This window comes from Triticum urartu, chromosome 6A (genome assembly GCF_056163025.1).
Source record: "Triticum urartu cultivar PI428250 chromosome 6A, HENAU_Tu73, whole genome shotgun sequence".
In the NCBI taxonomy this organism is placed as follows: domain Eukaryota; kingdom Viridiplantae; phylum Streptophyta; class Magnoliopsida; order Poales; family Poaceae; genus Triticum; species Triticum urartu.
This window is the reverse complement of record NC_141878.1, coordinates 591,828,026-591,900,114: the sequence shown is the minus strand read 5'-3', so window position 1 is coordinate 591,900,114 and position 72,089 is coordinate 591,828,026. Positions and strand designations below refer to the sequence as shown.

The 72,089-nt window shown below is 45.3% G+C and overlaps 1 protein-coding gene across 2 annotated transcripts in view; it reads left to right on the top strand.

Annotated features, from left to right (window-relative positions):
• Nucleotides 1-71,311: 71,311 nt before the first annotated feature.
• LOC147966832 (uncharacterized) overlaps nt 71,312-72,089 on the top strand; it is a 2,657-nt gene continuing 1,879 nt past the window's right edge. Inside the window, exons 1-2 of one of the 2 annotated variants that reach the window (XM_087529130.1) lie at nt 71,312-71,521; nt 71,808-72,089. The exon at nt 71,808-72,089 is cut by the window's right edge and continues 1,879 nt beyond it. In XM_087529130.1, coding sequence (XP_087385256.1) covers nt 71,449-71,521; nt 71,808-72,089 — 355 coding nt within the window. In that variant the 5' untranslated portion in view covers nt 71,312-71,448. The remainder of the gene's footprint in view (nt 71,522-71,807) is intronic. The other variant, XM_087529131.1, reaches the window with a different exon arrangement.

Sequence of the window (72,089 nt, the reverse complement as noted above, 5' to 3'; positions counted from 1 at the left end):
CCACTCGGTAGGATTTTTCAAACTTAGGCGAGTGCTGACTGCAGCTTAAGTCTCTCCGTAGGAGAACTTAGGCGAGTGCTGGACTGTAGCTAAGCCCCCGAGTGGGAGGTTTGCTCTCCACTCGGTAGGATTTTTTTTTGAACTTAGGCAAAACGGATTCGCGGCTAAGTCACCCGCTGGGGGTTTTCGTATGTAAACAAAAGTGACAGCAATCATTGGAACACTCTTGTCTTTGATAAAAATGAACTGCGGAAGTTTCTCTTATTACATCTTTATAGGAAGGAACTTAAGTGTAAAAGTGGCGGAGCAGCTCCGCGTTCCAAGCTCGCGGCTCGTCGATCTGGCGATCAACATTGTAGAGGTGATACGCTCCGTTGTGGAGGACTCTAGTGATGATGAAGGGGCCTTCTGAAGTAGGAGCAAGCTTGTGTGGTTTCTGTTGATCCACTCGGAGGACCAAATCTCCTTCTTGGAAGGCTCGACTCTTCACATGCCGGGCATGGAATCGACGCAAGTCTTGCTGATAAATGGTCGATCTGATCATGGCCATCTCTCTCTCTTCTTCCAGGAGGTCTACTGCATCTTGCCGAGCCTGTTCTGCTTCATCTTCGGTGTAAAGCTCGACTCGGGGAGCGTTGTGAAGGAGATCACTTGGCAGAAAGGCTTCGGCTCCATAAACAAGAAAGAATGGGGTTCTTCCAGTCGACCGGTTAGGGGTGGTCCTTAATCCCCACAGAACCGACGGAAGCTCGTCGACCCAGGCACCTGCCGCGTGCTTGAGATCACGCATTAGTCGAGGTTTTAGTCCTTTGAGGATCAGACCATTTGCTCTTTCATCTTGTCCATTCGACTGGGGATGGGCGACTGATGCATAGTCGACTCGAGTGCCTTGGGAGGCGCAAAAGGCTCTGAACTGGTCTGAATCGAAGTTTGACCCATTGTCAGTGATGATGCTGTGAGGGACTCCATATCTGAATGTTAGTCCTCTGACGAAACTAATAGCAGTGCGAGCATCGAGGTTCTTGATGGGTTTAGCTTCAATCCATTTGGTAAACTTGTCGACTGCCACAAGCACATGGGTGAAACCGCTCCTGCCTGTTCTCAGAGGACCGACCATGTCCAGTCCCCAGACAGCGAAGGGCCAGACGAGTGGAATGGTCTTCAGGGCTGATGTGGGCTTGCATGACATGTTGGACTAGAACTGACACCCTTCACACTTGTCGACTATCTCCTTTGCCATCTCATTTGCTCTTGGCCAGTAAAATCCCGCTCGGTATGCTTTGGCCACAATGGTCCGAGAGGACGCATGGTGACCACAGGTCCCCGAGTGGATCTCATCAAGGATCATCTGACCTTCTTCCGGTGTTATGCACTTTGTCTTATCTTGGAGGAATCAAAGTGAATCTGGAGAACATATCTGAGCTTATCTCCTCGGGGGGAGACTAAGACTACTCCCGCGCCGGAACCATTAAGCATCTTAGATCCATCGAAGAACATGGTCCAGTGCTCCGAGTGAACTTGAGTCGGAAGTTGCTGTTCAATCCACTCGGCGATGAAATCTGCGATTGCTTGGGACTTGATAGCCTTCTTTGCCTCGAACTTGATATCTAAGGGAAGGAGTTCAATCGCCCACTTGGCCACTCGACCAGTTGCATCTCTGTTGTGCAGAATCTCTGACAGTGGGGCGTCGCTGACGACTGTAATGGAGTGGTCAGAGAAGTAATGTGCAACCTTCTTTGTGGTCATGTAAATCCCATATACAAGCTTCTGGTAATGGGGGTATCTTTGTTTTGAAGGGGTCAAAACTTCAGACACGTAATAGACTGGGCGCTGAACTCTGAAGGCCTTTCCTTCCTCTTCCCGCTCGACCATAAGTACTGTGCTGACAACTTGTCCTGTGGCTGCAATATAAAGCAGCGAAGGTTCTTTGCTGATTGGGGCAGCAAGCACCGGCTGGGTGGAGAGCAGAGCTTTGAGATCTGCAAACGCTGCATCAGCTTCTGGAGTCCACTCGAATTTGTCAGACTTCTTCATCAGTCGGTAAAGAGGAAACGCCTTTTCACCGAGACGAGAAATGAATCGACTTAAAGCGGCCAAGCAGCCTGTAAGCTTTTGGACATCGTGCACGCGTACAGGACGCTTCATCCGGAGTATGGTGCCAATTTTCTCAGGATTGGCGTCGATCCCTCGTTCGGAAACGAGAAAACCGAGTAACTTTCCACCTGGAACTCCGAATGTGCACTTTGATGGATTGAGCTTGATATCATACCTCCTGAGATTGGCAAAGGTTTCAGCAAGGTCAGCCCGCAGGTCAGAACCTTTTCGGGACTTGACCACAATATCGTCCATGTAAGCTTCCACATTTCGACTGATTTGAGTGAGTAAACACTTCTGAATCATTCTCATGAACGTGGCTCCGGCGTTCTTGAGGCCGAACGGCATGGTGACGTAACAGAAGCACCCGAATGGAGTGATGAAAGCTGTTTTGATCTCGTCAGGCCCATACAGACGGATCTGATGGTACCCGGAATAGGCGTCTAGGAAAGACAGTCTCTCGCACCCCGCAGTCGAGTCGACTATTTGGTCGATGCGAGGGAGGGGAAAATGATCTTTCGGGCAGGCCCGATTGATATGCTTGAAGTCAATGCACATGCGGAGCGACTTGTCCTTTTTGGGGACCATGACGACATTGGCGAGCCACTCGGAGTGGTAAACCTCTCAGACGAAATCTGCTGCTAAGAGTCGAGCCACTTCCTCGCCAATGGCTTGCTTCTTCTGGATGGCGGACCGTCGAAGATGTTCCTTCACAGGCTTGAATTTTGGGTCGACTCGTAGACGGTGCTCAGCCAGCTCTCTGGGAACTCCAGGCATGTCAGAGGGTTTCCATGCGAAGATATCCCAGTTCTCACGGAGGAGCTGGATGAGCGCTTCTTCCTATTTGGAGTCGAGCGTCGTCGAGATGTGAGTCGGAGCAGCGTCGGGGTCGGTCGGGTGAATGTGGACTGTCTTTGTTTCGCCAGCCGACTGAAAAGCTGATTCTGAGGGGGGCTTCTTGGCTCGCAGCAATTCACTCGGATCGGCAGTCTTTTGGTACTCTTTCAGCTCGACTACTGCCATCTGAGCGTCAGCGATCTTTGAGCCTTTCTGAAAGCATTCTTCTGCTTTCTTTCGACTGCCAGTAACAGTGATCACACCTTTGGGGCCAGGCATCTTCAGTTTGAGATACACGTAACATGGTCGAGCCATGAAGCGTGCGTAAGCTGGCCTACCCAAAATGGCATGATAGGCACTCTGGAAGTCCACAACTTCGAATGTCAACCTTTCCTTGCGGTAATTCTTTGAATCACCGAAAACTACATCAAGAGCAATCTGGCCGAGCGACTCGGCTTTCTTCCCAGGAATGACTCCATGGAAGCTCATGTTGCTGGTACTAAGTCTGGACATCGGAATGCCCATCCCTTTCAAAGTCTCAGAGTACAGTATGTTCAGGCCACTGCTGCTGTCCATCAATACTTGGGTCAGTCGAGTGCCTTCGACAACTGGGTCGACCACCAAAGCTTGCCTCCCAGGGGTGGCAATGTGCGTCGGGTGATCCGACTGGTCGAATGTGATGGCAGTCTGCAACCACTTCAGGTAATTGGGTGTTGCCGGGGCAACCATGTTCACCTCACGGTTAATGACTTTCAGTCGACTCTTCCTCTCAACATCAGCAAAAATCATCAGGGTGGAATTGATCTGGGGGTATCCATCGTCACTGTCTTCTTTGTCTTCAATCCTGTCTGGATCTTTTTCCTTATCTTTGGGCTGCTTGCCCTGGAACTGCTGGATCAGGAGCCGGCACTGTCGAGTGGTATGCTTTGGGTAAATAAAATTACCCTCTTCGTCTTTCTTGGTGTGGATGTGACACGGTAAGTCCAAAACATCATTCCCATCTTGATCTTTGACCTTCTTGGGCTTCCAGGTGCCCTTGGGTTTCCCCTTGAAGTTTCCCTGGGCAACGGCCAGGGCCTCCCCGGGAGCAGCTGGCTCGGCTTTCCGCTTCTGTTTCCGAGTGGAGTTTCCTCCAATTTCTTGGGCGACTTCTTTGAGCTTGCCGCTTCGGAGTCGGTCTTCGTCTTCACCATTAGCGTACTTGGTGGCGATCTCCATCATCCGATTCAGAGACATCTCTCCAGTTCGACCGAACATTAGATTCAACTCTCTGTATTTAACGCCCTCTTTGAAAGCGCAAACTGCTTGATGGTCTGGCACGTTCTCAACTGTGTGGTGCAGCGTGATCCACCTCTGGATGTAATCCCTCAGTGTTTCATTCGGCTTCTGCAGGCAAGACCGTAACTCTATGAGGCCTGCAGCGTGCCAACTGATTCAACCACGCTCTGGCTGAGCCCTCCAACATAAGAGGCAAATGCTTCATGGCCACTTCATCATTGCCACCACCAATCTGTACAGCCACTCGGTAATCTTCGAGCCAAGTGTCAGGCTTGGACTCGCCGGTGAACTTGCTGACTCCGGTTGCCAGCCTGAAATTGGGAGGAATCACTGCGGCCCTGATGGCTCGACTGAAGCACTCTGGCCCTGAAACACGTACTCTGCTGCTGCTGGCAGGTGCATCTCTGTTGTGGCCCTCTCGATGAGCCCTATTCCTGTTTTCCAAACCTTGAACGAGAATAGACCTCGCATCAAAGCCTGGGTCTCTGGGGTCGACTGGAATCCTCTGCCCAACACTGTGAGGGCGTCTGTCATCTTGCCGTCGAGGCGCATATTACCCGCTCCTCGGGGGAGGGGTTGGCACTCGACGTCGATCATCCCGACCGAATCGATGATCATACTGCTCATTCCTCCTGTACTGATCATGCCGGTCATCACGTCCCTCACGCCTCGGGGGCGATCTCGGGCTGTGGGCCGACTGGACTGTGTCTGCTGCAACGGATCGACCGTGGATCCTATCCGCGACTGAGAAACGGCGGAATTCTGGTTTCCTGCCACCCGGAGCAATGCTCTGATCTGCAACAAGCCCCTGCCTGCCTCTGACTGGGATGGCTGAATTGATTCTGCTATACGGGCTGCGGTAGCCAAATTCTGAACTGGGGTTCGATATACCTGACGCGGTGAGAAGAGCCGGCGCCGACTGGACTCGGGAGCTAGCGGACCTCGACTGGACTCGGGAGCCCACTGACGCGCTTGCTCGTCGAGTATTCGCTGGAGATTCTCCAGTCGAGTGCGCTCGGCCAGGTTAGCAGGGCGCACGTCCTCCAAGGCCCGGGCCTCGGGGGTTTCTCCGACAATAGGAGTGAGGAGTGCGTCCATGTTCCAGCGGCGAAGCTCCTCTCGCTGTAACGACGTGAGAGGTTCGGGCAGATACTCATCGTGGGGACGCGACGGGTCGCCTCCGCCCGTAGCTCCGTCAGCGCGAGGGAAACCGGGGGGACTGTGTGCTCCATCGACCGCCAGAACCTCAGCCGCCAGGTCGCTGCTGTCGCACTCGGATGCGGTCCCCACGGAGCTAGTCGACAGGTCGAACAGGCCATAGAGGGACTCGACGGGCTCGATTGCCGCAACTTGTGGGGCTGCCGACTGGCGGGCCACGGCGTGCCTCACCTACCGCTGAAGTCTCGACCGACCGGAGCGCTTGCGCTGGTGGGGGACAGGGCGGGGAGACGACGCAGGGGTCGACCGATACTGGGTCGACGGTTGCCGCAGGAGGACGCCACGAATGCATGCACGGAAGTGCGTCGCGCCGCGGATGGGGAGCGCGTCGATGTCGAGTGGTGCCTCCTGAAGCCAGGCGGAGTCATCGGCGATGAAGGTGAGCGCGCCGAGACGGATCTTGTGGCCCTCCACCAAAACTCCGCAAGAAACCATGATCAAAGGGATCAGAAAAGATCGCAACTTCTCCAACTAAGTGCTAAGATTCCGGCCCCACGGTGGGCGCCAACTGTCGTGGTTCCGACTCTGACAGTGATGTAGGGGGTGAGCATGGAGAGGCTAGATCCTAGCTATTGGGAAGTTGTTACACGCGAGGTTTACGAGTTCAGGCCCTTCTCGGAGGAAGTAATAGCCCTACGTCTCAGAGCCCGGAGGCGGTCGACTGGATTATGTGTGTATAGATTACAGGGGTGCGAACCCTTCATACTGAGGAGGGGGGTGGCTTATATAGAGTTCGCCGGCCCCCTCCTGCCCTCAGTAATGCAGGGTTTAAGGTACATTTAAGAATGGGCGTTACTGGTAACGCCTCTAATAAAGTGCTATGATGACCATAAAGACTACTTAACAGCTGACCGTTCGCCTACGGAGTGACTGTAGGTCTCCTGGCAGTCGAGTGATTAGCTTCATGGTCGAGTGGTAGCTTCTTGGTCGAGTGTCTTGAACCTGTCGAGTGGGGTACCTTCAAGTCGATTGATAGGTGATTTCTTCTAGGGATGTCCTTGGGTAGGGCTCTTTGGACGGGTCCGTGCCCCTACCCTAGGTACATAGCTTCATCAGGGGGTCAATACATATATATATGAATGAATGAAACTCAACATAGATGATGGCAATAAAATAAAATTGTGAATGTTGTTATTTACGTACTTCATATTGTTCGTCAGAGTACCCGCCCCGCTCACAGGTCGTGTGGCGGATGGACTCGCAGACGTAGTATCCACAGAAATCATTCCCTTGTTCCTGCCACAACCACTTTACAAGAAATAGAGGTCAATCAAACTGATAAGCAAGAATGCTAAATGGTATTGATGAAACTAGCGCTTGAATCACTAGGAGATGCGCGGAACATGCTACTATAGTACTTACTTTCGGGTGTCTAAATTCCAGCTCCTTCGGCAGTCCCGGAACTTTTCTGGTGAATTTTCTCCAAACCCTGCCGGACAAAGAAAACAATTACTTGATATCAGGAAATGAACAAAGTTGCGTATATGGTGGATAATGATCGATTTAACTTACTTCTTGAGGATTTCAGTCGTGTCCGCATACTCCTGGGGATCTTTTCGTTTAGAGTCCAAGACAGTTACTACTCCCCGCTCAAGCCTAATCTCTAGGAGAATATAGTGGTACCTGCGCACGCATGCATAACTCATCAATTAGATTACTATAACCTGGACTAATATATAAGGGAAACCGAATATGCACAAGAAACTAACACTCACTTGAAGTTGTAAGGAAAGAGTATTATATCTTTGTTTTCATTTTTTTTGAATGATCGTAGCAAGTTGGCCTCGGTATCTTTGGGACGATGTTCAACCTCAATTGCATCTATGAGATATGTGTTAACGAACCCAATATCACCGATTTGTCTTTTCTTCAATTCGGCGATCTTCAATCTGCATAATATAGTGAGGATAATTATAAATACATGCAATGAAAGAGATGAGCTATATAGAGAGACTTAATGACAGAAGTAGTAGTACTTACAGACAGTAGCAGGTGACCGTTGTTTTATCGAGGGCCAATTGATTGAAAAACTGATAGAACTCCTCAAATGGAATAGGCAACAGTTCAATTCCAACGAGGTCATGCTCCGGTTTAACTCTCGCATACAAAGTACTACTCCCCCCAGACTCTCTGCAGATTTTCAAGTACCAATCATGTAATCTTCGCATCATCGTTGTTAACGATTTTTCATCTTTGACGAGAGGCTTCCCGTACTCGTATCTCTGTATCTGCACCTCCATGGGATCATAATGTACATCGTCGGGCAGGTAATCGTCAACATTGCAATAACCGGGCACCATCCTCGGATCGACGATGTCGCTAGGCACCTTGAGCGGGGGGCTCGATTGCTTCGCTTGTTCGCCGAGCTGGGCAATTTGTTTCCCAGCTGCTCATCGTTCTTTCAGCCTTTGATCACTGACTGTACTTCCCGACCGCTCCACATCGGCCCATGTCTTTGCAATAATGCGCTCATAGTTGCCTTTTGGCGGAGACTTGGGTGGTTTTGCCAGGGCAGCCAGAGTGCGCTTCACTTTCACCGGATCTACCTTCTCCTCTGGAGGTGGATGTCTCTTTGCTTTCAACCCTTTAAACCATTCATCCACTTCGGTTCGCGCGATCTTCGCATTCTCCTCCGGGGTCCTCTCGTATGATAACTTCTATGGACTCTTCAGAGAAGGACCGAATCTGTATGTCCTCCCGCCTCTGGTTGTACTGCTAGACGCCGGCCGAGCAGACGGGGCGATTGTCTTCTTTACTTGCTTACGAGGCGGAGGAGAAGGACTACGACGCGCCAGAGTAGCTGCCGGAGTGGCGGCGGGTCTCTTCTGCCCTTGCTGATGAGGCAGAGAAGGAGGAGGCTGGCTGCTCGGGTGCGCCGGCGCAGGCGGAGAAGGAGGCAGAGTGCTGCCACGCGCCGGAGAAGGAGCCGGCCGAGGGCCCTGATCGTCACTCGCCGGAGGAGGAGGCAGTGGAGGAGGCGGAGTGCCCTGACTTGCCGGAGGAGGAGGAGGAGGCGGAGGCGTCCAGTTCGGAAGGTTGATGAGCTCCTTCCGCCATAGGCATGGAGTCTTCAGAGCAGACCCCAGCCGAGTCTCCCCTTCACCGGTAGGGTGGTCAAGCTGGAGGTCCTCAAATCCCTCCGTTATTTCATCCACCATCACCCTAGCATATCCCTCTGGAATCAGCCGGCAGTGAAAAGTTGCACCGGGTTCAGTAGGATAAACAGAGCCAACAGCCGCCTTGACCTTCAAATTCATCCATTGCGTCATAAGGTGGCAATTTTGAGACTCCGTTATAGCATCCACGGGATAGCTGGCAGGAGCCGTCAAGGCATGCTCCGGCTGAAGCAGCTCGGTGGAAGCCACGCTGCTTCTGCGCTGAGATGGCGGGGTAGCTTCGGGGGAAGCTTCGGCAGTACGTTTGCTGCGATTTGCTTCTCGTTCCTCTATCGCGTCTACCCTTGCTTGCAGCGCCTGCATTTGGGTCTACTGCACTTTTTTCCTCCTCTCATGGGATTTGTAACCGCCTGCGTCCGGAAACCCAACCTTCCACAGAATGGAGCCTGGCGTGCCTCGTGTCCGTCCAGGGTGCTCAGGATTCCCGAGGGCCATTGTGAGCTCGTTGTTCTCTCTGTCTGGAAAGAACGTCCCTTCCTGCGCTGCTTCGATATACTACTTAAGCTTCCTGACTGGTATGTCCATTTGATCGTTCGTCCAAATGCACTTCCCTGTTACAGGGTCCAAGGTTCCGCCAGCCCCGAAGAACCAAGTCCGGCAACGGTCTGGCCAGTTAATTGTCTCTGGTTCGATCCCTTTATCAACCAGATCATTCTCAGTCTTGGCCCACTTAGGCCGGGCTACGAGGTAGCCACCTGACCCCGTGCGATGGTCACTAGTAGAAAACGGGCCATTAGCACCGGTTTGTAAGGGCCTTTAGTGCCGGTTATGGAACCGGCACTAACGTTTCGGCACTAAAGCCCCCCCCCCCTTTAGTACCGGTTCAGCACGAACCGGTGCTAAAGGGGAACCACGTGGCACGAGCCAACTCCGGGGGCCGGGAGCCCTTTAGTACCGGTTGGTAACACCAACCGGTACTAAATGGTTGTGGGTTTTTGTTTATTTTGTATTTTTCAATTAAATTTGTGTTATCAATTTAATTTAGGATTGTTTTACGTTATAATGAGTTGTAGTCGTCATCATCATCATCGCATATTAATAAATAAATAAACTCTAGCTAGCTAAAAATCATCGTAGTCGTCTAATTACCACTATTTAATCATCATAGTCATTACCGCGCTAGCTATCTAATCATCATCAACGCTGGCTAGCTTAAAGAGGAAACATTCACTTTGTAACAGAAGCAAAGATATCATCAAGTTCAACATAATCGTCACCAAGATCGAAGTTCAGGACACGGACATGAGACAAGTACTAATTAAGAGCATGAACTAGTAGCTACTGATCCTGCTGCTCCCTCTCAGGTAGAATAGCATAGAACATGTATAGCTCTCCTGATTCATCATACTGGAGCATGCAGATGAATCTGTCTCCTAATCTTGGGTTGTGCTTCACCTTACTGCCCCCTAGTACTTCTCTGCGATCGTTAACAATTTTGCTCCAATCTTTCACTATTAAGCATTCTTCGCTTTCAGAAATCCTGAATGCACTCATGTGCAATGTAGGAAATCTTGGTCGTAAGCTAACCATTGACACGCGACCTTTTGTTTCGATCCACTGAGGCACAACTGTCATCGGAAGTCCCTGTTGAACAACATCGTATAGTAATTAATATACTAAGCAATGAAAGTTTAGCTTCAAAAATAATGTATGCAAAAGATGCACTAATTAAGGACAAATATTTAAAATCTTACCATCTTTTGATTATAGATGTGACCGTAGTTCAATACGATCACCATTGGTCGCACGTTTTGAGTACAAACATTTCTAAGTTTAGGAAAAAAAATTGTCTTGACAGTATTAAGATCCTCAAGCCATGAAACATAATGACTTATCTCCTCGCAGTTTAGTTGAGCCCCGGGGCAGTAGTAGGTCCTGTCTACCAAGCGCCGGACATGTTTGCTTGAACCGAAATAAGCTGACAATACAAATTAGTTGTCAACTATTTTTGAATAAACTGTATGAAAGACATAAACATATGCATGCATGGTTGAGAAAAACTCACCAAATGGTAGAACTGGAGGCGTTTGCACATCGACCCAGATGTCTATATTACCTTCAATATCATCTTCCGGACGAATATCAAAGGTGATAACCATATCAGGCTCAAATGCATAAGCCTTGCATAGTGCTTGCCAAGTTTTGCATTCAAAATGGGTGTATGTGTCTCCATTATATAATTTGACGTTGAAATTATACCCATGCTCCGTCTTCAAGTAAACTCTCTTTACCTCCATATCATCTATAGCACTAAAACCTATCTTATCCAAGACAAAAATTCTTGCATGGCAGGGGATGCGCTATAGTAGAATAGTGAAAATTTAAAATTATAAGTTGAAGCAAATGAAGCATAAGTTTTTGCATTCAAATAATAATTGACAAAGTGACTTACTGTATCAACTTCGAATGTATCATCCAGCTTGATGTTGAAGCGCCTACCATCAACAAGGAAATTTTGGTCGCACAGGCCGCGCTGGTCTTCACAGTGTTCGCACAAAATAAAATCTTTTTCGTCGTCAGATGACATTTCCTATGTTCATATAGGTGAAACATTAAACACCTATATCTAGCCAAATATATATTCATCTAACATTTGACATTAATATATCTAACTATATATTCAATTGACATTACTATATATTTAACTTTTCTATCTAATTCATCTAACATTCGACATTAATCTAACATTTATATAAACTCAAAATATATAAAAAAATTTAATAAACAGAAAAACTCATTAACAAATAATATTTTAATTAGATCATCAAATCTCAGATACCTAAATTTTCTTACTAAAAATAAACTAGTTATATTAATTATTGAACTAGTTCAAATCTCATATACCTAAATTTTCTTACTAAAAATAAACTAGTTATATTAATTATTGAACTAGTTCAAATCTCATATACCTAAATTTTCTTACTAAAAATAAACTAGTTATATTAATTATTGAACTAGTTCAAATCTCATATACCTAAATTTTCTTACTAAAAATAAACTAGTTATATTAATTATTCAACTAGTTGTAATCTCTAGTTCGACAATTTTTCTATCTAGCTAATCCATCTAACATTCGACATTAATCTAACATTCGATCATCTAATTAACTTTTCTGAAAAACAGAAAATAAGAAAAAAAATGTGTGTATATGTGTGTGTATACGTATATGTGTGTACGTATGTGTGTATGTGTGTGTATGCGTGTGTGGTATATGCATGTGTGTGTGTGTGCATGCGCGCCGCCCCGTACGTACGAGCGGGGGCGCCGGCGTACGGGGCGGGGGCGGCGGCGTACGGGGCGGGGCGCCGGCGTTCGGGGCGGCGGCGGGGACGGACGGCGGCGCGCGGCGTTCGGGGCGGACGGCGCGCGGCGCGGCGGCCGGGTACGCGCGAGGAGAGAGCGAGATACGTACAGACGGCGGCGCGGGACGACGACGGGACCGCGTCGCGGGACGACGACGGACGGCGGCGCGCGGCATTCGGGGCGGCGGCGGGGACGACGACGACGACGACGGGCGAAGGGCGGCGACGACGGGAGCGGCGCGCGAGAGGTTGACGAAAGAAGTGGGAAGATGTAACTGAAATTTCGTAAGTGCTGTATATATAGGGTGAGCCTTTAGTACCGGTTGGAGCCACCAACCGGTACTAAAGGCCTACTTTGGCCAGGCAAAGAGGCGGGAAGAGCAGGCCTTTAGTACCGGTTGGTGGTTCCAACCGGTACTAAAGGGGGGGCCTTTAGTACCGGTTGGAGCCTCCAACCGGTACTAAAGGCCTTACGCTACCACCCCAAAGTTTAGTCCCACCTCGCCCGGCGAAGGGCAGCCGCACTGGTTTATAAACCCAACCGCGGCTACCTTTTCGAACTCCTCTATATAGCAGGCTTCTGGGCCTAATTAATTAGGGCACGCTGCCCTGTGGGTCTGCTGGCCCTCCTGGGCCTGCATTTGCACACCCTAGGTCTGGTAGACCCACAGGGCAGTGTGCCAACAAATTTGCTATATATTTTTTTCTTTTCTGCATTACTTATTTTCTTTTATTTATTTTTGAGTAGTTTTTATATAGTTTTTTCTTTTCTGCATTATTTATTTTCTTCTATTTATTTTTGAGTAATTTTTTTGTATGGTTTTTTTATTTTCTGCATTATTTATTTTTGTATATAGTTTTTTCTTTTCTGCATTACTTATTTTCTTTTATTTATTTTTGAGTAGTTTTTATATAGTTTTTTCTTTTCTGCATTATTTATTTTCTTCTATTTATTTTTGAGTAATTTTTTTGTATGGTTTTTTTATTTTCTGCATTATTAATTTTTGTATAGTCCGAAACCCTGATACTCGGAAAGAGTTTGTCCAATTTGTACACGAAGTGCGTCCAGTTTTTGCCGTGACCCTCTCTACTCTTTCGCGCATGCTATGTGGGTGATATGATGATACCATGCCAAGTTTCAACATTTTCAGGATTCATTTTGTAGTGATTTTCAATTTCACGGTCATTTAGCTCTCTAAACAATTAGGTAAATGACCGAAAAACAACAAATGATGTCAGAACATGTTCGAAATTGATGACGCCGCTTTAAATGCTGCATACTGAACACAAAAGAAGTCCGGAGTTTAAATAAGTTATTAAAAATAAAAAAGAGGTGCAATGCTGGTTAATTTGCTTCAAGCCATTCGGAATAGTGTAGACTGCACTGCACATAGCTCAGTGCAATCTATGCTATTTCGCAAGGCTTGAAGCTAATCAACATGTAGGTGAGCATTGCAACTCTTCGTCATTGTCTGTGCACTCACGGCTTATAAACCGCTCATACTGCCTCTCTCTTGGCGAAGATCACAAGATAGTTTGGTTAAATTGCATTACTTGTAAGTCCAGTTAACATGGATGCTTATGATGCAAGAGCAACAGCAAAAGTGAAAATTTGGCACAAATAGGTAGTTGTGTAACTAAAAAAGGTAGGAGGAGAGATAGCTCTTATGTCACAAAAAAGAAGTTGTATCAAACCTTTTATGTCGGATCTAGAACAAACCAATCGGTATCGCCATCATACAGCCCAACCGTGGCTCGTGATGCATATATATGCATATCAAATGCACGGTTGGACGTATGATGGCGAATCCGAATGATTTGTATTCAGTCGATGAACTGGTAGATGTATGTAGTCAATGAACTGAAAGACTTATGCAGGGAAGGCGAGAGGTGGGCTAGCTATATATAGGGTCGTCTGGCTCACAAAGTGATTGTGGTAGTTTCGATCCAACGACTCACATGAGCTAGGAAGAAACACACCCTTGATCCAACGACTCGCAAGAGCTAGAAAGAAACACACCATCCGTGTGATTCTTCCTGATTGGTGGGATGCACATTAGTACCCACTCCGGACTCTGAAACCCTGATACTTGGAAAGAGTTTGTCCAGTTTGTACACGAAGTGCGTCCAGTTTTTGCCGTGACCCTCTCTACTCTTTCGCGCATGCTGTGCGAGTGATATGATGATACCATGCCAAGTTTCAACATTTTCAGGATTCATTTTGTAGTGATTTTCAATTTCACGGTCATTTAGCTCTCTAAACAATTAGGTAAATGACCGAAAAACAACAAATGATGTTAGAACATGTTGGAAATTGATGACGTCGCTTTAAATGCTGCATACTGAACACAAAAGAAGTCCGGAGTTTAAATAAGTTATTAAAAATAAAAAAGAGGTGCAATGTTGGTTAATTTGCTTCAAGCCATTCGGAATAGTGTAGACTGCACTGCACATAGCTCAGTGCAATCTATGCTATTCCGCAAGGCTTGAAGCTAATCAACATGTAAGTGAGCATTGCAACTCTTCATCATTGTCTGTGCACTCACGGCTTAGAAACCGCTCATACTGCCTCTCTCTTGGCGAGGTGGGACTAAAAACAGCTTGCCATAACCTCATTAGTACCGGTTCGTGGTAAGAACCGGCACTAAATGGTGATGGTGGGGCCATAGCCTGACCGCAGGCTGATGCAGCCTCTTTAGTACCGGTTCGTGGCATGAACCGGTACTAAAGGTTCGCCACGAACCGATACTATTGATCGCCGCCACGAACCGGCACTAATGTACACATTAGTGCCGGCTCTAATTCAAACCGGCACTAATGTGCTTCACGTTTGACCCTTTTTCTACTAGTGGGTGAAGCTTCTTCTTCGCAGCATTTTGCTTGTTTGTCGCCGACATCTTCTTACTCTTTTCCGATGTCTTGTTGCCAACAAATGTGGGCTAGTGATCTCTGATCTTCTCATATCTGCCCTTGAATTCTGGTGTCTCATTATTTTCGACAAACTTATTCAGCTCTTTCTTCCACCTCCTGAATAGTTCTGCCATCCTCTTAAGAGCAAAAGACTTGATTAATTGCTCTTTAACTGGGTTCTCTGGATTATCCTCTGGCTGTAGGGTGAAATTTGACTTCAGCTCAGTCCAAAGATCATTTTTCTGCATATCATTGACATAAGACACCTCAGGGTCTTCTGTAGCCGACTTAAACCATTGCTGGATGCTTATCGGGATTTTGTCCCTAACCAGAACCCCGCACTGAGCAAAAAATGCGTTCTTTGTTCGGATGGGTTCAATCGGTTGGCCGTCGGGCGCGATTGCTATGATCTCAAACCTTTCATCCGAGCTCAACTTTTTCTTCGGGCCTCGTCTCTTTACCGAAGTTGTGCTCGATCTGGAGGGCTAGAAAAAAGAACAAAGACTTAATTAATATGTGTACATACCAAAACAATGAATGCATCAATCAGCTAGTCAGCACATGCTTAACTAATATATATACCTGGCCGGACTCGGTTCGGTCACCGGAGCCGTCATCACGGTCTCCTTCTTGCACCGGCATTGGGTCACCGGAGCCGTCCTCATGTTCTTCTTCTTGCACCGGCATTAGGTCACCGTAGCCAGCTTCTTCACCCTCTCCTTCCAGACCATCAGTGTCGTTGAGAAACAACGAGACGACATCACTTCCTTCTGCGATTATGTCCCTCAACAACGCTTCTTTTGCTTCGTCTCGGGCGGTGTCCATAGTTTCTACAAATACAACATGGCAATTATTATTCAAACATGACAGATGGATATATTCGTGGCAAACGTAGAACTAGCTACCTAATCATAGTAAGGAATCATATATATTAATTAGTGGCCTCGACGCTGCTTCTCTAGGGTTTGGGGTGGCCTCGACAACGCTTCAAGGGTTTGGGGTGGCCTCGACAACGCTTCAAGGAGGGGGTAATATCGACGCCCCCCCACGTGTTGAAGCTATCGGGAGGGGGTATATATCGACAAAGACGACACTACATCTATGTCCCTCGACGACCCTCGTTCCCGATAAAAAAAGAGGAAGAAGAAGAAAAAAAGAGGAGAAGAAAGAATAAAGGAGAAGAAAGAATAGAGAAAGAATAGAGGAGAAGAAAGAATAGAGGAAAAAAGAGGAAGCTATCGGGAGGTTGCCTAGTGTCAAAGGATTCAAAAAAACCATGTCTTCATCATTAGGTGAAAGTAACAGGTGCATGATGGTACGAAGCTCTCCAAAGTTATTTTGGAATGGAGTCCTAGATAGGATAATTCGCTTTTTGGTACAAAGTTCAGCAAGAACCTTCCAAATATCGTTATTTGGAAGGCCTTTGCTGAAATTCATACAAAAAGGCAAATTATCCTATCCGGGACACCATTCCAAAATAACTTTGGAGGACTTTGTCATGCCCTGGTTACTTCTGGCTAATGATGAAGCCATGGATTTCTTCAATACTTTGACACTAGGAAATCTCTCTCTCGACCCCTCGGCGATCCTCGACCCCTCGAACCCTCGACGACCCTGGAACCCTCGACCCCTAGGCGATCCTCTTCTTCCTCTCATGTTTGAGAGGATCGCCGAGGGGTCGGGAGGTTGCCTAGTGTCAAAGGATTCAACAAAACCATGTCTTCATCATTAGGCGAAAGTAACAGGTGCATGATGGTACGAAGCTCTCCAAAGTTATTTTGGAACGGAGTCCTAGATAGGATAATTCGATTTTTGGTACAAAGTTCAGCAAGAACCTTCCAAATATCGTTATTTGGAAGGCCTTTGCTAAAATTCATACAAAAAGGCAAATTATCCTATCCGGGACACCATTCCAAAATAACTTTGGAGGACTTCGTCATGCCCTGCTTACTTCTGGCTAATGATGAAGCCATGGATTTCTTCAATACTTTGACACTAGGAAATCTCTCTCTCGACCCCTCGGCGATCCTCGACCCCTCGAACCCTCGACGACCCTGGAACCCTCGACCCCTAGGCGATCCTCTTCTTCCTCTCATGTTTGAGAGGATCGCCGAGGGGTCGGGAGGTTGCCTAGTGTCAAAGGATTCAACAAAACCATGTCTTCATCATTAGGCGAAAGTAACAGGTGCATGATGGTACGAAGCTCTCCAAAGTTATTTTGGAACGGAGTCCTAGATAGGATAATTCGCTTTTTGGTACAAAGTTCAGCAAGAACTTTCCAAATATCGTTATTTGGAAGGCCTTTGCTGAAATTCATACAAAAAGGCAAATTATCCTATCCGTGACACCATTCCAAAATAACTTTGGAGGACTTCGTCATGCCCTGGTTACTTCCGGCTAATGATGAAGCCATGGATTTCTTCAATACTTTGACACTAGGAAACCTCTCGACCCCTCGGCGATCCTCGACCCCTCGAACCCTCGACGACCCTGGAACCCTCGACCCCTAGACGACCCTGAAATAAAAAGAGGAGAAGAAGAATGGAATATCTAGAGGAGAAGATCGAAGAAAAAAAGAAGAAAAAAAAGAGGAGAAGAAGAAAGGAATAGAGGAGAAGAAGAGAAAATAGAATATATTCTATTTTCTCTTCTTCTCCTCTATTCCTTTCTTCTTCTCCTCTTCTTTTTTTTCTTTTTCTTATTTATTTTCCCCCTTCTTCCTCTCCTCTTCTTCTCCTTTCTTCCTCTTCTTATTTTCCTTTTTCCTCTCCTTCTTTTTCTTCTTCTTCCTTCTTTCTAGCTAGATATATAAAACTTTTCTAAAAATGTAACTTTTGCATATATACAAGGAAAAAATTGTTATCGGGGAGGGAGTACATCGAACCCCCCCCTCGACCCTCTTTTACTTCTTCTTCCTTCTTCCTTCTTCCTCTTTTCTTCTCCAACACAAAACACATCTCATCTCATCTCATTCCATCCAAAAATAATTCTTTGCATATGAACATACATACATTTACTTTTTTTCTTAAATGTTACATATGAACATTTTCTTAAATGAGCATATGAACATTTTTTTAAATATTAATGAGCATATGAACATACATATCAACAAAAAATAGACCTTTTTCTTGGTAACAAAAAAAATGCAAAAACGAGCATTATATATACAGCATATACAGAGCATTATACAGTGAACATACATACATACATACATACATACATACATACAGTGAGCATATACATGAGCATTATACGGCGACGACGACGATGGTTGGCGGTGGCGTGCGCTTATGGATGACGTGCGGGGACGGCAATGAGAAGGAAAAGGGGAGGAGGCAGGGGCTCACAGCGCGGGGAGGGGTCGAGGTCGCCGGCCGGAATCGGTGCGGGCGACGATGACGGCGTCGGCGGGGGCGGCGGGCGGCTTCGGGGCAGCCTGGCGGCGACGGGGCAGGGGCGACGACGGGGGCGCGCGGACGGCGTCGGGGCGGTGTGCGGACAGCGTCTGGGCGGCGGGCGGCGTCGGGGCAGCGGATCGGCATCGATCTCGGCAGCCTGGCGGCGTCGATGAGCTCGGCGTCGTCGGGCGGGCCGGGGGGAAACTGGCGATGAGTTCGTCAAATTTTCCCAAGTGCTACATATATACCCAGGCCTTTGGTCCCGGTTCGTGGCACAAACTGGGACTAAAGGGGGCATTGGTCTCGGTTCGTGCCACCAACTGGGACCATAGGTCTCTTTTCAGTAGCCGAAAGGGCGGGAAGCAGAGGCCTATGGTCCCGGTTGGTGGCACCAACCGGCACTAAAGGGGGGCATTGGTCACGGTTGGTTCCAACCGGGACCAATGGCCTTGTGCTGCCCCGCGCCCAAAAGTTTAGTCCCACCTTGCTAGTTGAGAGGGCTCGGGAGTGGTTTATAAGCGCTGCTGCGCCCACCCTCCCGAGCTCCTCTCAATTGCAGGCTTTCGGGTATAATCTGTCACTGCAATGCCTGTGGGCCTACTGGGCCTGCTGCGGGCCTGAATCCTGGCCCATGGTAGGGTTTCTAGTCGTATTCAGGCCGTGGTGGCCCAGTAGGCAACATTTTTTTGTTTTTTTGTTGCTTTATTTATTTTCTTTTGTTTTTTGCTTTATTTTTTAATTCTTTATGCTTTTAGTATTAGAAAAATTATAAACTTTTTGTTAATGCCATTAGTTTTCAAATTTGAAAATACTTTTTCAGTTTTTTTGTTTTCTTTGTTGCTTTATTTATTTTATTTTGTGATTAACTTTACTATAAAAATAGTTTTTTTCCTGTTTTTTGATTTGTTTTTTGCATTATTTATTTTCTTTTGTTTTTTGCTATAATTTTTAATTCTGTTTGCTTTTAGGTTAGCAAAATTATAAACTTTCTGTTAGTGCCATTAGTTTTAGAAAAATTATAAACTTTCTGTTAGTGCCATTAGTTTTCAAATTTGAAAACACTTTTTTAGTTTTTTAGTTTTCTTTGTTGCTTTATTTATTTTATTTTGTGATTAACTTTACTATAAAAATAGTTTTTTCCTGTTTTTTTGATATGTTTTTTCATTATTTATTTTCTTTTGTTTTTTGCCTTAATTTTTAATTCTGTTTGCTTTTAGGTTAGCAAAATTATAAACTTTCTGTTAGTGCCATTAGTTTTAGAAAAATTATAAACTTTCTGTTAGTGCCATTAGTTTTCAAATTTGAATAGTTAAAATTTGAATTCTTTGAAAATTGTTTGAATCACAAGTTTGTGATTAACTTACTAAAAAAATGAGAATAGATGCACTTATAGAGAAAATTCAACCTAAATTCCTAGTAAATTTCTATGAATTTCAGAGAAATTCACTATGAATTTAGGTTCAACTTTTCTCTATTAGGGCATCTAATTTCACTTTGAGAGGAGCTCAACAAGGCAGAGAGGGAAGGGCTTATAAACCGGTGTTAGCCCCCTTCGGTTGGCGAGGTGGGACTAAACTCTGCCCGCAACGAGGACGAACCCTTTAGTCCCGGTTTGTGGCACAAACCGGGACTAATGGTCATGGGTCATTGGGCACATCATCTGTTTCCTCTTGATCTTCACCAGCTCCCCCCGTTGCAGCATCACCATATTCAGGGGGCACATAGTTGTCATCGTACTCTTCTTCTTCGCCGTCTTCCATCATAACCCCTATTTCTCCGTGCCTCGTCCAAACATTATAGTGTGGCATGAAACCCTTGTAAAGCAGGTGGGAGTGAAGGATTTTCCGGTTAGAGTAAGACCTCGTATTCCCACATTCAGTGCATGGACAACACATAAAACCATTCTGCTTGTTTGCCTCAGCCGCTTCGAGAAACTCATGCACGCCCTTAATGTACTCGCGGGTGTGTCTGTCACCGTACATCCATTTGCCGGTTCATCTGTGTGCATTATATATAATTAAGTGTCCAAATTAATAGAAGTTCATCATCACATTAAAACCAAAGTGCATACATAGTTCTCATCTAACAACATATAGCTCTCCAGAGCATCTAATTAATTAAACCATACATTGAAAGTATGTAAAACATTTCAATGCGAAAACAAATGCGATCAGAATTGCAACCAAGGTAACAATTGATCCAACGGCATAATGATACCAAGCCTCGGTATGAATGGCATATTTTCTAATCTTTCTAATCTTCAAGCGCATTGCATCCATCTTGATCTTGTGATCATCGACGACATCCGCAACATGCAACTCCAATATCATCTTCTCCTCCTCAATTTTTTTTATTTTTTCCTTCAACAAATTGTTTTCTTCTTCAACTAAATGTAACCTCTCGACAATAGGGTCGGTTGGCATTTCCGATTCACATACATCCTACATAAATAAAATCTATGTCACGTTGGTCGGCATAATTTTCATAAACAATAAATGAACCAATAGTTATAAAGATAATATATATACCACATCCGAATCATAGACAGGACGAGGGCCGACGGGGGCGGATACCAAAACCATCGCACTATATAAGATGCAATAATAAAAGTAAGAAAATAATACAAGTATCTATGTAAACATGCAAGTAAGAATATTTTTCCTTTCCGAAAGAAGATAAAACAAGAGGCTCACCACGGTGGTGCCGGCGATGAGCTCGGCGCGGGTGATCGACGGCGGTGAAGACGGGGACGGGGCGTGACGGACCGCTAAACCTAGACAAATATTATGGAAAATGGAGCTTGGAGGTCGAGCTTGGAGAGGAGAAAGCTTAAGTAGTGTGGCTCGGGCATTCCATCGAACACCTTGTGTGCATAGGAGGTGAGCTAGAGCACCACCAAGCCCTCTCCCCCTCGGCCAGAGAAAAACAGAGCACTAGGGTGCTCTGCTCGTGAGCGAGGGGTATATATAGGCACCTCATTGGTCCCGGTTGGTGGCTTGAGCCGGGACTAAAGGGGAGCCTTTGGTCCCGGTTCAAGCCACCAACCGGGACCAATGGTGGTGGGCCAGGAGCGAGGCCCATTGGTCCCGGTTCATCCCACCAACCGGGACCAAAAGGTCCAGATGAACCGGGACCAATGGCCCACGTGGCCCGGCCGGCCCCCTGGGCTCACGAACCGGGACCAATGCCCACATTGGTCCCGGTTCTGGACTGAATCGGGACTAATGGGCTGACCCGGCCTGGACCAAAGCCCTGTTTTCTACTAGTGATGCTAAAGCTTTTCTAATGTCAAGTATCATTTCCTTAGACCATGAGATTGTGCAAATCCCGGATACCGTAGGAATGCTTTGGATGTGCCAAACGTCACAATGTAACTGGGTGGCTATAAAGGTACACTACAGGTATCTCCGAAAGTGTCTGTTGGTTTGGCACGAATCGAGACTGGGATTTGTCACTCCGTGTGACGGAGAGGTATCTCTGGGCCCACTCGGTAGGACATCATCATAATGTGCACAATGTGACCAAGGAGTTGATCACGGAATGATGTGTTATAGAATGAGTAAAGAGACTTGCCGGTAACGAGATTGAACAAGGTATCGGGATACCGACGATCGAATCTCGGGCAAGTATCGTACCGCTAGACAAAGGGAATCGCATACGGGATTGATTGAATCCACGACATCGTGGTTCATCCGATGAGATCATCGTGGAACATGTGGGAGCCAACATGGGTATCCAGATCCCGCTGTTGGTTATTGACCGGAGAGTTATCTCGGTCATGTCTGCATGGTTCCCGAACCCGTAGGGTCTACACACTTAAGGTTCGATGACGCTAGGGTTATAGGGAATAGATGTACGTGGTTACCGAATGTTGTTCGGAGTCCCGGATGAGATCCCGTACATCACGAGGAGATCCGGAATGGTCCGGAGGTAAAAGATTTATATATGGGAAGTCCTGTTTTGGTCACCGGAAAGGTTTCGGTTGCTATCGGTAATGTACCGGGACCACCGGGAGGGTCCCGGGGGTCCACCAAGTGGGGCCACCAGCCCCGGAGGGCTGCATGGGACAAGTGTGGGAGGGGACCAGCCCTAGGTGGGCTGGTGCGCCCCCCCACCAAGGCTCAAGGCGCAAGGGAGAGTGGAAGGGGGCAAACCCTAGGCTCAGATGGGCCTAAGGCCCACCTAGTGGTGCACCCCCCTCTCTCCCTCCTTGGCCGCCCCCCCCTAGCTGGGATCTAGGGCTGGCCGCCACCCCTAGGGGTGGAAACCTAGGTGGGGGCGCAGCCCCTCCCCTTCCCCTATATATACTTGAGGTTTTGGGCTGTCATAGACACGATTCAATCTCCTTCTTGGCGCAGCCCTACCCCTCTCCCTCCTCGTCTCTTGCGGTGCTTGGCGAAGCCCTGCTGGAGTACCACGCTCCTCCACCACCACGCCGTCGTGCTGCTGCTGGATGGAGTCTTCCCCAACCTCTCCTTCTCCCCTTGCTGGATCAAGGCGTAGGAGACGTCACCGGGCTGTATGTGTGTTGAACACGGAGTTGCCATCCGTTCGGCACTAGGATCATCGGTGATTTGGATCACGACGAGTACGACTCCATCAACCCTGTTCACTTGAACGCTTCCGCTTAGCGATCTACAAGGGTATGTAGATGCACTCTCCTTCCCCTCGTTGCTAGATTACTCCATAGATTGATCTTGGTGATGCGTAGAAAATTTTGAATTTCTGCTACGTTCCCCAACACTTACGAACCGGTACCAATGGGCCAATTCAGTCCCGGTTTGTCTTACCAACCGGGACCAATGGCCCCGTGCTGCCCGTGGATGGACAAAAAAAATTAGTCCCACCTCGCTAGTTGAGAGGGGCGCGTAGTGGTTTATAAGCACCCCTGCCGCACCACTCTCGAGCTCCTCTCCATTGCAGGCTTACGGGACTAATTTCACATTGCTATGCATGTGGGCCTACTGGGCCTTCCGCGGGCCTGAATCCTGACCCATTGTTGGGTTTCTAGTCGTATTCAGGCTGTGGTGGCCCAGTAGGTGGCGTTTTTTTCCCACTTCTTTTTCTTTGCTGCTTTAATTTTTAGTTTTGTGTCTACTTTCAACAAAATACTTATTGTTGCTATTTTTTTTATTTATTATAGTTTGTTTATTTTACTTTATTAAAGTTTATTTTGTTTCTACTTATTAAAGTTTATTTTGTTTCTACTTATTTATTTTTCATTTTAATGTTTTGAACAGAAAATACTTTGATAATTTTTTGAGCTATAAGACCCTGAAATTGAAAAGCATTTGAAATGAACTCTGAAAAGGTAGAAAGTTGGCATGGTATCATCATTTCACCCACAAAGCATGTGCACAAAAGTAGAGAGGGTTACGGCAAAAACTGGATGCACTTCGTGTACAAAACGGACAATCTCTTTCGAGGTATCAGGGTTTCATACGACAACTCGTCTGTTACAAAGGGATTTCATTTTTTGAACTTATTTGAACTACATACTTTTTCTGTGTTCAAAATGCACCATTCAAAGTCACATCATCAATTTTCAACCATTTCTGACTTCATTTGCTATTTTTCATGCATTTACTGAATGTTTTGAGCTATAAGAGGACCCTGAAATTGAAAAGCATTTGAAATGAACTCTGAAAAGGTAGAAAGTTGGTATGGTATCATCATTTCACCCACAAAGCATGTGCACAAAAGTAGAGAGGGTTACGGCAAAAACTGGATGCACTTCGTGTACAAAACGATCAATCTCTTTCGAGGTATCAGGGTTTCAGATGAAAACTCGTCTGTTACAAAGGGATTTCATTTTTTGAACTTATTGGAACTACAGACTTTTTCTGTGTTCAAAATGCACCATTCAAAGCCACATCATCAATTTTCAACCATTTCTGACTTCATTTGCTATTTTTCATGCATTTGCTGAATTTTTTGAGCTATAAGGACCCTGAAATTAAAAAGCTATAAGACCCTGAATGTCTGTCTTGCCCTCCACTCCCACGATATATAATTAAGCGTGTCAAAAACCATTACAGAACATCATGGATAGATAAGTGATCAAATTAATATAAGTTCATCATCACATGCCATTCAAAGTACATGCATATCTCTAGAGCATCTAATTAAACCATACAATGAAACTATGTAGAACATTTCAACGCAACAACAAATGCGATCATAATGGCAACCAAGGTAACAATTGATCCAACGGCATAATGATACCAAGCCTCGGTATGAATGGCATATTTTCTAATCTTTGTAATCTTCAAGCGCATGGCATCCATCTTGATCTTGTGATCATCAACGATATCCCCAACATCCAACTGCAATATCATCTTCTCCTCAGTTTTTTTAGTTTTTCCTTCAAGTAATTGTTTTCTTTTTCAACTAAATTTAACCTCTTTACAATAGGGTCCATCTTGATCTTGTGATCATCGACGACTTCCGCAACATGCAACTCCAATTCCATCTTCTCCTCCTCCGTTTTTTCCAATTTTTTCTTCAAGGAAATGTTTTCCTTTTCAACTAAATTTAACCTCTCCACAAGAGGGTCGGTTGGAATTTTCGGTTCAACTACCTCCTAGACATATAAAAACATCTATGTCAGGTTGGTCGGCATAATTGTCATAAACACTAAAACAAATAGTTATAAATTAAAGATAATATACCACATCCGAATCGTAGACAGGACGAGGGCCGACGTGGGCGGATATCAAAACCATCGCACTATATAATAACAAGCAATAATAAACGTAAGAAAATTAGACAAACGTCTATCTAAAGCAATAATAACAAGCAATAATAAAAGTAAGAAAAGCATAGACATAACAAGAGGATCACCACGGTGGTGCCGGTGACGAGATCGGCGGGGGCGATCGACGGCGGTGAAGACGGGGACGGGACGTGATGGACCGCTAAACCTAGACAAATCTCGGAGAAAATGGAGCTTGGAGTTCGAGCTTCGAGAGGAGAAAAGCTTAATTAGTGTGGCTCGGGCATTTCATCGAACACCTCTTGTGCATAGAAGGTGAGCTAGCTAGAGCACCACAAAGCTCCCCCCTGGCCGGCCAGAAAAAACAGAGCAGTGGAGTGGTGGGCGAGGGGTTATATATAGGAAACTCATTGGTCCCGGTTCGTGATAGGAACCGGGTCTAAAGGCCACCCTTCTGTCCCGGTTCCAGACAAGAACCGGGACCAATGGGTGTGGGCCAGGAGCAAGGCCCATTGGTCCCGATTCGTGCCTGGGACCGAGACAAATGGGTCCTAACCAACCAGGACAGAAGCCCCACGAGGCCGAGCCGGCCCCCTGGGCACACGAACCGGGACGTATGCCCCCATGGGTCCCAGTTCGTGAGTGAACTGGGACTAATGGGCTTGCCAGGCCTGAACCAAAGCCCTGTTTTCTACTAGTGTTGGCAACCAAATTTTTGTCTTGCCAAAATGTTGGTTAGCCAATTTTCAGTAACCAACCAATCGTACTCTTAGATTCTCCCTGGAAAAATAGCCCAAGTAAAAGCATCTACAGTCTGGCCCCTTATACTGGCCATGAACGTCCGGTCACTAACTGGTCAACAAATCGCGACCAAGCCGCCCCCCTCAAACTGGTCCTAGATATCCGAGCTGATCGGCACCCCTCGTATCCATCTCATATCTATGGCAGATATGAGGAGGCCCAGACGCACGCAGGTGCATCCATCAATCCCCTCCCCCCCCCCCCCCCCCCCCCCCCGCGACCAATAGGACCTACGCTTTTCCTCTTCTCTCATCTCCCTCGTCTGCATTGACCCTCCCCTAGCTCCGCCGCCACCTTAGTTCCATCGCTGTCTTGACCCCACAACGCCGGTAGCACTGCCACAAAACTCCTCCCCACCATTCTCGCCGCCCTGGACATGGTCCGCCCATACGTCATAGTGGTATGACCTGCTCTTCCTGTCATACACTTGCCCTCTATGTGTTCGACAAAATGTTTGAGTATATTTTTGGATTCTTTTGTAGATAAAAAGATGGATTCGTCAGGTTCATCGGATGAGGAGTATCAAGACAAAGAGCTTGATGAATTCATTCAAAAGGAGTTCATCGACTCGTCGGATTGGATGGTGAAGAAGGTGAGTTGATGATGATGATCAGCATCCAGGATGAAATTGAGTGGAGTGGAGCCCATTCTGGACTTCAGGGTTCGATCAAAGGAAGGAGAATTCCAAACTGGGATAGGGTTGCCGACGCACGACTTTTTATTGATCATGTCCCATTGCTAGAGGCTCCAAGCCTCACAAATCTCGCCCTTAGTTACAGCAGGATGGTCGAGTTAAGTGAATTTGTTAGCGGTACCTCTGTATGAGATATGAAGTTGGGATTTAATTCTGAAAAGGTACGTCAAGATTGTTACTTTGCGAGTTGTGGCTTCACTTCTTCTCTCCCCATCTCACCATATGCTTATTCGTTGGAGATTTGGGTGTAGCCAGAATGCCTGACGCAATACATGGCATCTGTTTTCCGCCAACTAAGATTTGTGAATCTAGCTAATCTTCCTAATGGGTATGATCTCACTTGGACAATGTTTATTCTTGAAGCTGCAACCTTACTGAAGGAGCTATACATGATGGTACGTGCTTACCTAAAGATCTCTTTTTTTCCACACAGGCTTAAGCCTTAAGGTTTTGCAAGATTTTCACCAGATACAAAAAGATGTCTGTTGTATTGATAACTCACTTTTTATCTCTGTCCTAATTTCTGGCATGCAGGTATGGGAATGGGATCACGCGTGTTTAACAAAAGGGGATGAGGAGAAGAGGAAAGAAGAATCATATAGTGAACAAGGGTGTAGAGTGGGACTCGTCCGCAGCAGATTTCCATCACCACAGTTTGGCCACACCCGTCAGCATTGGCTATTTGGCTTTGAATCTGAAGACTACTTTGTGAGTTATGTCAGACGCATTATGGTGGCGGCGGTTAATCTAGCAGACGTGTTCCTTTTTTTGCGGGGTAAAGGGAGATTTCTATTACTCAAGGAGGCAAATCAGTAAGAACCAAGTTTACAATGTCACACATACCCAAACTCAACCATACCGTAGTACGGGGGGTACTCTTACCGTAAGCAGCAAGAGCATGGCTAACTTTATTTCGCGAGCGACCAACAAAAGTAATAGAGATCTCCCTAGTCTCGGCATCCTTCATCCTCTTGATATCCTCAACGAGCATGCGGTACCTCGAACGATTCCTTATCGGAGCATTCAGCATGTTCACAGCTTCCACACTATCCATCTCGATGAGAATAGGCAAATCAGTACGGTGCAGGGCCAGTTCGAGCCCCTCCCTACACGCCACGCCAACTTGGCTTCCAGGCCATTATCGCATGTGCGATTTTCCCTGCAGGCACTGAAAATGAGGCATCCTTTGTCTGACCGCAAGACCATGCCCTCTCCAGCTGCTCTTGTTGCTGGTACGTAGCTAGCAGACGTGTTCCTATATAGTAGGTTGGAGTGCGGCAACTGCGAGGAGAAGCCTAACAGGTACCCCTAGACTAAAAGACAGAGGGTCTCATTGAAGAGGAGATTCATAGCTGGGATTGAGTCGTTTGCCATATTTCACTTTGGTGCGATGAGGGCTGGCCATGTAGCAAAAATGGAGTACCCACAGTGCTCACTGCTTGAGGCAAAAATATCTTTTACGTGAGGCAAAAAAGGTGCTTGATTTCATAGTGCTCACTGCTATGTTAGAAGTGTTGTTACTTTGGTCGTGAGTTGTTTCAGTCTTTTCATATATTTTGACGGCAAACTGTATTTATTATGTTTTTTTTTCAGGTTCAGTGTATTATTATGCTGTAGTGCCGATTGTTCTCATAATACGTTTAGAATTAGAAATGTGGTTTTGCCATAAAATCTGGCACAAAATTATACATAACAGATAAAATTCTGAACATCACAATGTACACATCAGTTGATATCTACTGTAAAAAGTGATACTTCCTCTATTTTTGTATACAAGGTCACTATCAAAATTATAATTTGTATCTATACAAGGCCACTAACATCAATCGAGATAAAATTGATGAGGTTTGCATCGTACTACCAATCAAGGACATTAATACCCCTTGCATGCATGTGGGACTGAGAAGGTTGGTTATCTTGTACCATATTAATCAGCCAATGAGGAGTGAGAGGGTTGTCTTATTGTGCGTTGAAGAGAAAAAGACACATTAATTAACACGTCAAGCAAGAAAACAGATTAGCTTGCAACATTGTGTGAAGTAGGCACTAATTTCCATCTTGGTATCTGTAATATGAGTTTGTGACTTTGTATACAAAAATGGAGGGAGTATCTGTTTGGTACATCAGAGTTGCAGTGCAATTGTTCAGCGTTGTTGAATGTGGTTACTTCCTTTGATTCATCAATCCGTGTTAACTCTTCTATTCAGTATCACACTTGACCACTACGTGTATTTGCAAAGAATCGGTGGTTCTGTTCTGTTCGCATGGTTCTTTACTGTTGCTATGGGAAATAATTCACACAAGTTCGGTCCATTTTTTTTAATTTTTTTTGCTGCATGCAATTCTTAACCTGCAAACAGATAGATAAATTCCAGGAAAATTTCTGATCTATTCATGGCAGTACTACAAGCACCGGAAGTAAAAATTACTTCCAGGTCTGCAAACCACCTAGCGATGATTACAAGCACTCGAGTGAGCCGAAAGTGTGTCACCAGACACCATCACTACCCCTCCTTCGCCTGATCTGAGCAAACCCTGTTGTAGTAGTTAGTCAGGAAATCGTTGTGCTAAGACCCTGCAAGACTAGCGCACCAGAGAAAACAATTGTCGTCGATGAAGAAAAGCGTAAATCAAAAGGGGTTAGGGTTCTAGCACAGGTAGGACAACAAATGTCCCCGCACTTGCGTGGTTGCGCCACCCCATTCCGAGTCGCTACTCTCTCTCACCCCTCCCTTTACATTGCCGTCCTGCTTAGGTACCTAGCCGCTACTCGATGCTCGCCTACCTATGCCACCAATGCTCCTCAGCACTCAACAGTGGAGGTACAACCATCGCCACCACCATGCAGGCCGGCGACATGGTTCAGTTCGTTGCACCGGCTTGCAATGGCTGTAAAATGTTACTTTTTAAATTTAACGAACAAGGAATGGAAATGTATAGAAGATCGTTTTGAAAAGAAACTGAGCTCCTGGACAGGCAAGCTAATGTCTTACGGAGGTCGGTTGGTTTTGATAAATTCGGTTTTGACGAGCCTGCCGATGTTCCTTCTATCTTTCTTTGAAGTACCGGTAGGGGTACAGAAAAGACTTGGCTTTTATCGATCCTGATCCTTTTTGGCAAAGTGACGAGGCCAAGAAGAAGTACAGATTGGCTAGATGGGACATCATTTGTAGACCAAAAGACTAGGACGTGTTAGGGATCGAAAATTTAGAGGTAAAGAATAGATGTCTGCTTAGCAAATGGCTATACAAATTATCTATTCAGACCGAGGGTATGTGGGTACAAATCTTGCAGAATAAGTATCTACACTCTAAGACTTTGGCCCAGGTAACTGCTAGGCTAGTTACCTAGGCCAACGGACTCACCCTTTTGGAAGGTGTTAATGAGGACGAAAGTAACTTTCTTCCAACGGGTGAAGTTCTTAGTTGGTAATGATACCACTACTAGATTTTGGGAGGATACATGGCTAGGTGAGACGCCATTGGCTTTGCAATATCCCTCCTTATATAATATTATGCAACGTAAGGAGGATTATGTCACCACAGTATTAAATTCAATATCGCTTAATATCCAATTTAGGAGGTCCCTAGTAGGGGAACATTGGAATGCATGGTTGCACTTGGTCCGTAGGTTGATGGATGTTCACCTATCCGATCAGGCGGATACAATTCGCTAGAAGTTAACCACGAATGGAATCTTCTCAGCGAAATCCATGTAGTCGGACCTAATTGATTTCGGGCCATTGTCGAGGTCTTTGCACATTTGGAAGATTAACGCTACGCTTCGAATTAAAATCTTTATGTGGTTCGTTCATAAAGAAGTCATTCTGACCAAAGATAACTTGGTGAAAAGGAATTGGATTGGTAACTTCAGGTGTTGTTTTTGCGATCAAAATAAAACGATTAAACACCTCTTTCTCGACTGCCCTCTTGCAAAACTATTATGGCGATCAATTCATATAGCTTTTAATGTTAATTTTCCAAGAAGCATAAACACGTTATTTGGGACGTGTCTTAATGGAGTGGACGTACACATAGCTAAACATATTCGGATAGGAATATGTGCACTATTTTCGGCTATATGGAACACTAGAAATGATATGATTTTTAATGGGACAAAATTCACTAATTTTTTGAAGGTTATCTACAGAGCTACAGTTTGGATCTGTATGTGGTCCTTAATTACTCACTCATGTGGATTTCAGGGAGCTTATGGTTTTTGGGTGCAACTGCTGGGAGAATGTAACACGGGGTATCTTCAACCGATTTGGGTGGCGAGCTAATAATAGGTTAGGTGTGTACGCATCGTAGCTTGTTTCTTACACCGGATGTTGCACTTTTCAATTCAATATCGCTGGATGTGGCGCTTTTTAGATTTATTTTCTTTTGACTACTGCTCAGTTTATGAGCCTCCTTGGACCTTAAGACTTTGTTACATTTTGATTTAATAATATGGCTGCATGCATCAATTGATGCAGGGTCATCCTCCTTTTCAAAAAAATGTTTGGCACCCCAAACGAGGTACATGATTTGTTATTTATGCTTGTTTATCAACCTTTTTTTCTTGGTGGCGACGGCAACTTGGTATAGATTAAATTTATCATGATTTTAAGTAGCCAATATGATGCAAGGAATAAGTACACTTGGTTTGGTTAGAGTGAAACAACTTAATAGCCAAGATGATGGAAGCAACCTACAGGGAGATAGGAATGGTCAAAAAAAATTAGGTACATCTGGTCTAGTTAGAGTGAAGTAGCTTAATAGCCAAGATGAATGGAAGCAACATATATTCTGGCCAAAGTTAGTTCATTCGGCTTTAATTAATTAAGAGTGTTGCGAAACTTGAACCATGAGGTTCATTATTTTGGTAGTACTCCCTTTGTTTTTATTTAGTCTGCATATTAGGTTTGATTGAAGTCAAACTTTGCGAAGTTTGACCAAGTTTACAGAAAAATATATAAACATTTACCATAACAAATCTATATGATGTGAAAGTACATTCGATAATGAATCTAGTGGTATTGATTTTTTATTGTATATATTAATATTTTTGTTTATAAACTTAGTCAAAAACTTACAAAGCTTGACTTTGTCCAAATCTAATATGCGGACTAAATAAAAACGGAGGGAGTAGTAAATAAAATTTCTTTCTTGATGGGGCAATGCGTGAATGCTTTTGCTAAATTTTAAACCAGAGTAATAAGCTCTTGGAAATGAAGCCCATTAAACGACATATCCCAAGCCACTTAATTCCCTTTCCTGTGAATGAAATAAATGAATGTGTGCTTAGATATGCCCATCAGCCAGCCAGGGAGGAAGGGTGTGACTTTTGCTACCTCATTGATCCGCGACACGGCCTCCCGCCTGCCAATGAACCACACAGCTGACTGCAGCCCTCCTTGTTCTCTCCACCATGCCGCCATCTTCTCTGTATATACAAGGAATACACATTCACCCGTGCACAGGGCGCGCGTGCGACTTATGACTTAGGCCTTGAACGATGGCGTTGGTGGAGGGTGATGCTTTGCTTTCTAGACGGAAAGAGATGGGTGAAATAGACTTGTTTTGGGCGTGTCCGTTTGGTGGTTTTCTTCTTCTCCTTTGCTTCTTGTCGCATCCATCGAAGGTGTTGGATTATGGATGGGCTTAGGCCCATATAAGACACTAATCCTTGGTTAATCTTAAGGCCCATGTATGAGATGGAAGGTGGTGGGAAGTTTAGTCCCACCTTGCTAGCTGAGGAGAGTTAAGACCCCTTTATAAGGGCTGCTCTACCACTTGCCATTAGGAGCTTGAGAAGAGGAGTCGTACACGCGCGCTCCTCCTCCTCCGCCGCCCGGCCCGGCCCGCGGGAATGAGCCAAAGCTTATTTTTTCCGCTCAGGAACGAATTAATTAATTAGGGATTAATTAACGAGTCGCTAACAGGTGGGCCAGTGAGTTACCGAACAAGTTTGTCGCGGGTTGCATTATTGCAAAACTCCCTCCTAGTTGGAGGAACTTTGCTACTTCTCTCAAGCACTTAAGACGTGAATTCTCTGTTGAGGATGTAATCGGTCATCTCAGTGTTGAGAAGAACTCGAGAGCAAAGGACTAACACGTGAAAGGGGCAGAGGGTTCTTCTAGCGCCAATGTGGTGTAGAAGAACTTCCACAAGTTCAAGGGAAATAATTCTCTCGAGCTGGATACTACCTTTAAGAAGAAGGGTAAGAAGAAAGACAAAAAGAGAGATGGCTGCTTTACTTGTGGTTCAGATGAACATTGGGCAAACAAGTGCCCAAACAAGTACAAGAAGCCAGCACAGGACTCCAAGTCTGTGAATGTCACTCTGAGCAACAATGATGCGGCATCTGGGTATGGTAATCTGTTTACCATACTTTCAGTTTGTTAGTCCACCGATTGGTGGGCTGACACTGGGCCAACATTCATGTGTGTCTTGATGTGTCTTTGTTTTCTTCCTACCAGGCCGCACGGGATTGTTCCGTCCTGATGGGGAATGGCTCGCATGCTTCTGTTCATGGTGTTGGCACGGTAGATCTGAAGTTTACTTCAGGAAAGATCGTGCAACTGAAGAACGTGCAGCATGTCCCCGCCATAAAGAAGAATCTCATTAGTGGCTCCCTACTATGTAAAGAAGGGTTTAAGTTAGTATTTGAGTCTAACAAAGTAGTCCTATTTCAGTATGGGTATTTGTTGAAAAAGGATATGATTGTGGTGGTTTTTTCTGCCTATCCCTGGAGGATTTCTGTAATAAAGTCATGAACCAAATTCATTCTAATGTGAACGAAACTGAGGTTTGGCATTCACGTCTTTGTCACATAAATTCTGGTTGTATGACGCGGCTAGCTAAGATGACCTTAATCCCGAGTTTCACTTTAGCCAAAGGCTCTAAGTGCCATGCGTGTGTGCAAGCTAAGCAACCTCCTAAGCCTCACAAGCTTGCAAAGGAGAGACACCTGGCACCATTAAAGCTCATACATTCAGATCTCTGTGAGATGAATGGTGTGTTGACTAAAGGTGGAAAGACATACTTTATGACTCTCATTGATGATTCCACTAGACTCTGCTATGTGTATTTGTTAAATACTAAGGATGAGGCTCTACACTACTTTAAAGTCTATAAGGCTGAAGTTGAGAACCAACTTGAGAAGAAAATAAAACGAGTCTAGTCTGATCGTGGAGGAGAGTACTTTTCTAATGAGTTTGATTTATTCTGTGCGGAAGATGGTATTATTCATGAGAGGACGCCTCCCTACTCACCCGAGTCAAACGAGGTTGCCGAACGGAAAAACCGTACTCTAACTGATTTGGTTAACGCCATGTTAGATACATCAGGTTTATCCAAGGCATTGTGGGGGCAGGCTGTATTGACATCATGTCATGTCCTGAATAAAGTTCCCACAAAGGATAATGAGACTACTCCCTATGAGCAATGGGAAAATAAAAGAACTACACTCTCTTACTTGCGCACTTGGGGCTGTTTGGCGAAAGTCAACATGCCGATAATCAAAAAGCGCAAGTTGGGACCAAAGACCGTGCACTGTGTTTTTCTTGGCTATGCCAAGCATAGCGTTGGCTATAGATTTCTAGTGGTGAAATCTGAGGTACCTGACCAGAGGATCAGTACAATTATAGAGTCTAGGGATACTACATTCTTTGAGGATATTTTCCCCATGAGAGATATGCAAAGCATTTCTAGACTGGAATCTGATGAGACTCCTGAACCAGCCATTCCGATGGAATATTATGAACATAAAAGTGATGAGAGTTCCATGGAGGATGACGAGGAAGCTCCTGTTAGGAGCAAGAGATAGAGGACTGCAAAGTCCTTTGGTGATGATTTCCTCGTGTACCTCATGGATGATGATACTCCCAGTTCTATTTGAGAAGCTTATGCATCTCCGGATGCTGACTACTGGAAGGATGCGGTCCGTAGCGAGATGGTTTCCATCTTGGCTAACGGGACATGGGAAATCACTGATCGTCCTTATGGTTGTCAACCATTGGGATGTTAGTGGGTGTTCAAGAAGAAGCTTAGGCCCGATGGTACTGTTGGGAAGTACAAGGCTAGGCTTGTGGCCAAGGGTTATACACAAAAGGAAGAAGATGATTTCTTCAACACTTACTCACCTATGGCTAGGCTGACAACCATTCGAGTGTTACTCGCTTTGGCTGCCTCGCATGGTCTTCTCGTTCATCAGATGGACGTTAAGACGGTTTTCCTTAATGGAGAGCTAGACGAGGAAATTTACATGCAACAGCCGGATGGCTTTGTAGTAAATGGTCAGGAAAGAAAGGTGTGCAAGCTAGTGAAATCCTTGTATAGCCTGAAACAAGCGCCTAAGCAATGGCATGAGAAGTTCAACACTACTCTGACATCTGCTGGCTTTGTTGTGAACAAAGCTAACAAATATGTATACTATCGCTATGGTGGGGGCGAAGGAGTTATACTGTGTCTGTATGTCGATGACATACTGATATTTGGGACCCACCTGAAGGTCATTGAGGAGGTCAAGGCCTTTCTATCTCATAACTTTGAGATGAAAGACCTTGGCGTGGATAATGTTATCTTGAACATCAAGCTACTGAGAAATACTGAGGGTGGAATTACACTTTTGCAATCCCACTATGTTGAGAAGATTTTGAGTCGTTTTGGATATTCGGACTGCAAACCTTCTGCAACACCATATGATCCTAGCGTGCGGATTCGAAAGTTCAAATGAACGGCTATAGATCAATTGAGATATTCTCAAGTGGTTGGTTCACTGATGTACCTAGCATGTGCTACTCGTCCTGACATCTCATTTGTTGTGTGCAAATAGAGCCGGTTTGTTTCCAATCCGGGAGATGTGCATTGGCATGCTGTTGAGCGAGTGATGCGTTACTTGCAAGGGACTGTGAACTATGGAATTCACTATTCTGGGTACACAACGGTACTTGAGGGGTATAGTGATTCAAATTGGATATCTGATGCTGATGAGATGAAAGCCACAAGTGGACATGTCTTCACACTTGGTGGTGGTGTTGTTTGCTGAAAGTCTTGCAAGCAGACGATCTTAACCAGATCGACTATGGAAGCAGAACTCACAGCATTAGACACATCATGCGTCGAAGCAGAATGGCTTCGAGAGCTTTTGATGGATTTGCCAGTGGTTGATAAACCAGTGTCGGCTATCCTTATGAACTGTGACAATCAAACGGTGATTGCCAAGGCTAAGAGTTCAAAGGACAACATGAAATCCACAAAGCACATAAGAAGATTGAAATCTGTCAAAAAATCAAGAAACTCTCGAGTAATAGCATTGGATTATATCCAGACCGCTAAGAATCTGGCAGACCCTTTTACGAAAGGGCTATCATGAATTGTGATAGAAAATGCATCGAGGGAGATGGGTATGAGACCCACGTAAGTTGCCATGGGGGTAACTGCTGGGGATCGTTACAGAAATTAAAAATTTCTACGCATCACCAAGATCAATCTATGGAGGGACTAGCAACGAGAGAGAGGGGAGTGTATCTTCATACCCTTGAAGATCGCGATGCGGAAGCGTTACTAGAACGCGGATGACGGAGTCGTACTCGTGGTGATTCAAATCACGGAAGATCCGATCTAACGCCGAATGGACGGTGCCTCCGCGTTCAACACACGTACAGCCCGGGGACGTCTCCTCCTTGATCCAGCAAGGGGAGAGGAGAAGTTGAGGGAGAGCTCCGGCAGCACGACGGCGTGGTGGTGGAGCTTGCAGTTCTCCGGCAGGGCTTCGCCAAGTACTATGGAGGAGGAGGAGGTGTTGGGGAGGGAGAGGGTGTTGGGGAACATAGTAATTTCAAAAATTTTCCTACGCACACACAAGATCATGGTGATGCATAGCAACGAGAGGGGAGAGTGTTGTCTACGTACCCTCGTAGACCGAAGCGGAAGCGTTGACGCAACGTAGAGGAAGTAGTCGTACGTCTTCCCGATCCGATCGATCCAAGCACCGTTACTCCGGCACCTCCGAGTTCTTAGCATACGTACAGCTCGATGACGCTCCCCGGGCTCCAATCCAAAAAAGCTTCGGGGATGAGTTCCATCAGCACAAAGGCGTGGTGACTATGATGATGTTCTACCGACGCAGGGCTTCACCTAAGCACTGCAACGATATGACCGAGGTGGAATATGGTGGAAGGGGGCACCGCACACGGGTAAGGAACGATCACAAAGATCAACTTGTGTGTTCTAGGGTGCCCCCTGCCCCCGTATATAAAGGATCCAAGGGGGGGTGTGGCCGGCCCTAGAGGAGGCGCGCAGGAGGAGTCCTACTCCTATCGGGAGTAGGACTCCCCTCCCTTTCCTTGTCCAAGTAGGAGAGGTGGAAGAAGAGAAGGAAAAGGGGGGCGCCGCCCCTCCCTCCTTGTCCAATTCGGACTAGGGGGAGAGGGGGCGCGCGGCCTGCCCTGGCAGCCCCTTCCTCTTCTCCACTTTAGGCCCATGAGGCCCATTAACCCCCCGGGGGTTTCCGGTAACCCCCCGGTGCTCCGGTTTTATCCGAAACTTCTCCGGAACACTTCCGGTGTCCGAATATAGTCGTCCAACATTTTGCACGACTATTATTTTTTCAACTAAGTTCCTCTCTTTTACAGATGAACACCGTGCTACGCCCGTCCAGGACACGGCAAAACGGAGATACAGGCGCAAACGTGCAGCAGGGACCCGTCCCAAGGATTCTTTTTAGATTAAGACCTTGCGTAAACCTTTTTTACTGTCTCTTGTTGATACACATCCCCCAGATTCTCAGTATAACTGAGGAGGAGGCTGGCGTCTTGGCATGTGGCCACGTCAGAATTTCGCACGTACCTGGACACTAGGGGCTTATTATCAAGGGCACTGCTCAGCCCGTTTTCATAAAGACCGAATACCTTAGGGAGTGTTCGGCGTCGCGAGTTTGGCCTTATATCCATCAGCTCCGAATCATGTCTTTGGTCAAAATGTTGGGTTTGCCCGGCTCCTGTGTTTTGCTGCCTTACGTTCCTCTCTATCGGCTAAGGCGGCACCAGGAGAACTACTGCAATTGTGCCTCGGTTCAGCCAGGTGAGCACCTCAGTAGAGAAAGCCGAAAACTGACTGTCATGATATAGTGTGAGACTGGTCAACCACTCGATGACTTATAGGAATCTTCAGGATTCCTCCGCATTAACGAAGGGCCGTTTCCCGGCCAGGCACACACGCGCCCCGAGTTCGGGCGAGCGCGGCGCCACCAGGGGCTATATAGTAGCATCACTGTCAAACTCCTATGGCCAAGTGAAAGCGATAAAGCATTATAGTCTGATTGCCTAGTTCACTTCGCTATCACCTCCTTCATGGACCAAGACGTTGGATCAAGTGTGAAAATGCGCCTTCTGCGAACACCCCCGCATTATATGCGTGGGGGATGAAGCCGACGACTGCCCTTTCAGCTTATATACACATATACATTAACGGCCACGCAGGAGGTATTATAATTCTTGAAGGCACAAGTATAAAAAGCTTCTACATTTCATCAAAATATTGTTTTACAATAATACATGTTGTTCGAACATAGTATCCTTCGAGCACTGCGTCTCTATTAAACGAGCGCCTTGCAGAACTTCCTGAAAATAGTGCTCGGCAGGTACTCGGCTTCCGTCCGAGTCTTGGGATGCAACAGCGGTGGCCTCCATCTCCGGCCAGTATGTCTTGACACGGGCAAGGGCCATCCGCTCACCCTCTATGCATGCTGACCTCTTCAGCGTGTTGATATACGGCACTGCACCAAGGAGCTGCTGCACAAGGCTAAATAATTGTTCGGCTTCGGCCTTTCCGGCCACAGATGATCCACTACATACTTCATGGCGAGCCCGGATAACCTATTAAGCTCGGCCCATTGGGCCAAACGATCGTTCAATGGAAGCGGACGCTCTGGATTGTGGAACTGTGACAAAAATAGCTTTTCCACTTCGCGATCTTTCTGATCTCAGAAGTGTTCGGTCGCATCAGCGGCACTCGCCGCTAAATCTAGATACGCGTCCGCCGAACTCCACATCCGGTCCAACGGAGCATATATAGGATCCCCGAACTTCATCCGCAGCATAAAGGGCTTTCTAGCCGCGATATCTCCGGCTTGACGTAGCTCCTCCTTCATAGCTCTCATCGCAGAGCGAGCATCCTTGGCCGCGGTAGTGCCCTTCTCCAGGTCCGTATGTTCCGCCCGACCTTCTTTTTCAAGAAGCTTGCAACGGTCAGTAGCGCTCTTCAACTTCACAGCCATTTCGGCCATTTCCTTCTTGCTCCGGCACTGAGCAGCCTGTTCGGCTTTCAGCTCTTCAATTGCCTTTACAGCAGCCACATCACTTTTCCTGGCTTGCTCCTTGGCTTGGGCAAGTTCCGCCCGAAGGTTCTCCATGGCGGCGGCCCCATCTGCATCAAGCGCACACGTTGTAAGATACTGGCATCAAGCTCCTCTTACCAGGTGTCTCCGGAGAAATTACATACCTTGTGCCTCGTCAAGCCGCTTGTTGAGAAGCGTGATGTCGGCATCTGCCACGTCAAGTTGCCGCTTTAGCTCGGCCAATTCATCAGTCCGGCTGGCCACCGGACACTTCGCCACCTACATGGGAAGGCGGCAAAATTATACCTAGGACTATGATCCTGTGCGTGTTGTCGTCTTCGACAACATACAGAGTCTCAGGGGCTACTATCTACATAGGGCGCATCTTATATATGCGAAACTATCAAAAGGTACATCACTTCGCGTACCTCAAAACCTGTCAGTAAACTCTTGATGGCCTCGTACAACCCGCTCTCCGCGGATGAAATCCTTTCAATTACCGTACCCATCAACGTACGGTGCTCCTCTGAGATAGATGCTTGCCCTAGCAGATCCTTCAGTTCCTCCGACCGTGCACCAGGCGGTGCCGGACTCGTTCGATGGCCATCTTCAAAGGCCGGACACGGAGGGCTTCGGGGGGCCCTATGACTGGCGAAGATTTCTTCCCCCACTTTGAGAACGTGGTCTCCGGGTCTTCAGAGGTGGTCCTCTTCTTCCCCTGAGTAGAGGAATTTTCGATTCCTCCTCTCCGGACAGCCTCCTTCGGGGAGGCAGCATCTTCCTTGTCCCCCCCTTCACTTTCTTCCGAAGGCACGATCTCCAGCATCCTGGTTAACACGGGATCCGGTGAGGTCTCAGGAAGGGGGGCCGGACACCAGATCAACTTCGCCTTCGCTACCCACTCCTGTTTCAAAGGCAGCTCTTTTAAAAGTGATGTTGTGCTAAATGAATGGATGGTGTGTCCGGGCACAGGGCTACTTACTTTAGTATCCGGACGATTGCAGCTCAGACCTGCATCCTCCGTAGAATCCGGACACACTACTTGTGGTCCGAAGAACAATTTGTACATCTCCACGGGCATCATGCCAAGAAAATGTTGGAGAGCTCGTGGTCCCTCTGGGTTGAACTCCCACGGGCGGAGGGGGCGATGTTTGCAGGGCAGAATTCGGCGAATTGACATAACCTGCATCACCACGACCAGACTGATGTCTCTTTCTAGGAGATCTTGGATGCGGCCCTGCAACAGGGGCACGTCCTTTGCCGGCCCCCAGTCCAGCCCCTTATTGACCCATGACGCTAATCGTGGCGGGGGACCCGAGCGGAAAGCAGGTGGCGCCACCCACTTGGTGCCCCTGGGAGCTGTGATGTAAAACCACTCTTGTTGCCATAAGCTGAACTCCTCTTGAAAAGAGCCCTCGAGCCATGGAGCGTCAGCGTTCTTGCTTATAATAGCGCCTCCGCACTCCGCGTGCTGTCCCTTGATCATCTTCGGCTCTACTTTAAAGGTCTTAAGCCACAGTCCGAAGTGAGGAGTAATACGGAGGAAGGCTTCGCACACGACAATGAACGATGAGATGTGGAGGATGGACTTCGGAGGAAGGCTTCGCACAAGTCGTGAAATTCCAGCCCATAATAAAACATGATCCCCCTCATGAAGGGATCCGTCGCGAAGCCTAGCCCTCGGAGGAAGTGAGACGCGAACACCATGCTCTCACCGGGCTTGGGAGTGGGAATAACCTGCCCTTGAGCAGGCAGCCTATGTGAGATTTCGTCGGTCAAAAACCTGGCCTCTCTCAGCTTTAGTACGTCTTCCTCCGTGACGGAGGAAGGCATCCATCGGCCTCGAAGGTCGGAGCCGGACATCGTCGAAGGTCCGAAGCGCCTGAAATCTAGGCCTTGGGTGTTGGAACTCGAGGCGAAGGGCGAATTCGATTGGGATCGAAAGAAAGGAGTAAGGCCTTGGTCTATTTATAAGGACTTGAATACCAAGAGCCCTCCCCGTGACCGTTTGGGACTTGCCTTTGATCGAGGAGACATACCAATGGGCACGACTGGGTTACCCACGTCCGTATTGATGAGAATCCCGTAAATAAAGGGGGACACGATCTCTGCTTCGACAAGACGTGCCAAGAAAACCGCCTCGCTAAACGCGCTGAGGTGGGACAGTAAAAATGATTCGAATAAAGGCTTGGCTGTGGTGTGGTTTCACGCTATGGAATACATCAGCAGATTTGATTTGTGTAAATATTATTCTCTCTATGGCAGTATGTGGACCTTATTTTGCAGAGCCAGACACTATCCTTGTGTTCAAAATCTTCTATGAAATATTCGGAGGAGGAACCCGCCTTGCAATGTCGAAGACAATCTGCGCGCTGGACTCGTCGTCATTGAAGCCTGGTTCAGGGGCTACTGAGGGAGTCCTGGATTAGGGGGTGTCCGGATGGCCAGACTATAACCTTTGGCCGGACTCTTGGACTATGAAGATACAAGATTGAAGACTTCGTCCCGTGTACGGATGGGACTTTCCTTGACGTGGAAGGCAAGATTGGCAATACAGATATGTAGATCTCCTTCCCATGTAACCGACTCTGTGTAACCCTAACCCTCTCCGGTGTCTATATAAACCGTAGGGTTTTTAGTCCATAGGACGAAGAACAATCATACCATAGGCTAGCTTCTAGGGTTTAGCCTCTCTCATCTCGTGGTAGATATACTCTTGTACTACCCATATCATCAATATTAATCAAGTAGGAGTAGGGTTTTACCTCCATCGAGAGGGCCCGAACCTGGGTAAAAACATCGTGTCCCTTGTCTCATGTTACCATCCGCCTAGACGCACAGTTCGGGACCCCCTACCCGAGATCCGCCGTTGACACCGACAATAGGTTTGCAAGAATATAAAGAGCACGTAAATAAAACTAGGGGCTGTTAAGATAAAGAGACAATAAAGTTAATGATAGCGAGTGTGGAAAAGTGGTGGTAGGAGTTGCGAAATTGCCCCTAAGCAATTGACTACGTTACTAGACCGATAGCAAGTTTTATGTGGGAGAGGCCACTGCTAGCATGTCATCCCTCACTTGGAATTCTATGCACTTATGATTGGAACTATTAGCAAGCATCCGCAACTACTAACGTTCATTAAGGTAAAACCCAACCAGAGCATTACGATATATTAGTCCCCCTTCAATCCCGTATGCATCAATTTCTACGGTAGGTTTGAGCTTCTGTCACTCTTGCCCTCCAATACGTAGTCCTATCAACATACAGCTAACCCTATGGTGTGATCCACACGCGCACTCATATGATGGGCACCAAAGGACAGCAACATAACCACAAGCAATTTAAATCAATCATAGCAATTCACCAATTACCGATAGGACAATGATAATCTACTCAGACATCATAGGATGGCAACACATCATTGGATAATAATATGAAGCATAAAGCACCATGTTCAAGTAGAGGGTACAGCGGGTTGCGGGAGAGTGGACCGCTGTACAAAGATGGGGGAAGGTGATGGAGATGTTGGTGAAGATGACGGAGGTGTTGGTGTAGATCACCGTCACACGATGATGGCCCCGATGGCACTCCGGTGCCACCTGAAGGGAGGGGGAGAGAGCCCCCCTCCTTCTTCTTCTTCCTTGAACTTCTCCCTAGGTGGGAGAAGGGTTTCCCCTCTGGTCCATGGCCTCCATGGCGGCGGAGGGGCGAGAGCCCCTTCGATATTGGATATGTCTCTCTGTCTCTCTCTGTTTCTGCGTTCCCAGATTCTGACCTTTCACCGTTTCTTAAATTCCTAGAGATCCGTAACTCCGATTGGGCTGATTTTTTGACACGATTTTTATCCGGATATTAGCTTTCTTGCGGCGAAAGAAGGGCATCAACCGCCTTACGGTGTGGCCACGAGGGCCCATGGCGTGCCCCCTGCCTCGTGGCCCACTCGGGCATCGTTTCATGTTGGTTCTGATTACCAAAATTCACGTATATTCCAAAACAATCTCCATCCATTTTTATTCCATTTGGACTCCGTTTGATATGGATATTCTGCGAAACTAAAAACATGCAACAAACAGGAACTGGCACTGGGCACTGGATCAATATGTTAGTCCCAAAAAATAGTATAAAAAGTTGCCAAAAGTATATGAAAGTTGTAGAATATTGGCATGGAACAATCAAAAATTATAGATACGACGGAGACGTATCAAATCACAAACCTTAACACCAATATTTTTACTAGACCACAATCATTCAGTAGTACCTCCAAGATATTAGCATCTCTATATCGCAAAAATATTGCAAGGAATCAAACATATCATATTCAGCGATCTACAAGTTTATGTAGGATTTTATGACTAACCATGTGAATGACCAATTCATGTCAACTCTCTAAATAGATATAAGCGAAGCAAGAGAGTTTTAGTTCTTTCTACAAAAGTTATGCCCACGCTCTAACAATTATACGTGAAGCAAAAGAGCATTCTACAAATGGCGGTTTTCTATGTGATGAGAACCAGGCAATCCAAACTTCAAATGATATAAGTGAAGCACATGAAGTATTCTATAAAGCCATACTCAAAAGATATAAGTGAAGTGCAAAGAGCATTCTGTAAATGAACCAAGGACTATCTCATACCAGCATGGTGCATTTATTAAAATAAAAAGAGAAAGCACACGACGCTCCAAGAGTTTACGCATATCATGTGAACGAAACGAATCCAAAAACATACTGATACTTGTTGAAGAAAGATGGGATGCCTTCCGGGGCATCCCCAAGCTTAGACGCTTGAGTCTCCTTGAATATTTACTTGGGGTGCCTTGGGCATCACCAAGCTTGAGCTCTTGCCTCTCCTCCTTCTCATATCGAGATGTCCTCGGTCTTCGAACACTTCATCCACACAAAACTTAACCAAACTTTTAGTGGTGGGGTTAGTGCATATGATCAATAAAATCCCATCATGTACTGCTCTAACATTATTGTATAATTATAAACAAACATTACCCACTGTATGCTATCATAATTCTATGGCCCCAAGTCAAGGAGGCATCAACAAGAATTCAAACATATGCAAATAATGAAGCTATAACAGCAATCTGTGAAAACAGGACAGTCTGTAGTAATCTGAACATTAATTATACTTCTGTAACTCTGAAAATTCTGGCAAAATTAGGAAAATTCAACAATTTGTATAGCAAGACTTTGCAAAAAGTTCCAGATCCTTTCCACGTTCCAGTAAAAAATGTCAAATCGCGCACTACAGCCAAAGTTTCTGTTTTTGCACCGCACAAACGAACAAGCAGTATAATCATCCTAAAGGAAACTCTTGGCACATTATTTTTATAATACAATGGAATTGTACAAGGGGATAATTATTTTTGTTGAAAGTTTCTATAATCAAGGTTCACAAAGTTTCCATGGGCATGAACAAAGTTCAAGGCTATCTCCCACTTTAACAATGCTTGTCTTTCTCACTTTCGCTTTTCTTTTTGAAAAAGTTTTAGGTTCCCCTCTTTATTTTTTTGGTTTTTAAACTTTATATAAGCACACAACAGAAATAAATGACTCTCTAAAACTTCCGGGTTGTCTCCCTGGTAGCTCTTTCTTTAAAGCCATTAAGCTAGGCATATAGTGCTCAAGTAATGGATCCACCCGGATCCCAAGGTATATCAAAGCCAATTTTAATTAATAATGATTTGCATTTTGTAGTGAGCACCGAGTGATATGTGTCATGCAAGAACGAAGTCTAACTCTCTTCCTATGCATAGGCATCTCATACAAGAATAATTCATGCACATTAAGTAAAGGCCAATGCATAGTATAAGTAGTTTCTTGCAATTTTATCGTGTTGGAAACATAGAGAGGCGGAGATGTAGCTCCTCTCTCATAATAATTGCAAGTAGGAGCAGCAAGCACATGCATATTATATTCATTAAAACCATCATGTGTAATGGAAAAAGGTAACCCATCAATATAATCCTTAATAAGTGCAAACTTCTCCAATATAGTGTAGTTTGGAGAATTCAAAAAGATAATAGGACTATCATGTGTGGGTGCAATAGCAACTATCTCATGTTTAACATAAGGAACTATAGCAAGTTCATGTCCATAAGCATAATTCATACTGGCATCTTGGCCACAAGCATAGCAAGCATCATCAAAAATGGATATTTCAAAAGAATTAACGGGATCATAACAATCATCATAGCATTCATCCTTCGGTAAGCACGAAGGGAAATTAAACAATGTATGAGTTGAAGAGTTACTCTCATTAGAAGGTGGGAACGGGTAGCTAATCCGCACTTCCTCCTTTTGTTCTTCGCTCTCCTCCTCATATTTTTCATCCAGTGAGAGTGTGCATACTAACTCACATGCAAAATTTCAGGCCATTCTGAAGATGTCAAAAAATTGACCTCCTTCTCCGTAGACCGTTCGGGTAGGAGCAAAGGCCCTGTCCGAAAACGAGGTATTTTTCGACATCCTTCAAATGAACCCAATTTTTTTCCATAGTCTTGTACCATCATGAATAGGATGCATGACAAGTTTCGTGGCTTTTTGCCATTTTATGAATTTTCTATAATTTTTTCGGTCGAAACACTTATAACGCTGACCGGACGTGACGCAACGTGCTCTTCGTATCGAAATACCGTAAATTTTTGGATTCTGTGTGGGAGTGGGCATACTAACACACATGCAAAATTTCAGGCCATTCTGAAGAGGTCCAAAAATTGACCTCCTTCTCCGTAGACCGTTCGGGTAGGAGCAAAGGCCCTGTTCGAAAACGAGTTATTTTTTGACATCCTTCAAATGAACCCAATTTTTTTGCATAATCTTGTACCATCATGAATATGATGCATGACAAGTTTCATGGCTTTTTGCCATTATGAATTTGAAACAAGTAAAACACTGACCGGACAAAAATATTACAAAAGTTTATGTATTAATAAAACAAACTTTGCTTAAAGTGCTAAACTATCAAAAATAAGATACATAATTCGGTTCACTCACTCCCTCTCGCGTAACCTAGCTGTCATCTATTGTTCCTCTCTCTGTGCTGTCTTCGGCGACCCCATCCTAACGACCGCGTGCACGGCTAGTCGGGAGAGCAGGTGCCTCCGGAACCCTGTCGTTCGAGATCCTGCCCGGGAGAAGGGCAATAAGGTTTTTGGGGAGCGTCTCGACATGACTGCTCCAGATCCGTCCCCAACTCCGTCCGCCTCTGCTTCCATTACTTCCCCTACATCGACACCATTGCCGATGACACCGCCGCTAAGAAGAAGTCCACGGACGACGCCGAGGCCGCTGTTGCCACCGCCGCGTTGGCCTGGCCAACCGGAGGGTATGATCTGTTCATCCCTCGTTTACTCGTACTTGTACTAGCCGTATGTGTGCTGCTCATAGATGGTTTGCTTCTATGTTCTGTACGTGCTAGTATGCTTAGGTATGGCTATGAGATGCATACCTTTTATGCCATGCTTATTGTTTACTCGTGGATAAGTCTAATAGGAAAAGTGCTAATATTTCCAATAGAAGGCATGCTCCATTAGTGCAGAACCGGGCAATAGCACCGGTTCGTAAGGCCCTTTAGTGCCGGTTTGGTAACCAGTGCTGAAGTGTAGGCACTAAAGCCCCCCCCCCTTTAGTACCGGTTCAGCACGAACCGGTGCTAAAGGGCAACCACGTGGCACGAGCCAGCTTCGGGGGCAGGGAGCCCTTTAGTACAGGTTGGTGTCACCAACCGGTATTAAAAGGTTGGGGGGTTTTGGGTTTATGATTTCTTTTTCATTTAATTTTGTGTTTTCCATTTAATTATTTTTCGTTTGCTGGTATTTTACGATACTACATATTGTACACGTTATGCATATATATAAATAGAATTTCTATTAGAATCAATCATAATATATATATATACAATTTCTCCTAATTGGTGCCTTCGTAGCCAGTGGCATTAGCCTAGCTAATTGGTGCCTTCGGAGCACGATAACAATTGGAAGTGGTTCATGGGGGCGGTAGTGGGTAATAGTATTCTCCTTTGGGATCTATTACCTGGTCGAGCAAAAATCCCGCTATTTCCTCTTGAATTGCTTCTATGCGGTCCTGTGCTAGGAGCTTGTCCCGCACCTCCTTGAACTGTTAAGAAGGAGATCAATATGCATGTGTATTAGTTGTGTGACTAGATATCGATAATGGTGTAAAAATTGTGAATAGTGTTCTGACAATCGATATCATACCCACTCCTGTCTTTGAGATTTGCTCCTTTCGGACGCCATCATGCGAATGTTCTCACAAACGTAGTATGCACATAGATCATTCCCCGGCGCCTGCTTCAGGGCCTTTACGAGAATGGAATTTGATCAGATAATAATTAATCAAGCATGATAACTAAAGAGATGGCAGCTAGCTAGTAGTACTTAATTACTTACCTTGGGTCGATACCATTTCAGATTTTGTTTCCATGGGCCTGGAGTGGCCCTTATGAACTTTGCCCAAGCCCTGCCCGCCGACAAAGAAAATGAATAAATGCGTTAATAAATAGTTGTTATTAGGAAATGACGAACTAATTAAATAGGCCGAGATATAGTTAATAATGATTGAAATTACCTGTTGACTATCCCCTTCACGATGGTGTAGTCACTTGCTTTCTTAAGTAGTGAGTCTAGTACTTTAACTGTTCCTTCATCAACTTTAATGATTAAAAAGATCCAGTGAAATTTGCATGCACACACGTTTGCATTTCTTAATTAAGCGGGCATATGTAAGCAAAAACATGTAGCTAGCTAGTAGGGAAAAACAGAATTTGTAGTACAGGACAGTGTGACTCACTGGAAGTTGTAAGGAAGTAGTAAATCTTCATTGTATTTGAGTTCCTTGAAGGACTGTAGCATGCTTTCCTCTACACTTTTTTCGTGATATGGATCTATTTTCCATGTGTATTCATTAATGGTATTTGGGTCAACGAACCCAATGCCATAGCGTCCACCTTTTTTCATTTCATAAATCTTCATCCTGCGTAATACCACAGAAAAGAATATAGTGAGGATAATTACAGGTAATGATTGATCAAAATGATCACTACAGCTAGCTTGAGACTTAAATTACAGAAAGAAATCACTTACAGACAATAGCAACTGACGATAGATTTGTCGAGTGCGTCTTTATTGTATAGCTGAAATAGTTTTGAATACTCAACGGTCACAGCTTTCTCATGGTAGTAATGATCCTTGTTGACATTCACCTTGAGGGACTCTCGATTGGAAATCTTGGTAATGTCCATGTACCATTGATGCAATTCATACATTCTCGTTGGGAGCTTATTGACCTCCTCTGGCTGGACCAAAGGTTGTCCCCGGGCATATTTCCGTTTTATTTCCTCCTCTCTAGTCGGAGACATGGGCTCGATATCGAGGAGTTGTCCAACAGTGATCCCGATCGATTCAGCCTGCGCAATATGCTCCTCGGTTATTACCACATCGCCCACCCCGGGAACGTTAACTGTTTGCCCACAATAATATTGGGCGCACCTACTCTCATGTGTTGTTGGCACAACAAGCGGGGGGATTGATTGCGCCGCCTGTTCTCCCAGCTGGGGAACGGTTTTACCGCTCCTTTTGCCAGCTGATTTGCTCGAGCTCGAGCTCGCCTCTTTCTGTAGACGTGCTCGATTTAACTTCTTGATGTGGCGCTCATAGTCTGTGTCAACAGGCTTGAGAGCTGGTGCTCTAGCCATACGAATGAAATGGTCAATCTTTTCCACAGGCACTTTCTCCCTTGGCGGCGGTGGCGGTTTCAGTGCAAAATGGGCTTCCACCTCGTCCTTCGATATGGCTACGTTTTCCTCCTCGGACTTGTCGTAAGGCCTCTGCGGAAGAGGCGCGAGGCTTGGACCATATTGAAATTGCTTGCCTCCGCCTGTACCTCCAGTACTACCTCGACTTGTACCGCTACGCACCATAGCTGAGGTGGCTCTCTTCCGTGATTGCTAAGGCGGCGAAGACGGCTGATGTGGCTGAGTTGGAGGAGGAGGAGTGGCCTGAAGTTGTGCCGGACTTGGAGGAGGAGTGGCCTGAAGTTGTGCCGGACTTGGAGGAGGAGTGGCCTGACGCTTTGCCAGACTTGGAGGAGGAGGAGTGGCCTGAAGCTGTGCCGGACTTGGAGGAGGAGTGGCCTGACGCGTTGGTGGACTTGGAGGAGTGGCAGTCTACTGACTCGGTGGTGGACTGCGATGAGGAGTCGGATGACGCGGTGTCGGTGGCCTTCGAAAGATGATGCAATCCTTTCTCCATAGGATGATACGAAGGTTGGCCTCTCCTAGTGTGTGCTCATCGTCACCTCCAGGAATGTCAAGCTCTAGCCCCGAATATTGGTCCACCACCTCATCAACCAAGACACGAGCATAGCCCGCTGGAATCGGGTTGCAATGGAAGGTTGCCTCGGGGGGATTTGTAAAAGCAAGGGCGTCCGCCACCTTCATGGATATGTTCTTCATTTTGAAGTGTAGCTCGCAGTTAGTGTTCTCCATGATGTCATCCACGGGGTAGCTATCCCTCAATGCGTCGCTCGGGGCGGAACCCACGCTGCTTCTCGGCATGGATGGGACGGTGCTATCCAATGGTGGATCATCCGCTAGCTGCTAAGACCCCCTTTGCTGTCTAAGTGAGTCGATTTGCTCCTGCTGCCGCTGGAATTTGACTGCCAAGTCCGCGTGCGCTAATTCTAGGCCTTGAAGGCGTTCATAGTCTAGCTTCCTCTGCTCCTCCTCCATCTTCCTCTTCTTCTCCTCCGCAATCTTCTTTCTCGCACGGGTTCTGTAGTCGGCGTTCTAGTCCGAAAACCCCTCATACCACGGAATAGCGCCCATGCCTCGTGTTCTTCCCGGGTGTTCGGGATTTCCCAGGGCACGCGTAAGCTCGTCGTTCTCTCTGTTGGGCTCGAACAACCCCGATCGAGCCTCTTCTATTGCAACAAGTAGCTTATCTTCGGCTCCGTCCAGACATGCCTTCTTCGAAACTTTGCCTGTCTTCGGGTCCAACTCCCCCCCATGCGCATAGAACCAAGTCCTGCACCTGGGGGGCCAGCTGGAGTGACACCTGCATCTAGCATCTCTTTCTCAGACTTATCCCACTTAGGCGTTCCCACCGCATAGCCACCTAGCCCCAGCTTATGGAACTTATCCTTTTTTGCGGCATTGGCCTTGTTTATTCTCGACCGTTCCTTAGATAATTCTGAATCCTTGAATTTCACGAAATCGTCCCAATGAGCACTTTGCTTCTCTAGTGTTCCCTCGAATACTGGAGTCTTCCTTCCTCCGTTGACGTACTTGGACCATTCACGAATCTTGTGGTTCTTGAATACAACCGCCATCTTCCTAAGAGTAGCGTCCTTGACTTTCTCCACATCTGCATCTGTGAAATGATCTGGTAGGGTGAAATGTTCCATGAGCGTTTCCCAAAGCAAATGTTTTTGTCTGTCGTCGACAAAAGTAACTCCTGGACGTGGCTTTGCTGGCTCTCTCCATTCTTGAAGGGAGATCGGGAGTTGGTCCTTCACAAGAACTCCGCACTGACAAATGAACTTGTCCGCAATCTTCTTAGGCGCTAATGGTTCACCATTAGGTCTGATTGCCTCGATATTGTACTTTACGCCCTCCTTCAACTTTTTGTTCGGGCCTCGTTTCATCCTGTTGCCTGAAGATTTGCTCGATCCGTATGGCTGAAAGAAGAAAGATCGATTCGTTAATATATCTTCAAGTCATTTAAAACATGTGATGATCACCAGATGCCTGCTTATATAAATATATATACCTCGCCGGTCTTTGTTGTTTCAAGATCAACATTTTCTTCATCATGTTCATAGTTCATGACTTCATCAATTCGGTCGTCGCGATCGAATATCATATCACCCTCCCGGTGTTGTTTAGATATTCGGAGCCGTCATAATCTTCTTCATTCTGATCATCATCTGGCCCGCGAGGATTGCGTATGATATTGAACAGGGCCTCTTCTCCCTCTCTGCCGGTATTGTCCGCCATAGGTTTTGTTTAACTACTCCAAAAGAAATATATTCAAATTACAATGGATGCAATCAATTAATAAGGAAAAACTGAATCAATCATAGTACATAATAAGCATCATTGAATATAATCTCGAATATGTCGTCTCGAATAATAGATATAATCTCGAATACATCGTCTCGAATAATAGATATAATCTCGAATACATCGTCTTGAATAATAGATATAATCTCGAATACATCGTCTCGAATAATAGATATAATCTCGAATACATCGTCTCGAATAATATATAATCTCGAATACATCGTCTCGAATATTATATATCGAAGACATCACTGGCTAGATAGCTAATAAAGATCGAATACTATAGAAGAATCTAGGACACTCGCGGTTCATGCGGCGCGGGCGGTGGACACCCAAAGAGAAGGAACCCTCACAGGATAATAGCTGAAGTGAGATCCCTGAAGAAACTGCCAGGTATTGGAGAACCTGCCGCCCTCTAACGCAACCATGTAGCGATGGACGTGCTCGACCTCCTCCCTAACACGGTGACGTACCACCTCCGGTGGGGTCGGCTCCCTCCGCACCGAAACTGGCCCACGCGAACGCCACCAAACGAGATCAGGATCGACGACGGGACCTAGGGCCGGGTTCCTCATCAAGCGGCGCGCCCCTCCAGGCAGCCCCTCCCAGTGCCAGCCCGGCGGAGCCCAGTCCCGGACATGGGTCAGCCGGACGTCGTCCCGGACGGGTCGACGGCGAGGATGCGGGCCGGGCATCGTCGAGAACAAATACTAGCTATATGCCCGCAAAAAAGTAACATTTTTTTAATGATTGGATTTTGATAACTAAAATTTCTAACATTTCTATATAACTAACATTCCTATAACATTTCTAACAATGCTATATAACTAACATTTCTATAACATTTCTAATATTTCTATAACTAAAAAACAGAAGAAAAAAAATATAACATTTCTATATATATAACTAACATTTGTATAACATTTCTAATATTTCTATAACTAAAAAAAAGAAAAATTTCTAAATTTTTTATAACTATTTCTATAACTAAAAAACAGAAAAAATTCTAAAAATTCTAAATTTTTTATAACTATTTCTATAACTAAAAAACAGAAAAATTTCTAACAATTCTAACATTTCTATAACATTTCTAACAATGCTATATAACTAACTATTTCTATAACTAAAAAAATAAAAATTTCTAATATTTTTATAACTATTTCTATAACTAAAAAACTAAAAAAATGTATGTGTGTGTGTGCTCACCGGCGAGGCGAGAGGCAACGGGGGCGGCGACGGGGACGGCGACGGGCACGGCAAAAACGGGGATGGCGACGACGGGGACAGAGACGGGGCGGCGACGACGGGGACGGGGACGTACGGGCGGGGGCGGCGACGACGGGGACGGGGCGGTGATGACGGGGACGGGGACGACGTGGGACGGGCCGGGACGGGGCGGCGGTGACGACGGGGACGGGGACGATGGGGCGGCGACGACGGGGACGGGGCGGCGACGAGGGATATGGAGACGGGGCGGCGGGCGATGGGGCAGAGGAGAAGAAGCAGATGAGAAACTGAAATTTTTGAAGTGTTTAGTTATATAGGATGGACCTTTAGTACCGGTTGGATCCACCAACCGGTACTAAAGGCCTGTTTTGGCCAGGCCAAGCGGCGGGAAGCGCACCCCCTTTAGTGCCGGGTGGTGGCTCCAACCGGTACTAAAGTCCCCCCCATTAGTACCGGTTGGTGCCACCACCCGGTACTAAAGGGGGTGCGCTGGCGCAGGTGCGATGCAGCAAGTTTAGTCCCACCTCGCTAGCCGAGGGGCGTCCGCACTGGTTTATAACCCCCCGTGCGGTAGCTCTCTCGAGCTCCTCTCCAAAGCAGGCCTAATGGGCCTACATGTTCTGTGCTGCCCTGTGGGCCTACTGGGCCTTTGCGGGCCTGCATCCTGGCCCAACAACAGGTTGGGTTTCTAGTCGTATGCAGGCCGCTCTAGCCCAGTAGGCGGGCTTTTTTATTTTTTTTGCTTTATTTATTTTTGAGTTGTTTTTTGTGTATTTAGAATTTCTTTGTGAATATTTTTGCTTTAGGTACAAAAAATTACAAACTTTCTGTTAGTGCCCGTAGTTTTCAAATTTGAATAGTTTAAATTTTGAATTATTTGAAATTAGTGTGAATCACTAGTTTGTGAATAACTTAACTTTAAAAATCAGTAAAGGCATGAAAGAATTTGTTTGCACATAAAATTTCTTCGCGTTTCAAATGCCAAAACACATAACTACCCTAACTATTACAGAGATTCCCTCCTGGGTGTGAAACACAGAAGAAAGTGATGATAGTGAAGCCGATCACATCCCAGATCTTTGGGTGTGAAACTTTTTCTTCGTGTGTGTCCCTTTGCGCCGTAACCATGGAAAATCTTCATCATTTAACGGGATGCTCGGGTCAATATTCACTGTGAATGGAGCAATTTCATCAAACTTTTCATAATCTTCTGACATGTCTGTCTTGTCATCCACTCCCACGATGTTTCTCTTCCCAGAAAGAACTATGTGCCGCTTTGGCTCATCGTACGATGCATTCGCTTCCTTATCTTTTCTTTTTCTTGGCTTGGTAGACATGTCCTTCACATAAAAAACCTGTGCCACATCATTGGCTAGGACGAATGGTTCGTCTGCATACGCAAGATTGTTGAGATCCACTGTTGTCATTCCGTACTGCGGGTCTTCCGTTACCCCGCCTCGTGTCATATTGACCCATTTGCACCGAAACAAAGGGACCTTCAAACCACGTTGATAGTCAAGTTCCCATATGTCCTGTATATAACCATAATATGTTTCCTTTACCGTCTTGGTTTCTGCATCAAAGCGGACACCACTGTTTTGGTTGGTGCTCTTCTTATCTTGGGCGATCGTGTAAAATATATTACCATTTATATCGTACCCTTTGAAAGTCATTATATTCGAAGATGGTAACTGGGACAGTAAGTACAGGTCATCTTCAATAGAGGTGTCATGCATGGTACGTGTCTGCAACCAGCTGGCGAAACTCCCGGTTTGTTCACGTGTAATCCAGTCATCAGACCGCTCTAGGTGTTTGGAGCGTAGCAAATTCTTGTGTTCATCCATATACGGAGCCACCAAGGCGGAATTCTGTAGAACTATGTAGTGTGGTTCAGTGAGAGAATGTCCGTCCATACATATTGTTTGTTCCCCTCCTAGCGTGCCTTTTCCATCCAGTCTGCCCTTATGCCACGATTCAGGAACACCAATCGGCTAAAGGTCAGGAATAAAGTCAATACAAAACTCAATGACCTCCTCATTTTCATGGCCCTTGGAGATGCTTCATTCTGGCCTAGCACGGTTATGAACATATTTCTTTAAGACTCCCATGAACCTCTCAAAGGGGAACATATTGTGTTGAAATACAGGACCCAAAACATTAATCTCTTCGCATAGGTGAACTAGGATGTGCGTCATGATGTTGAAGAAGGATGGTGGGAACATCAACTCGAAACTGACAAGACATTGCACCAAATCATTCTCTAACCTTGGTATGATTTCTGGATCGATTACCTTATGAGAGATTGCATTGAGAAATGCACATAGCTTCACGATGGCTAATCGAACGTTTTCCGGTAGAATCCCCCTCAATGCAACTGGAAACAGTTGCGTCATAATCACGTGGCAGTCATGAGACTTTAGGTTCTGGAACTTTTTCTCTGCCATGTTTATTATTCCCTTTATATTCGATGAGAAGCCAGACGGTACCTTAATACTGAGCAGGCATTCGAAGAAGATTTCCTTCTCTTCTTTGGTAAGAGCATAGCTTGCATGACCCTGATGTATGCCGTCTTTTCCGTGCATATGTTGTTGGTCCTCCCGTGCCTCAGGTGTATCTTTTGTCTTCCCATACACGCCCAAGAAGCCAAGCAGGGTCACACAAAGATTCTTCGTCACATGAATCACGTCGATTGCGGAGCGGACCTCTAGGTCTTTCCAATAGGGCAGGTCCCAAAATATAGATTTTCTTCTTCCACATGGGTGCGCGTCCGTCAGCGTCATTCGGAACAGGTTGTCCACCAGGACCCTTTCCAAAGACCACCTTCAAATCCTTGACCATAGCATGTACATCAGCACCAGTACGGTGGCGAGGCTTCGTCCGGTGATCCGCCTCACCTTTGTAATGCTTGCCTTTCTTTCTTACGGGATGCCTGCTCGGAAGAAATCGACGATGTCCCAAGTACACATTCTTCTTACAATTAGCCAAATATATACTGTCGGTATCGTCCAAACAGTGCGTGCATGTGCAGTATCCCTTGTTTGTCTGTCCTGAAAGGTTACTGAGAGCAGGCCAATCATTGATGGTCACGAACAGCAACGCCTTTAGGTCAAATTCTTCCCCCATGTTCTCATCCCACGCACGTACACCTGTTCCATTCCACAGTTGTAAGAGTTCTTCAACTAATGGCCTTAGGTACACATCAATGACGTTGCCGGGTTGCTTAGGGCCTTGGATGAGCACTGGCATCATAATGAACTTCCGCTTCATGCACAACCAAGGAGGAAGGTTATACAAACATAGAGTCACAGGCCAGGTGCTATCTGCGCTTAGAGCAAACCATACGTTCCTTGCGTCATCTGCAAACTCCTTCCCGTATTTTCTTTCGATTTTTCTCCACTGTGACCCGTCAGCGGGTACTCTCAACTTTCCGTATTTCTTACGGTCTTCTCTGTGCCATCGCATCGCCTTGGCATGCTCTTTGTTTTAGAACAAAGGTTTCAACCGTGGTATTATAGGAGCATACCACATCACCTTGGCAGGAATCTTCTTCCTGGGGCGCTCACCCTCGACATCACCAGGGTCATCGCGACTGATCTTATAGCGCAATGCACCGCATACCGGGCAAGCGTTCAAATCCTCGTACTCACCGCGGTAGAGGATGCAATCATTAGGGCGTGCATGTATCTTCTACACCTCTAACCCTAGAGGGCAGACAGCCTTCTTTGCTTCGTACGTACTCTCGGGCAATTCGTTGTCCTTTGGAAGCATATCATTTATCATTACCAGCAACTTTCCAAATCCCTTGTCAGATACACCATTCTCTGCCTTCCATTGCAGCAATTCCAGTGTGGTGCAGCTTTTTCTTGTCACCTACGCAATTCGGGTACAACAATTTTTTGTGATCCTCTAACATGCGCTGCAACTTCTTCTTCTCCAAATCACTTGCGCAGTTTCTCTTTGCATCGGCAATGGCCTGACCTAGATCATCAACGGGCTCATCTGATGCCTCTTCTTTAGCTTCTTCCTGCATTGCCGGCTCAGCTTCTTCCCGCATTACCGGCTCAGCTTCTTTCCTCATTGTTGTATCATCGTATTCAGGGAACCCATGGCCAGGATAGCTGTCGCCGTCCTCTTCTTCTTCATTGTCTTCCATCATAACCCCTCTTTCTCCATGCTTGGTCCAAACATTATAGTGGGGCATGAAACCGGACTCAAACAGGTGGATGTGAATGGTTCTTGACATAGAGTAATTGTGACCATTCTTACAGCCAGCACATGGACAAGGCATAAAACCATCCGCTCGCTTGTTTGCCTCAGCCGCAAGCAGAAAAGTACGCACGCCATTAATGAACTCGGGAGAGCATTGGTCATCGTACATCCATTGCCGGCTTATCTTCAATACACAGCACCGAAAACATCAAATTAATACAATACATAAAGTTCATACATAAAGATCATACAACACTTAAATGCAACAAACAAATAACTCTCTAGCTAAAGAATTTAAATGCAACAACAAATGTGATCAAGATCGCAACTAAGGTAACAATTGACCCAATAGCATAATGATATGAAGCCTCACTATGAATGGCATATTTTCTAATCTTTCTAATCTTCAAGCGCATTTTCTCCATCTTAATCTTGTGATCATCGACGACATCGGAAACATGCAACTCCAATTCCATCTTCTCCCCCTCAATTCTTTTCAATTTTTCCTTCAAATCCTCATTTTCTCTTTCAACTAAATTTAACCTCTCGACAATAGGGTCGGTTGGGATTTCCGGTTCAACTACGTCCTACATACAAATATCTATGTCAACTTGATGGGCATAATTTGTCATAAACACGAAATGCAATGAATAGTTTTAAAAGAGAATATACCACAGCCGAATCATAATCCGGACGAGGGCCGACGGGGACGGATATCAAAACCATAGCACTATGTATAACAAACAACGTATGGGTAAGATAATTATACGAGTAACTATATATCCAAATCACACAAACATCAATTTTTTATATAAAACTTCATGAACAAGAGGCTCACCAAAAGGTGGTGCCGGCGACGGGACGTTGCGAGCGATCGACGGTGGTTACGACGGAGATTTAGAAGGTACTAAGTAAATCACACCTACATATGCAAACTAAGTGTTATTTTTGACCTCAAATTGCATATAAATCAAATACTAGCACATATATATAATTCCTTCCAAATTACTAAACTCAAAAATCAATTACTATATAAAGCATTGCACGAGCTAATCTAGCAATGAGAGATGAAAGGAAAAAGTTGCTAACCTTTGTGATCATTTGAATGGATGGGGGCCTTCAAATCTTGACAATTTTTGGGCAAATGTGTGATGAGCTTGAGAGGAAGAGGGAAAAGAACAAAGAGAAGAGGGGAAAGGGAAAGAACAGAGCGAGCTCGGGTGGACGAAGGGTCTATGTAGGACGACCTTTAGTACCGGTTCGTGATACGACCCGGTACTAAAGGTGCTGGAGGGGCCCCGGACTGAGAACATCCTGCCACCACTCACTTTAGTACCGGTTCGTGGCACGAACCGGTGCTAAAGGTTCGCCACGAACCGGTACTAATGAGAGCGGCCCGGCTAGCCGTTGGAACCGGCACTAATGTACACTAATGTGCTTCACGTTTGACCCTTTTTCTACTAGTGCTCGTCCCAGGTCCCTCTTCTACCCCCCATCCCCACGCCCGTGGCAAGGTTGGTCTGGAATGGAGCAAGTCTCTACTCCTAATGGAGCAGTTGGTGAATAGTCCGCACGGTTTATTTTCGCTGGTTTATTTTCGTCATCCTCCCACCACTGTTTTTTTTCATCATCATCCCACCTCTGCCAAAAAACCTTTGCCAAAAAAACCCTCGTGCCCAGGGCAGATCTGTCTACGCCGCCGACCAGACCTTCGCACGCCCGACCTCACGCCCGATCTCACGCCTGATCCACCCCTACACCCCCTCCGCGGCCGCCGTCTGGATCGCCGCCCCCATCTGGATCGCCGCTGCCGCGGCCGCCGTCACACAGAAGACGCCGCCGGGATCGCGTCCACGTACGGGACTGCCGCCGCCGACGTGTGCTGCAGGGACACGTGTCTCCATCGATCCCCTCTCCGGATCGCCTCCTCCGCCGTTTCTCCAGATCGCCATCTCCGTCGTTTCTCCGGATTGCTGCCACCGCCGTCTGGATCGCCGCCGCCGCGCCCGCCGTCACACATAAGACGCCGCCGAGATCGCGTCCACGTACGGGACCGCCGCCGCTGACGTGTGCCGCAGGGACATCGAAGCAAAGACTGCGGCGCGGTTGGTCCATTGCGCCCTTGAGCGAGTGCGGTGGACACAAACTGAGGGGCGCATGGGAGGCAGGCTGGAGGCACGGCCCACGGTGCGCTACTCTGACATGCGGCTATTCCTCTCCCCATGTGTGTGCATCTTCCTCGGCTTCTGACACAGTTGCCGCCATGGATGGGCCTCGCTGGTTTGCATCGCCATTTTTTATGGATTCGTGTTCGCATGCGCCCACAGGTTAGTGTTGTAGCTATGGAGGATGGGGCAACGGCTGGCGAGCGTGTGCCCTCTCGGCTTTGGGGCGAAGCAGGTTTGGTGTCCGTCTCAAATCCCACCCTCCCTTGTGGTCTTGGTACGATTCCATGGATAGTCATTGATTTGTGCTTTCTCTGTGTGTCTCTGTGACGTCCAACTTCAAGGAAGACGCCGCCCTTTGTGGGTGCACCTATGCCCTCTTTCTCAAGTAGTGAATTGAGTGCTACACATTGCTATTGCTGCAGTATGATGTCAAGGTGGAGTGGCTCAGAGCTCCTGTGTTTGACAACTCTGAGAACAAAGTACAGTCGTAACACATCGACGGCTACGCCTTTTTGGGTTGTTGGGTACGCATGTGAGAGACATTGGTTTCAGTGATGTAGGAATGATTACCTGTCTTTGTGGCTTTATTTTATGTGATCTGAATCTAAGCGAGTCTTAAATTTTGGTGCAGTGTGAAAGGAGGAAAATGGTCGCCGAAAAGCAGACAGATCTACACCTTAAGAGATGGCATTTTGCGGTACATTGTTTAGGTAAGGATATTGTGCTTTCTTCTGAAAACTCTGGACTGTCGACAAGATTGAGTTATGTTCCATTTTTAAAAATTTACTTAGAATCCTGCTTCTGGCAATACTACTATGAATTGGCATACCTCGTGATCATGAGAGAATGACAAGTTCCTGATCCCCAAGAACGCCCTCATGTGCGGCTGCCGGTCGTCGGACAAGACATCTCTGACGACTTAGCCACACAGCGAACCTAAGTTCGTCATGGGAGGATGTCACCTTGGATTGGAGCAACAGACGTCGAAAATTTACCAGGAAAAAAGGCTCACAAATAAGAGTGACCCAAACACAAATTGCCGTACGTTTGCAATTAAACTCTTAGTTGCAGCTTGATTCTTACTATTGTTATTTGGTGGTGGGTATAATTAGTCATGTAGTAGCATCTTAGCTTCATCTTATTTCTTGAGAACATATCTAGTTATCAGGTCTTCAAGAGTACACCATAAAAATTGAAACGCCTATCAGCTTCATAAAAGAAAGTTAGTCTTATGATAGAAGAAAGGCCCAGTTAGCGACTGCTTTTCAGGCTCAACTGATTACTGACTACATCCAACAACATATGACTGACATGACCAAGTAGAAGTAGATTTCGTTGTGATCAAGATGGTGCCTTTATTTTGGAAAACACGATTGAGCTGGGTAGGCGCATGGGCATCTCACCGGAACAAATAGACAGATTGATTTCACTCATACACAGGTTGATTATACGGTCAACTCACGAAGTAGCCGGATACCTTCTGCTTGAAGTTTGAAAGCCATTAGCATGCTAAATTATATGGATGTGCTGGTCTTGACGTGTGTGCACGTACATTGTAAAAAAAACTTGAGTAATGATTAATACCTTTTTTACTCTTTTTTTGCTTTACAGGTATTTGGAGTATCTATTATGTTTCAGAATTTCTTGAACTATGGTATCTCCATCCATGTAATGAACGCCCCCCCCCCCCCCCCCTAATTTCATTCAAGATATCTTAAGGAGAAATTTGGCTTTTGGTGAACTGAAACAATATACCAATAAAAATTTTAGCACTTGGCTGTACATAGGAATGTTAACTTTGTTAAAATAATTCTCCCTTTATAAGAGAAGATTTCTTAGTTCAAATATATATTGGTGAAAAAAATATAGTATTTTCCTGACAAACCTTTTGATTCCTCAACATCCATATTTCAGAAGGATAATAGTGGTGTGTTTATGTTGCTTTGGGTCTCTTATCACTTGGATCATTCATCAGAAAAATATTTTAAAAATAATTCTATTTTGACGTTTCCTTTGAGTTCATTATTCCATCATAGTAGTTTAGGTTCACAGGAAACCAGACCATATGTTTCAGTTTCACTCTTTGGACCATGATGGTGGTGTGCAAGGTGGGCTAGATCATAATGCTAAAAGAATCAATGGAGGTTATTGGATAGCTTTTAGATTCTCCAAAAAATAATCTAGCAGATGGATGATCCTATTATCACGTATGGTGGTGGTGTGCAAGGAAACGGAGCAGCATGATGGTAGCTAATGCTGTTATTTTCACATGTAAGATGTATGAGCTTCAGTTTGTCATGCTATTATCATGTATAGTAAAAAATGATTAGTTTAATCGGAATTTAGAGTTTCATTCTTAGTTCTCTGAAATATTGTTTTTATAGGTAATTCCTGTAGAGTGTAGTATATTGGGAGCCAAGGCCGAGTAGCAAGCCATGTGTCACCGCAAGGACAGGAGCGAGATTTAATTAATTGTATTTGCAAGATTTGGTCTTCCCTTCTTGTTTTCCTGGTCATCTCACAGGTTTTATCACTTACATTTCCTTCTATGGTGGTCTGATCATTGTACTTTGGGACATTGTACTTTTAGGACGTAATGTGCACTTCTGGTTGTTATTTTAAATTGCTCATGTCTTGATATGTCTTCCAAATTCTTGACATCTGCGCCAGTAGCCTAAACCTCCATTGCATGCTCCATCGGAGTATTTTGTTTGTTGTACAATTTTCAAGTGCGACCTTCCAATTTATGTTGTTGTAACTGTAAGGTTTGGCACCTCAGATAAGTTCTTGAAATACCAATGTCATATTTCAATTAGAAAATAAGATTTAGTTTGATCATGCGTGCAATTGTAATAACCCTACCTTGAGCTTTTATGTACTGGTTTAAATAGTTAAATCTTCTAGATTCTTTTGCATATTTTCTTGGAATTATACTGTGAGAGCATCTTAGTTTTCACTAAGCGATAAAATATATTTTCTATTTCTGTAATACAGGTCATTAGTGGTCACTTAGGATGGGTGCAATCTGTAGCATTTGATCCAGGGAACAAATGGTTTTGTCCTGGTTCTGCTGATAGGACAATAACAGTAAGCCCCACAACCTGCATTCCCTTCTTAGAAATTTAAGATGAATTCATGTATACATGCAAGTAGTTGATACAACAACCTATTAGTTACGATCATGCTTGCTCTATGTGTGTCTGCGATTTTTAATGTTACATGCATCTATTTTTATTACATAACGTTTTTCAGCTTTGGGACTCCACGTTGATGTGTTTTTTACCTTAACATTTTATTATCTGTTTTTCTTTAGGCAAGGAAGAAGGTTGCAGAGCACGGATGGATGTGAAAAGGAAGAGGATGGATGAGAGAGGAGAGAAGAGGGGTGAAAGAGGATACGGATGGAAAGAGGGAGAAGGACAGGGTGGATGCGCTTCTTGAGGATTTTTGTCGACTGATTTCATACTCTCTTATAAATTCATGGTTAGCTAGGTAAACCTTTTGTACAACAACTCTTGTTCAAAAGGAAGTTTGATTTTTCGGCTTCTTATTTTATGTCAATATCAAGAACAGTTTAGTTAATTTAGTTTAACGTTTATGTTTGAAATTGACTTTTACCATTCTGGTTGAATGGGGGTGTGGATAGAAGAGATTGCGAGTCGGGTACGGTGATGCCAACATTGTATTGGGGGCAGATAGATTTAAGTTCCGTCTTATGTGCATGAGGATAGGATCGCTATTAAATCATCAGAATAAGTATGCTTCCGTTGCAACGCACGGGCAATTCGTGCAATGGGAGAAATGTGATGTCCATGTGAGTGTCTAAAGGTAACAAGTTAGACATGATTAGTATTGTGCACGAGCTATTCGTAAGTCGATTGAATTTTGAATCTTTGCAAGTTGATTTTTGGGAGAACACAAGTGCAACCTGAGGCCGAAGTCGTTGATGGCACTACGAGCTGCAATGGCGATGCCGAAGGTGTCGATGGCACTGCGAGGCTGAGCCAGAACCTCGTCGGAGACAAGGACGACACTTCGAGCGGTAGTGAGGAGTGGCATCATAGTCGGAGGCGAGGAAGAAGGTTTGTAGGGGTGCGGTGGTTCATCGGAAAAATCTGGTCGCTAGGCTGGTTCGGAGGGTTGGTCATGGGTGGCGGCCGCGGCTAGCGGATTGATAGGCGGTGGCTGGCTGTTTAGGAGGAAGAAGCCCAAGGTAGAAGACAAAAAACAACCATTCAATGAAGATCCAACGTTGCTCGAGCAGTGGCGTCATAGTCGAAGGCGGGAAGAGGGTTGACAGGTGTGGGTCGGGGTGCGATGGCTCGCCGAAAAAATCTGGGTACCGGGGTGGTCCAGAGGGATGGTCGAGGGTGGCGACAGGGGAGGGCAGGGAAGCAACGCGGTCAGGGGTGGTGGCGACGGGTGGATCGAACGGTGGTAGTTGGCGGTTCAGTGGGAGGAAGAGGCCGGGGGTAGAGGATAAACAACAACCATCCGACGAAAGACCCAACAACCCTCATAAATCAACTTTGCATCAAATTTTCTTAGTCTGACATATAGCAACACCATTAATATCGAGATATTTAGAATATTTTTGACCATATTTATATGAAAAAATATCATCTTATGCAATACTAAAGTTATACATTATAAAAATTAAACTCATGATGTGCATCTAATGATATTGATTCCGTATTGTGATTTTTTGTATTTTCTATAAAGTTGGTAAACTTTACAAAGTTTGACTTTAGAAAAATCTTATATGCAAGTAAAAGGACCGGAGGGAGTACTATGTTGCTTTCTACATGTCTTCTTATGGCCTTATTAAAGATCTTCATTTCTATGGGTTTGAACACAAGATGTTATTTTTGTAGCACATTTCTGATAAGTTTTTCTTTATAAAGCTATAATTTCAGTCACGTTCCAAAATATAAATGGGATTTGGTGATAAGTCATTATTGTGCTTGTTCATAATCTATCAGACACGACAACGTTCATGTCGAATGTGTTCTAGAAAAGTTCTTTGATAAATATGTTTTTAGCTCTTAATATTTTAGTATGGTCGTAAATTTATCAATTCACATATCACTCGATAAACAATTTTTAGTTGGGAGAATCAAGAAAGAAAGAAAAGAAGGGCGCTTTAAGGGTAAAAAGGTAGTTGCCGATGCAGCCCGTTGCAACGCACGGGCATCCCATCTTGCAACATGGCAAGTAAAGTATTTTGTCTATTATTATCATGGTTTATTATTGTTTCTAATAGCTCCACTTGTGGATTTATCTTCCCTATGCATCCATCGGCCGATACATCTTGTGCGTCATCGACAAAGAGGCACATCGTCTATATATTATGGACCCTATTCAAACATCACAATTGTCAGAGGATAAAAATTTGAGGCATGCACTGAAATTAAAAAATTTTGCAGGGGATTTCAAAGAAGCACTCGAAATAAAGCTGTCTGGTTGGAATTCCGATATATCTAAATGGCAACATTTATTTCTGTTTAGTATTCCAACGAGTATAGACGGGTAATGAATTCATAATAAAAACTTTTATTTTTGTTATCGCTATATTTTTTATTTATTAATTTAAAAAATTACAGGAATGTGTCTGGCTATTTTGTTTTTCATTTTATGCTCTGGTGGAACGGTAAATAATTGGTCAAGCCGGTTTGCACGGTGAGTATTGTCCGTTACATGTTTTAAGACCTTCGGCGTGAACTTTTCATACTAACTACATATATTTGTTTATGTAGGATGGGTATGAGTTGAGGAAGCAGTTTTTATTATACTTGCTAAAACATCGTGGGAATGAAGCTAAACGCAACTTTCCTGATATTGTGAAAGAATTTCTTAAGCGCATCATCTAGATATTGATAGTTTTGTAATAGATGTTTAGTTCGAACATCGCTCAGTTTGTTACATGGGCATGTCGTTAATCTTTATTTTTGTTATCAAATTACATTACAAAATTGGACTTCAATTATTTAATAATTGTGTTTGTGTTATATTGTTTGTACATGTGAAATTTCACATATAACTTTTGCAAACTATTTCAAGAACCCGTGGCAACGCACGGGCACTCTACTAGTGAGCGCTAGTGGGGGAATCTGTTTTTGATAGACGATGTGGTCCATGAATGAAAGATGAAACAGTCGGCGTCGCTTTCAACGTTGAATCTCGTCGCTCAAGTAAAGTAAAGGGGCGTGCATGCGTTTATCTCTTTTCTTTCTTTCTTAATAATGAATGAGATGAGAAAACGAAAGAAAGGCAGATCGGTGAAAGAAAATAAACAGTAATGGTAGCTGGCGAACGGTTGCTATAGGGGAGATGGCAAGTGAACCATCTTTGCTGGTAGTTTTAGTTGTAAAACGAGATCAAATAATGGCAGTTTTTATTCGAAAATTCTCCTCTCAGAGAGAAACTGCTATGTCAACTCAAGAAACTGCCAGCTCTCCCTTCTCCCTCGCAACTAAAACTGTCAGGCGAGCGTTATGCTAAAAAAAAAAACTGTCAGGCGAGCGTTTGCAAATGCCACTCTCCCTAGCGAACGTTCCCAGTTTATGGGCGTCCAAGTCCAAGGGTTGGACCCCTAAATAAAAAAAGTCCAATGGTTGGTTGGCCGTGCATGCGTTTATCTCTTTTTTTTTTTGAGGTTCGTTTATCTCTATGTTATTAATAAATGAGAAAAAAAGGCAGAGCAGAGAAAAGAGAAAATAAAAATGAGAGAGACCGAGCGAGGAGCGACGCAGGGTAGAGGCGGCCTTGATTTGCCTCGCGTACTACCTACCTGCAGCACTATTTATACAACTCGATCGATCCATCGATCACCATCTATCCTGTACTTTTAGGATCTTAAAAATGCCATGTAGGATAAATGATGAGGTGGAGGAGAAAGAAATCATAAGAAAAGCCTTGAGAAGACAAAGATGATCTCTTAGCATAATATGTCTCATCAGATTTTTAGGAATAACTAGTTATTAAAGATAAGGCTAAGAGATGACCCATTGTAGACATGTTTTTTTGTCATCTCTAAATTATATGCAAGACTTAAGATAAGACTATCTTATCAACCATTGTACATGCCATTAGTTGCCCTCCATCGATCCCTCAATCGATGCCTTGTCCGAATTTGCTAATCTACACCCTCGCCAGCCAGCATGATGGATGGCGACGGCGATGGCAACGGAATTTGTTTCCCCTACGACGTGCTCTTTGACATTCTCCGCCACTCCCCTGTCGTGCCCTTGCCAAGTTTTGGGGCATCTGCCGTGTCTGGCGTGTCCTTGTCGACGCCCATAAGTTACTCCTCCCGTACTGCCCCCGCCCCCCCCCCCCCCGCCCTCCCCGGGGCACTTCCTCGGCATCTTCACCGACAACCTCGGGAGCCACAATGAGTCCTCCTTCTTTGCCCCATGCGCCACGCTCGGAGCTGCCATGAAGGGCTCGGGACGGCCCCATCTTTCGGCATCCGCTGTTCCGGCACGACTCGACCTCCACGGTGCACTATTGCAACGAACACCTTCTACTTGAGAATGATTCAAAAGATGAGTACTATATATGCAACCCAGCAACGATACGTTGTGCTCGCCTACCAGTACTGTCGAAGAAGGTTGAGCTTTTTCACGAGGGAATGTTCCTCACCTTTGACCCAGCCGTATCACGGCACTATGAGGTATTCCTCCTTCCGAGTGGAAAGATCCAAGATGATGTCCAAGAAAACATCCAAGAACCACGCAAGAAAGAGATACATGCCCATATGCCAACGGCCGAAGAGCCAAAGGATAAGGTAATCTCTATACTAGTGTTCTCGTCATATACGATTCAATGGATGAGCCGGGAGTTTGTGCCAGGACATTTCACCCCTGGGAACCTCTATGAACATATGGAAGTCATCATCTTGGATCTTTCCACTCGGAAGGAGGAATATATGGAAATCATCATATCGAAGAACTTATGGTGATGGCGCCACACCATAGGCGTATGAACATATGGAAGTCCACTATGTATTGGCGGGGCTCACTCTACGTACATTGCTGGAGCAATATCCTTATGATCATACACAACTCGGAGGGTACATACGATATGGTCCATCTGCCGGGGAAAGCTTACGAAGATAAACAATATTTTGAGCCGGTCAAGAGGTCTATCTTCGTGAGCTATGATAGAGGGGTTCGCTTTGTGACAATCGATGAATTCCAATTACATGTATGGATACTGATAGAATCAGCCGATGGCTGGGTGCGATGGATGTTAGCGCACGAGACTGATCTTGGTCCTTATGCTTGCATCATAGAAAAATACACTTACATGGAGTCCAGAGTGCAGTGAGAGGTAGTCGACAACAAAAATGCTCTAGTTAGCTTGTCCAAAGCTCGTAATAATGAGGAATTCATATACGATGAGAAGGATACAGACAGAGTGACACAATTGATCATGTTCACAGTGACTATGACCACAATGAAGATGGTGTCTGTGACCCTGATGACTTCAGCAACACACTTGATGATATTGATGGATATAGTGATGATGTTGATGGTGAAAGTGATGACGACGAAGATGGTGTCTGCGAGTCTGATGACTTTAGCAACACAATTGATGATGTTGATGGCGACAGTAACTACGATGAAGATGGCGTCTATGAAGCGGATGACTTGAGCAACGCAACTGATGATGTTTATGCTATGTTTATGATGGTAATCAAGATGAAGAAGCATATATGCATGAAGATGAAGATGGCCAATTCGAGTACTCCTGGAACTCGGATGAGGACAACTTCATTGATGTGGATGGGAGTGTCACCGACCCCGACGATGATGAGTGTGATTACCATCTCATAGGATTACATCCACATAAGGACGTGGTGTTCCTACGATTTTCCAACGGCGCGATTGCAGCATACCATGTCATGACTTCGAGAATGCAATATTTAGTAAATCGGGTTGTTAAAGACCCTTTCACATATTTTCATGGCATCAGATGTGCATTTCCTTACCGTCCATGCTACATTGATGTGCGCCCACGTAGATGAACTTCCAGCAACTAAACCGAACTCCTAGTATGGTTGGAATTTCGTCCTGTCCCGTGGCGTGTAAATCTTGGGGGGGGGGGGGGGGGGGGGGGGGTAGATCAGAGGAAAATAGTTCTATATATTTAACTGTCTGCCCGTCGCTTGTTAATTTATCAGTTGGGTGCAGCTGAAAACAGATGGATGTAGAGGATCTAAGAATTCATTTATATATGCTCGAGGTTGGGGCGTTACCCAGTGATGCCGCTTGAGAAGAAGTTGTGCATTCGTTTTCATCTCAAAACAAATATATGGGTTCTTATCTTTCGATCGAGTAACGACAACGCTTGTGCATTGTTTCCTTCTTGAAGGCATTGCTTTTGAAGAACCTCTTTTTTAATCCGAGCATTTTTTTCGGTGGTGGTTAGAGTGTTGTTGTTGCTAGTGATTGATCACCATGGCAGGGTCTTTTTTCTTCAGTTCTCTTTATTATTTTTCTGGCTGTGTGTATCCGAGATGTCTTTGGACATCTTGTTGGTACAGAGGCCGGGTGTAATTGATATCTTCGCGATATTAATATATTCTCCTTCTCGAAAAAAAAAATCTTTACCTCAAAAAACATCCCTCGCCTTCATCTTAAAAAAGGAATCTTGCTCACACAGATAACCAGCAAGTGTCACGTGGCAAGTTGTACGCTCATTTTCATTTAAAAAATACATGGGGCATCATCTCCATCTCAAAGAAAAAAACACTCACCTCCATCTAAAAAAAGAAGAAAGAAAACTTATTGTAACAAAGGTCACGTGCTTTCAAATTGCTGAGTGCTCCAACTCCTATAGGTAGAGTGTCAGTTAACATATTTTCATATGCTTGAAGAACACTGAGATTGGTCATGTTCCCAATCCATATGGAAAGATTTCCAAACATATTTGCATCATGCACTGTGAATTCTTGTAGTGTATTCCACGAGCCCTTTGGCAATCACTCCATGAACTCCCCTATGCTCGATCCTAAGTTGTTGCCATCAAACCACATCAGTCAAATTGCACAAATTTCCTAACACTAGTAGAAAACAGGGCTTTGGTCACGGCGCAATATACATATTAGTTCCGGTTGCATTACGAACCCGGACTAATGTGAGCATTAGTCCCGGTTCGAGCGGCTAAAGGCATTAATCCTGGTTCAAATGGGCCCTTTAGTCCCGGTTTGAGACACGAACCGGGACTAAAGGGTATCGCACCCTTTAGTCCCGGTTCATATCTCAAACCGGGACTAAAGGTCGTCCTGGTTCGTGTCTCAAACCGGGACTAAAGGGCCCATTTTCCCAAACTCTACCCCCCCCCCCCCCAGTGTATCGCCATTTCAGTTTTGAAAAAAACGAAAGAAAATGATAAAAACTTCAAAAAATAAAATCCTTCGAGATGTAGTTATATTACTACATCTACTAGTTAGGAATATTAAAAAAGTTATATTTGGACATGTTTTGCAAAAAAGTGTCATGAAAAAGTAAAACGGCTATAACTTTTGCATTCGATGTCAAAAAAACATATAATATATCAAAATGTTCAGCACGAAAATCCGCATCCGATTTTGGCCACCTACGGCCTGTTTGCAAATTTTTAGAATCCTCGAATTCTAAAAGAAGAAAAAGATATGCTCAAATTTCAGTTTTTTTGAATTTTGGTTAAATCTGGTCAAACTATGGTCAAACTACTTATTCAAAAAGTATTAGTGTTACTACATAATTATTCAAGAATATTAGTGTTACTAAATAATTATTTCATTTTTTTAATTTTAGTCAAATCTGGGCAAACTATTTACTCAAGAAAAAATAGTGTTACTAAATAATTATTGTTTTTTAGAATAATAGTTTCAAACTAAAACAGTGAAACGTCTGACTTCATGATCAAGCTAAACTCCTGAGGGTTAATAGGATTGACATCTTATTATTGTCAGGAAAACAGCAAGTGCAGACTCGAAAACGAGGGGGAATAGAACCCGGAAGTTAAGCGTGCTCAGGATGGGTGACCGGTCGAGAAGTTAGATGATTTGGAATGATGAGGGGTGATTAGAGATTAGAGGTTAAACTGAGCAGTGATAAGGGGTGATTAGAGATTAAGTTGTAAAATAATTCAGAAATTTGAAAATCAGAAGAAAAAAATCAATTTTTTTTCGTAAAATTTCCTTTAGTCCCGGTTGGTGAAGGTGGAGTTCCAGACAGCCTCCACGTGGAGGGCCTTGTCCCGGTTCGTAATATATGAACCAGGACTAAAGGGGGCGGGGCTTTAGTACCGACCCTTTAGTCTCGGTTCCAGAACCGGGACTAAAGGCTCTCAAGAACCGAGACAAATGACCCTTTTTCTACTAGTGTAATTTACCTGGCATCAAACCCACGATATGATTCCATTGGAAGTCCATGATTTGAAGGGACGTCATGTTTGCCAAATCACAGGGAATGGGCTTTAGCCATCCCGAATAGGAGAGGTAAAACTCCTTAAGACCTGTGAGATTCCAAAACCACGCATACTTGAGTGAAGTATCGAAGTTGTTCTCGGACATATCAAGGACTTTTAGATGTGTGATATTGGAACGTTATATACTAGTAGACATGGTATTATTCAGACGCGCTTGAAGAGAAGGAAGCATGTTAACCCTCTGAAACAAATCCCTCTCAGAACTAAGATCCGCACCATTCATGTCAAGATGGCTCAGCAACCGTTTCAAAAAAAAAGATGGCTCAGCAAAGAGAGACCTGGTGACCATGCAAGATCCATTGTTTGGAAATCATTCCAACTGACATCAAGATAATGCAATTTTGAGAGATTGCCAAGTTGGGAAGGTATTGTCTCACTGAATCCCGCGAACGAGAGGTTGAGATACCTAAGGTTATTGAGGGAAGCCAAGAACACAGGGATGCTTGTGCAGTTGAAGTAATTCCAGATCAAGATACCTCAGTTATTGTAAAGTAGCCAAAGTAGAGCTCATCTCGCCTACTGACAAGCTCAATGTTCTGCGCATATTCGGGTAGTTGTATTCGTCCATGTCGATGTTGCGGAGGCTGAGCTTGATGAGATGGCCTCTTCTGTTGCTGCACTGGACTCCCTTCCATTGGCAACAATCCTCACCCTGTCATGACGAGAGACGGTCAGCACGGTCTAGGAGGCTTGCCTTGAGGACAGAAGCGCGTATCGGTCGCTGCTGATGCAGGCTCCTGATACACTCGCTTGGCCATGGGAAGTGGACCCTGCTTGGAAGATCAATAGGCAAAGGAGCAGTGCAGTTCTTCGGACGAGGAGCGCAAGCTTAGTCATATTGGTCGGGAAATGGCCGATGGAAATGAGAATGGGCAGAGCAGCTTCTCTGTATTCCAATTCCACCACAACAGCAACATATGATAGGAGTATCGGTCTTGCCGTGCATACTTTTCCTATACTCAATTAGCTAGTGCTGTAGTGGTTAGACTTTGCCATGATTCAGACAGCCCACCATGCACAGCACGGCAGACAAATTGGAGTGCTCTTCTTAAAATTCTTGTTTGATGATAAGTCATGCTCGCATTACCCAGTCACCATTCCTCAAGTTTGTTGATCGTAAAATATATAAATAAATAAATTCTTTTTTACATACTGCCGCGCGTGATAAAGTGCCGTGCGCGCGTGATAAAGTCAGCACTAAGCCAAGTGGCATTCTCCTTTTGACTTTTGATGGAGTGCCGTGCGTGAGAATATTTTTGCAGGTGTGGCATGGTTTTCTTTTAGGAAACTGCTGTGTGAACGACACAGCCTGCATTGACAGCTACACTTTACTGATATGCATGGACGGACCGATATACGCTGTCGTTCACACATCGTCCGCGCATCATCGTGTGCATAGCAACACTCTTTCTTTTAAACCCGTGCAAGCAAAGCAAGCTGAGCGTCCAGCATTCAGCATTCCAACTTCCAACTCAACTCACAGGCTTCACGGCTGACCCACCTCATAGCCCGGCCGGCGACAAAACCATGCAGGAGAGGCTGCCGTTCCGTGCGATCCGGCCAAGCAAAGGTACCCTAGCTACCTCTCTATTGGGCAAAGGTGCCTCCTCCTCCTGATTACTCATTCAAGTACTGCTTCTTCCGTGTGTGTTTTGTGTGTGTGTGTGTGTGTGTGTTCAGTGCGTTATGTATCCTGCACTTCCTGGGTCATGGGGGGAGCGATGGATCCTGCCAGTCCCCCCTAGCTCCGCCACTGGACCTACTCATAAGTTTTTTTCCTCTTTGAAAACAAGATACAAGCTTGTGTATCGATTGATGCACACAATGACCAATCTTGCAGTAAACATATTATGCACAATGTTTTATTCTTTATTCACTCTTTGCAGGTGATAGGGCCCTTAGTCAAGCAACAAGGCTCGCCCCAATCTTTATGTTGCTGTCGCTGCTGCTGATTTCTTGTGGAGTCGGCAGCATTCGCTGCTCCTCGACGACCGTCCATGGTAACATCACGGACATGATCTCGCTGCTAGATTTCAAGCGGGACATCACTAACGACTCAAGACAAGCCTTAAGATCTTGGCAAGCTAGTGTCCCTCTTTGCAGTTGGGAGGGCGTCCACTGTAGCTCGGGGCGAGTCACTAAGTTGTACCTCAGCGAACGAGAGTTGT